Consider the following 57,312-nt stretch of genomic DNA (forward strand, 5'->3'; position numbering starts at 1 on the left):
GTTTCAAATACTTTATAACTGTTGCACTCTTCCATAAAGTAGCAACTATGACCTATTCAAGGCTGTTATCAAATCCCATTCGAGGCCCAAGGGCTCTTATCTTTGAATCTCAACTTCTTCCTCTGGGCTGAAATCACTAGTGATATTGAATATCCGTTGCAGCAGCTTCTGATCTACCAATAGATAGTTTCAAAATCCACGTGATTTCACCCCAGAGAAAGAAGCTGAGATCAGAAATGAGAACCCTTGGGCCTTTGAAGGGGATTTTGACCATTCCTATGACTAGATCATATTTGCTATCTTTTACTGTTTTTCATTTAACAAAGTACCTCCTTTTTGTTTCCCTTTTGGGCAGAGGTCCGGTAGCTAATAATTTATGGTATGTGCTGAGGTTTGTAAGCAAATTACTTTTCACAAGTTTAAGGGACGTCGATGTATTCAACATGTTTGTTTCTCCATATTATATCTCATGAACTATTTTACTTTTGTTTTAGCTGGTATGTGTTGGAATATTACTATTGATAACTCTACTCATAGTAGATGCTAATTAGTCTGTTAACGAATTCTTGACCTAAACTTTATTAACTATCTATAGATATACCATTATAGGTGTAAAAAAAAAAAATACGCGTTCTGAACATTTCTAGTTCGAAGCTAATAGCGAATAGGATTTGAGTAATAAAGAATAGTTTTTGGCCCTCCTAAAACAGTTTTTAGACTATCGTAAGAAATTAATGAAATCTAGTATAAGAAGTCGGTCCATATAGGACAGCCGATAAAATTGAAGCGATACCGAGAAAACTAGTATAAGCAAGACGTCGAAGAGTGACTTTCATATCCCATTGTTACAGAAGGCTAGCAACTGCTTATCAGCTTCAAATTTAGCCATGTCTTCGACTTTGAGATTCACCCAAGCTTCTACTCCGTCACCTGATTTTGTGTCCATAAATCCAATAATATTCTTCGTAGCGAGCCGACCTGACCCGACCCACATCGGCTTGCCCCATCCAAAATCAGCTTCATACAGGGGAAATGTACACAAACTTGAAAAACAAAGCAATGCCATATGCCCTTTTCTTTTTTCATTTGCTCTCTCTTGGAGCAAATTCAAGTGTTTTATATCACTTTTTTGAAGTTGCGATACGAAATCACTGTTAATTTCTAGCATGGATTCTCTCACTTGGTTCATAAACTGAAAAACTTCGTCTTCGCTACCTTTATCGAAGAACGGTAGCACAAGCGCGGACCGCATTATGTTCCCGAATAAAGACTCGGGCAGCGGCGGATCAGCCCGGGTCCGTAAATTTACTGAATGCGTAACAGCATAAATTTTATTCGGGTCCTTTACGGGATGAACGGTCTCCATGAAACGGCTCCACAAAAATGCTGATAAAGCTAGAATCCTCGAAGGGCGTCGTCCTGTTCTCTCGAATACGCTGCCCTTCATCCTGTTTTGATCTGCGTACTCGTCTCTAAGAGCCGATATATCGGAGTTAGAAAACACGAATCGTTTAGTCACGATGTTTTCCTTATGAATTTCCAGGTACGCGTCCTGAACCAGGGACGCGTCCTTGGGCGGAAAAAGTGTTGCAGAGTCAAATCTCGAAGAAAAAAACGGGGAATGACATGTGCCATCATAATCGCGACGTGCAATGGCTGCCCAAGTGTTGATAAACATGAAACACGACGCAGCGTCAGCTAGCTTGTGAGAGATGCCTATGCCAATCGCCAATCCTCCGCATTCGAAAAAATTTACTTGTACTACTAATCCAAGATTTTTCACGTCATCCAATTCGTAAGGGATGAATTTATTGAGTTCATTAGGAATCGGATCGGTAATGATATCAACGAGCTTGCACTTGACTACAACTTCGACGTAAGGGACACCCTCGTCGTTGCAATCAACATAAAGGTTGTTCACGACACGCCCTGCTAGAGGGTAAAATTTCGTTAAGGCCTCGGATAACGATAACTTTATCTTGTCTGAACGCTCTGTGTTGGAAAATCGGTCACTCGCAGGGTAAAAATAAACCAAGGGCATGAAAACGGGCGGAACTATTTGATCAAGATATGAAAGGCTATAATGGCGAAGTTTGTCCGGAGTTGGAGTACATGGCTTGATTAATGTTTCCTTAGAGACTACTTCTATTTCAACCTTCATTTCCTTTTCTTTCAAACCTACTGCTCTCATTTCGAGTCAAGAAAAAAACGGATCGAATGGCACGATCCCTCCGTCACCTCAGAATGAAAGGGGTGATCTGGTAGTTCTCCTCTATTTTCGAGCAAAATATCTGCCTAATTAATCTGTAAGTGATTTATCTAGTATTTGTAGTATTGAGTAGTTAAATAGACTAGGGATTTAAGAAGCATATAAAAGAAGAGACGCATATAGCCGTTCTCTAATTTGAAAAATGTAGGTTTCTCTTGTCTTTGTATATCTGAACTTAAGCATGAGAAATCAAATCTCTCCACTTGGAAGCAAAAGATGGAAATTCCCCTTTGAAATTTTATGTCCATACAACTAAAGAACAAGCATTATCAAATAAATAAATATTTTTTTCGTTCAACATAAATAAATAGAACAATAAGAGGGCAAAAGAAACGATAAAATGCAAGCAACAAGCAATAAGAAACATTAATGTTAATAGAAAATGTTTAAACACTGATTTGAAAATGTTTAAACACTGATTTTGGCCCTCCTGATATTTTACTAACCATATTCAACCTTGATCAATTAAAAAAACGTGTTCTCGGTCCACATACTTAGCAATATGTTATATTTAGATTATTTCTAAACTTATATTACCTCCAAACAGAGAAATATGCAAATTAAACATAACACATGATTAATTAAATGATTAAATAGGCGATAATTTGTCAAATTTGTGAGATTCACAAGTGGAAGGATAAATATTACATATTTCAATTATAGGTTAAATATGCGAAACCAAATACAAGAACCAAAATCATTGTTTCTTGATGATTCAGGAACTAAAAGCGCACAATCTCCAATATTAAATGGCCACCATAATTATTTGTACCAAGATAAGGACAAAAATAATTTTCCTGGTCAACAGCTGGGTCTCTCTCAATGGTCCAAAATTATCTATTTGCTTAATTTTTTCTGAAATAATGCAGCCAGACACAAAAACAGGGTTTTTTTCTTTTATATTCTTCTAGCTGCAGGCCTAGGACGGCAGCATACCACAGCACCAAATGTACCATTCATGTTCCTAGCTAAAACAACTTTCGATTTTATTGTTCAAAAAATTCAAAAATGATTTTACTATTTTATTTCTACAACTTGAATGATCATCGAAGTAATTAATTCATTGAGCAAGCAATGACCGTATATAACAAAGAAGATTTATGTCAGGCAAATATGTCACCCACGTGGCATGACATGTCGATAGAGACCACAAAAGACGATCTCGATGATGTAACAACTACATCAAAATCACATGAATGTCACATTGAGTTAACCACCACAACAATTATAAACTGTAGTGAGCATCTATTTACTTTTAAGCCACTGTCTAAACTCTCTAATCAGTTATTGCAGTAGCACAGAAATCCGAAACATGAAACTGCAGGGGGAAAAAATTCTTATATTACCCTTTCACTTCAAGATGTTAAGTGATACATTGATTAAGCTGACAATTAGAGGGTATTAGTGTGATGAAGGTAAAGCACGCCAAATATTGGCAAGCAGCATAGCTCGACCCGGGAAGAGGCGGACATCTGTTGAAGTATGATATTCTTGACGGGATCAGCTGCCGCCTCACCAGCACGAGCAGCAAGTTCCAAATACACCACAGCTCGCATCATCTCCCCTTCCTGTTCAATGTAAGCACGAGTGGTTATGAAGCCTAACTACAGAGTTGTGGGGCATCAAACAAGGGATAAAATTAGCAATAGAAATAGGATATAAAGAACTACAAGTGGACATACAATATCATCTACTTGCAGTCCAGCTTATCATCATCTTTGGGCTATTATTGAAGACGGTTAGTTTTTGCTAGAGACTATTGTTCAAATTTGGAGAAGGCAAACAACCACGCCGACTCCCTAGCAAATGAAGGTCACAAGCATGCAAGAGATCTGATAAACCGGGAAGTTTCTCTGAAGGAAATGGAGTCTCTTCTCCTAGCAGATTCTATCCAAGTAGTTATGAAAGATTCTAAGTAAATTATTTAGTCTTTTCCATGTAACCCAAAAAAAAAAAAAAAAATAATAAAGGAAGAAGAAGAAGAAGAAGAGCACGAGTGGTTAAAAGTTCAAAGGATACAAACAAACAACTATGTTTCAGTCTCGAATAAGTTGGGTCTGCTAAATGAATCCTAACTGGCCATGTTACTCAATTTAAACTCATCTCAGAATAACATTGCATGTTCACAAGCTAGTGGGAAATAAGAAGGAATGAGATTCAGGGCCGGGGTCGCGGATTCTTTAATTGAACTAGACAAGGAGTGAGGAGCATATATGACTAGTTACCGAAAATAGAATCCGCCCGTGCTCAAGCTGGGCTTTGCTATGACCTCGATCCGCTGCTCTCTTCATCCATTTCCTTGCTAATTTATGAGACTGCATTAAACCTTCTCCGACTGAGTAGCATAATGCAGTGTTATACATAGCACGGACATAACCACCTTCTGCTGCTCTCAAATACCACTTCGCCTGCGCAACGAAAGAAGAATCTTTTAATTATAGTTCTCAGTAGTCCTATTTCTGTAATTTAAACAGACAGTTGAAACTATTTTAAGCACCATCAAAGTTCCCAAGACCTATATCTGTAATTTATACAGACAGTTGAAAACTAGCAAGATTTTTTGCGCCATAATGGTACACTTGAATATTTGAGTTCAACATCCATGGAGCAAAGTTCAAAGAAGGACTTGAACTTTTGAATTTAAGGGCCTGTTTGGCCATAAACCTTTTTTGCAAAGAAAATCTCAAAACAACGTTTAGTAATACTATTGGACTTATTTTTTGAAGAGGAGTTTCAAGTTCGAAAAAGTGGGTTTGACCATTTTGTCAAGTGATTATTTTCCACTCACAAAACATCTACCCTTTTTTTCAAGTTAAACGCATGTCCAAACACAACTTTAAGTTCCAAATAACCTTTTTCAACTTTTTCTCAAAAATATCACATTTTTTATGTCCAAACACCTACTAAGAAAGCAGATTTCTATTTTTCTTTTTTTGTTGAAATCTTACTTAATGCCTTTTTGAGAAATTAGGCAGGTAAAGAGGAATTTGTTTAAACAGATGTTAATCTAAAATAGCTTTATTCTAAGATAAAAGTTGCAAAATCTCCTACTGCATGCTGTAATTTAAAACTAGCAAGGAGATGTAAGTTACAATTGACATAGGAAACTCCAGAACTAGATTCTACTAATACTGTGCAAGCTTTTTTTATATTAAGTAAATAACTTAAATAAGGTAAAATTCTCATACCGCTTCCTGGAGATTATTGTTTGGACCATGACCTTTATGTAAAGAAAGTGCAAGTTGGTACTGAGCTCGAACATGGCCAGCAACAGAAGCTTTATACAGCCATTTAACAGCTTCCTCAGGATCTGGAGGATTAGCTGCATAGAGTATAAAGAGATCAGAATGAAAATTATAGGTGAAATTTGTTGATGGAAATGAATCTTAACGTTTATCAGCAGAAAGCCTAACTTCAAACTGTACAAAATGCAAATTTTCTGTGGGGTACTCTTAATGATCAAGTTTTAACTTCACATGTGGTATCTCTTATTTGATAACATTCACATGTAGCATGTTTGTAGGAGTCACATTAATAACTGAGATCAATGACTTCGTTGAAGCCATGTTAAACTTTTTTCTTGTAACCAAAAAATCCCCGGCGGCCAGTTACGCACGGTTTGAAACTCATTGGATAATGAGTCCGCCCCTCTACCCTTCTCTACTAAAACCTTGGCTTTTGTTTGTGTAAGGTGCGAACCCATGACGTGCGCAATTACGCATTGCATTCTTACCACTTAGACCATCCCTTGGGGCGAGCCATGCTAATATTTGAATCTGGAACAGCCCTAAAGACGTCAATGCTTTCACATGAATATATAAATTACTATCAGTTTGGTAGGAGCCATGTCAGCAATTGCAGGCAAGGCAACGAGATTCTAGAAAACAATAATATTAACAATAATAACAACAAGAACAAAAAGAATATACCATGAATGAAAATTAATATTTTGGTAGATGCATTAACATTAGAAAAAACACTTCTAAAATCAAGTCGGCCACATCAAAATAAAAATATAGGAAAACAATAACAAATGTGCAGCCAAGGGTGTGTACTAGTGGTCAATAAAATGGGTTTAGATCCATAAGGTCAATTCCTGAACCTAAGAGTCTTGGTGGGATGAGATCCAGAAGGTCAATTCCAGGTCAATAAAGTGCGTCAATTCCAAGCAGAGGCAAAAACATGGTGATTTCTTCCCATCCGTTCAAGTCTCGGTGGATAGAGTTACCCGGTATCTGTGCTAGTAGGGGATATTAGATAGCTAATGAAATTGTTGCAAAGAAAAAAAAAAAAAAAATAATGCGAAAAACCTTAATACCTTGCAAGAGGAAAATCCCCAAATTGCACTGACCAGCAGGATCAACAAGTTCAGCAGCCTTTCTATACATACAAATCCCTTCTTCTCTTCTCCCCATTTCCAAATAAACTAACCCAGCATGAAACATAGCTAGCGTCGAACCACGAGCAGCTCCTTTAAGGAAAGAATCAAGTGCTTTAGCTAAATTACGTTTAACCCCATTTCGTCCATGCTTAAATCTATTGCCCCAACTGAGAAAAAGCATAGATTCTCTTAATGGTCCAAGGGCTTCGCACCAAGACTTGCATAACTCCATCCGGTTGTTTAGTCATAAAAATGCGAAAACTAAATCTCCACATAAAATCTAGCATAAGTTATACCATGTTTGGTTGGTCTTTTCTCTTTCCACATAAAAAAAAAACATTGCTAATCCAACATTTGGCTCATGTATTTCTTTTTTCGCATAACTAATACGTGTATAAGTTATGAGGGTATGTATGTACATTATTTTGTACAGTATAGAAGATAGAATAACTAACGCATGAATAAGTAAACTCTGGATAACTAATCACTGAATTAGTAATACCTGCATAACTAATCCTGCATTACTAATACTTGCATTAATCATACTTGCATAACTGAACACAAAAGCGCGAACGAATTAGATAATGCAAGACTCTGAATACCTTGCAAGAGGGAAATCCCCAAATTGCACTCACCAGAAGAGTCACCAAGTTCAGCAGCTTTTCTATACAAACCAATCCCTTCTTCTCTTCTCCCCATTTCCCAGTAAACTAACCCAGCATCCACCATAGATAACGTCGAACCACGAACAGCTCCTTTAAGGAAAGAATCCAAGTGCTTACGCTAAATTACATTTAACCCCTCCACGTCCATGCTTAAATCGCTTACCCCAACTGAGAAAAAGCCTAGATTCGCTTAAAGGTTTAAGGGCTTCAAACCAAGACTTGCATACTAGAGAAACTGAGCGTAAATTCGGTAGTGTAAAAGTAGCAGCAATTTTCAAGAGAGCATCGTTGGGAAGCTGAGAAAAGTTGTGATTGCAGTAGTACTGGTTGCTATTACACTTGGAGGAGGATGCTTGTTGGACTGATATTGGAGTGATTAATAAAGGGTTTTTTCGTTGGGTGATTTTTCATAATAATTTTACCTCGCACCCTATTTTTCTTTATAATATTATAAGTTTATTCTTCATAATGCTGATGTGTGACGTTATGTAATGTCAGAAAACGATACAATCTGTCCAAATCTCGTATTCATCAAAACAATACAACACAATACAATACGATACATTATGAAACTAAATGTATCAATCATCCAAACAAGCTCTATGTGGTGAATAACATAATCCAACAATCTCCAATACCTTGCAAGAGTGAAATCCCCAAATTGCACTGACCAGAAGGGTCACTAAGGTCAGCAGCTTCTCTATACAATCCAATCCCTTCTTCTCTTCTCCCTATTTCCTGATAAACTAACCCAGCGTCCACCATAGCTAACGTCGAACCACGAGCTGCACCTCTAAGGAAAGAATCAAGGGCTTTACTCAAATTGGGCTTAACCCCACCACGACCATGCTTAAATCTCTTGCCCCAACTAAGATAAAGCACGGATTCTCTTAAGGGTCGAAGGGCTTTGCAACAAAACTTGCATAGCTCTATCCATTGTTTGGTCATTAAAATGCGAAAACTAAATCTCAACATAAAATCTAGCATAAGTTATACCATGTTTGGTTTGTCTTTTCTCTTTCCACATAAAACAAAACATTGCTAATCCAACGTTTGCTTCATGTCTTTTTTTTTTTTTTTTATAATAACTAATACATGTATAAGTTATGAGGGTATCTATGTACAATATTCTTTACAGTTTAAAAGATAAACTAACTAATACATGAATGACTAAACTCTGGATAACTAATCCCTGATTCAGTAATACCCGCATAACTAATCCCTGTATTACTAATACAAGCATAACTCTAACCAGCAACTTAACGATCCCTAACTGAACATAAAAGCGCGAACGAATTAGGTAATGCAAGAATCTGAATACCTTGCAAGAGGGAAATCCCCAAATTGCACTGACCAACAGGATCACCAAGTTCAGCAGCCTTTCTATACAAACAAATCCCTTCTTCTCTTCTCCCCATTTCCCAATAAACTAACCCAGCATCCACCATAGCTAACGTCGAACCACGAGCAGCTCCTTTAAGGAAAGAATCAAGTGCTTTACTCAAATTGGGCTTAACCCCATTTCTTCCATGCTTAAATCTCTTGCCCCAACTGAGAAAAAGCATAGATTCTCGTAAAGGTTTAAGAGCTTCAAACCAAGACTTGCATACTAAAGAAGCTGTGCGTAAATTCGGTACTGTAAAAGTAGCAGCAATTTTTAACAGAACATCATACGGAAGCTGAGAAAAGTCGTGATTGTTAGAGCTGGAGGATGATGATGAAGTTTTAGTTGGATGATTTTTAAGAGGGGTTTGTTTTTTTATGAATGGGCTGTCCAATTTGGACTTGGATGGCCATGTTCTTTGTTTCATTCAGGTGGAAGGAATACAAGGAGAGGAAAGTTGGAGGTGAAGGGTGGACTGTGGGGGAGCTGTGTATATTCTTTGTTCTTTTTCAAAAGGGCAAAGGTGCAAATATAAGCCCAATTTTGCGATTTAGAGCGGATATACATATTTATAAAATTGTGTGAATATATCATTATAATTATAAAATACTGTAAATATATTCTTTTTATTGGCGGGAGGTTTTTTTTTAAAAATCATTTAGGTTATTTTGTAATTAAATAAATGCTACGTGACTTTACAATTATCTTGCTACTTATTTACTTAGCATTATCATTATCAACACTATTAAGAACTTGTATTAATAAACTTTACTAACTTAATATACATCGACGGGGAATAAACATTATACAAAAACACCTGACTGAACATATCTGTATACGAGCCTCTAAACAAAATACACAAGTAATGAAAAGGGCCGGATCTTTGCGCCGTGCCCGCATATGTACACAAAAGTAGTACCACTAAACTGGAGCTCCGGAATAACTGGAGCACTTCAATATACTGCTGGAAAGCTCCTAGGAATCAAGTCCGTCCACCTGCTTTCCTGCGCGGCATGAAACGCAGCGTCCGCAAGAAAGGGACGTCAGTACGAGTAATGTACCGAGTATGTAAGGCATGAGTAATATCACAAGATCATATAAAGGACATAAAGGAAAATACACCATAGGAAAGTAACATAGCCTGTGTCTCTATTTATCTACTCAGGGAATATTATGCAAATTAACCTTACTGTCTGGAGTGCTGCATTGATACTGCAAGTAGACTGCCCGCCCATGAAGGTGCGGTGTATCACTGCCCGACCATATAGGTGCGGTGGATTACTTTTTAAGCAGACTATAGGATGAAGAAGTAATCTGTTATCTGAGTGCCCGCTTGGGGCGGATGCCATGCATGCTAACTAAAAAAAACTGCGTAAGTGTATGTAAATAAACTGCCCGTCCATATAGGTACGGTGTAATGAGCCCGCGTCCAGGCCTCCCGCGTCCGGGGTATAATCGCCACCGCAAAGGATGTGGTACGCCCGGCCATGTAGGCACGGTGCTATATAAATAAAAGAAAACATACTTTATAAAGCATGCATGAGAGCCCAAGTGAAAGCTACAACTTTATCGGAGTGACGTAAGGTCGATAACCTCCGATTATATTATGGAGTAATCAGGGTCACCCGCCTCACCTTGAAGGAACTAATCTCATAAGGCGAGACTATCAAGGAAAAATGACATTAAGAGAAAACATGGAATAAGATCATAAGCCTTGTAAAACATTTGCTGCTACTCTTTAGAGTCTTAAAAAAAAAGTCGTGATAAACTAAGATTGAAATCAAAACTTGCTGGACACCTTCATACTCATATTGAATTGCTAGCTTGAACTCTTAGTCGTGGAATCATTCTTATCATACTTGTCTTAAACATATTCTCTTCCTTTATTATCCTCGTTACTATCATCTTAGAAATATTCTCATTAAATGGTTACAACATTCTTCGTTTGATAAACGAACAATGAAGAAAATGCGGGTCCAATGGGCCCACCTCGGGTCTAATGAGGCGGCGCACACAATTTTCATATGATACACTTCATGGCATTACTCATGAGAACCTTAGGGTAATCGGGTCTTATTTATGCAAGTTCTAGGATATTTGGACATTTCTTTCGCAATTCATGCACTTTAGGTTCAATCTTGCTGAATGAATAGTAACTATTTTCAATCGCGGATTTCTAGAGTTAGGAAAGTCCCCGAGGCGCGAAATCAAGCCTATACGTCTAAGACATGCCAATAAAGGAAGGGGAAACCTTACATACCTTTTCTGCTTCGTTCACGTCTCCAAATCTCCGTCCCAATTTCGTCAAAACCTACAATTTGGTTACATTTACCAAATGTCAACTTAAGCATTTAGAAGTTGAATTTCAAAGTAACCATTTGTCTGCCGGAATTTCGGCAAAGACTTCCCCCGTAAATACTCCATTCCACCAAGTTCAACTTGGCCAATTTCAATCAACAACAATCCGGGAATTCAACCCGGCCAAACTAACAACACAATATCAATAACCATACTAACAATTTCCATATTCAATCCAAGTTACATTATAACAACCCAATTAATATACTACTTCTTCAAAGCCTTCCAACTCCAATAAAAACATTATAATTCATATATCGACAATATCATACTAGTTTCATTATCTATCACATACATATAAGATCATATATTTCCTTTACATAAAGTTCCACCACCAACTTCCAACTACTACAATTTCATGAAAATCACTAAGCTTCATTATCAACATAAATACACAACAACCATAATCAAAGCACTAAATAAAATTAACTCATTCTCTTCCATATTACACCACAAACACACGGCCACATCACACACATGCACGGTTACAACACATGTACAACTACAATCTCTCCAAACTCATTCAACTTCTATTTTTCACATAACCTTCTCAACAATAACAATCAAAACACTAAATACAATGAAACAATTTGAAACATACTTCCTACACATGCACACATGTACACGGCCACATACTATATTCCATATTCTCCATGAATTCCATTCATTTTACACTCTACAACATGCACAACATCCATAACATATAAAAAGGAAATGAATTCTTACCTTTTTCCTCTAACCCTTCACTTGACCAAGGCTTCCAACTTGCAAGAATATGAATCTTTCTTGTTCTAATAACCCCTCCAACTTGCTAGAGACCCTTCAATTAGTAGGAAAGTAATTTTTAAAGAAATTTTTGCCAACTTTCTCTTGGAATTTACTCTTGGCCGAAAGGCCTCCAAGTTTTTCTCCTCCTTTTTTTGTTCTTCTTTTCTTGAATTTTCTAGAGAAATTTGGTGAATTAAGATGACTTAGTCATCTTTTTAAAGTGTGCAAATTAATCCCACATGGGCTAGGCCCATGGTTATGGCCGGTTGGGCCTTCTCTTGTTTTTAAAAAAAAATTCCAAGCCCAAATATTTTCTTTCATGACAAATATTCATAAAACTTTTTTCCAAATTCCAAATTTACCCTTCGCCTTCCTTTATATTTCTATGAGGCGTCGTGCGAACTTTCCTTTATGCCCTTAACCTTTCTCACTAATTCCGCTTCCAAACGCTTCATAAGTCATTCACATGCTTAACAAAACGAAAATATGGCCTTGCTTGATGTCCTCCCGCGATTGTCTTGAATTATCCAATTGCACAAAAATGCGGGATATAACATCCTCCCCCCCTTAAAAACATTCGTCCTCGAATGTTCGATTGGTCCCGTAATGTATAACGATACTTCGGGGAGGTCTCCTTTTAGCCATCTCGCACCTCGCTTAACATATCATTCTAGACGTTCGATCGCGCTCGAAGGCTGTAGGTCACTTGACTTAGCTCCGAGCTCCGGTTTTAAGTTAGTAAGTTCCCCTCCTTAGAACTTGAATCGTCATAGCTCATTCTAGGTCTAACACGTTCTCCCCCCCTTAATAAGAGGGTCTAGGTACACCTATGCTCCTTAAATAATCATTGCCTTCCGCGATCTTCTACATGGCCTCTATAAGGTATCTAACTGCTCCACATACCCTAACTTTCCCTTAGACTGCCCTAATTTCACATTCGTCTCTCATATATACATTTATGAAATTTTGGGATATTTCCCAGGGGGTCACCCATCCTGAAATTGCTCTCACCCTAGCACGCTTAACCTCGAAACTTTGGTATGTTCCAGTGTCTTAATGCTGGTGTTTTTGTCTCCGCTCTCCCGCGCTACCTTTATCACGTCATATAGGACAAGTTGGGGTCTTAGCAGTTTTCAACACGTCCGCGTAACACGTCTTTTCTTTTAATTACCATTCTACCCTCCGTAAGCCCTAGTATTTCATATGGCTACTTTTTGTCCTAAATTTCCCAAATTCCTAATACGTTTAGTAATACAAAGAACGGTGCATGATAAAGGAAAGTCCAGTTCAATTTAACACCCACATATCGTAGAAAAATTGTTAAAAGCGCACCTGTGGCCGCATCTGTGGAAGGTTCAGGATCCTGCCGTCCTGCCAACGAATATATACGGTGCGGAGGGCCGGCTGAACTGGGTGCTCCTCCTCTGCCTCGACCGCGGCCCGCCGGAGCCCGGGAAGTCCGTCCAGAGGACGCACAGAAGATGAGGAACCGGCTACCGATCCCGTAGGCTGACCCTCACCCCTACCTCGCAGCGAGGGGCAGTCACGCATCTTATGCCCCATCTGTCCGCAAGCATAACAAGCATCCGAACCCAGACGGCACTGTCCCGAATGCATCCTCCCACACTGGTTGCACCGTGGTGGGGGCGGCCTCATCCGGCCGTACCTACCGCCGTACCGGGGGCTCGAAACACCGGACCGCTCCCCGCCCGTCCCCTCTCTATCCTCGCTTCTAGCTCCAAATGATCTAGCCCTTTTCCTGGAGCTCCTTTCAAAATAACGCTCACTCTTCTGCGACTGATATTGTTCCTCCAGGTTCTGGGCGTGAGCTTGGATGCGAGCAATGGTCATCCCATCCTGGAGTGAAGCTGTCAAACACTCCTTAATTACGTGTGGCCCCAACCCACTCACGTATCGGTGTACATGATCCCCCATATCAGCTATCATGGCTGGGGCATACCTGGCTAATGAGTTGAAGCGAAGGCTGTATTCCCTGACACTCATATTCCCCCTCGCTTAAGATTCAAGAACATATCGCGCGAGCTCGTCGAACCTCCGGCGGTAAGAAATGTCGCAAAAATGCCTCCGTAAACTCCCGCCAAACGGGGGAGGGGCATTTGCTCCCCTCGAAGATATCCACCGTTATACCACAAAACTGCCACATCCCGCAACCCGTACGATGCCAATTCCACCGACTCGTATCCGAAGCATGTATTATCCTCGGTGTCCTCAACATCTCATCTACGAAGTTCTTACGCGGTCTTCCTCTGGGTTTCGAACCATAGAACTCCGGTGGGTTTAGGGCAATAAAATCACGGGCCCTAGCACTCACCGCCCTATCTCCCGGGTCCGTATCTTGCCGCTGAGCCTGTGCGGCAACTAACTGGGTCAATAACTGGATGGCCTCTGCCATCTGCTGGCCCGGAGCTACTGGCGGTGGGACTGGAGGCACTGGGGCTGGAGCTGGTGGTGCTGGGGCTGGAGCTGGAACTCCTCTCTGCTCTGCTGACACGGGGGGAGCATGAAAAGTCTGGGACGGAGCCTCATTGTGAGACTCGCCTTCTTCTACTTCCGCTGGTGGCCCCCGTTCGACTCTGTTCCCAGCCACCGTCTTGCCCCTCTGGGCCCCCGTAGTCTTCCTCTTCATCGGCATTTACTGAAACCATAACATAACATTAGGAAAAGAACATGGAAACCTGGTAACATAGCTCTATCGCACGATCTAGAGTACAAAGAAGGTCATATTTCCTAAATGCCCTGCAGCCCCCTGCCTATAAATGTGGCGCGCTACACACCCATAGACAGGACTCTACTGGACACGGCTCGTAGACAAACCCCTAGGACCGCCTGCTCTGATACCACTTTGTCACACCCCGACCTTACTAGGGTGTGATGGGCACCCGACCCCACAACCGGAGCCGAGCGAACCCACGGACTCTTATTGCGCACATAAATTATACTGCTACTTATTTACTTAGCATTATCATTATCAACACTATTAAGAACATGTATTAATAAACTTTACTAACTTAATATACATCGACGGGGAATAAACATTATACAAAAACACCTGACTGAACATATCTGTCTACGAGCCTCTAAACAAAATACATAAAGTAATGAGAAGGGCCGGATGCTGCCGTGCCCGCATATGTACACAAAAGTAGTACCACTAGACTGGAGCTCCGGACAACTGGAGCACTTCAATATACTGCTGGATAGCTCCTAGGAATCAAGTCCGTCCACCTGCTTACCTGCGCGGCATGAAACGCAGCGTCCGCAAGAAGGGACGTCAGTACGAGTAATGTACCGAGTATGTAAGGCATAAGTAATATCACAAGATCATATAAAGGACATAAAGGAAAATACACCATAGGAAAGTAACATAGCCTGTGTCTCTATTTATCTACTCAGGGAATATTATGCAAATTAACCTTACTGTCCGGAGTGCTGCATTGATACTGCAAGCAGACTGCCCGCCCATGAAGGTGCGGTGTATCACTGCCCGACCATATAGGTGCGGTGGATTACTTGTTAAGCAGACCATAGGATGAAGAAGTAATCATTATCCGAGTGCCCCTTTGGGGCGGATGCCATGCATGCTAACTAAAAAAAAAAAACTCGCGTAAATATATGTAAATAAACCGCCCGTCCATATAGGTACGGTGTAATGAGCCCGCGTCCGTGCCTCCCGCGTCCGGGTATAATCGCCTCACCGCTGCGGTGATGTGGCTGCCCGGCCATGTAGGCACGGTCATATAAATAAAAAAAAATACTTTATAAAGCATGCATGAGAGCCCAAGTGAAAGCTACAACTTTATCGGAGTGACGTAAGGTCGATAACCTCCGATTATATTATGGAGTAATCAGGGTCACCCGCCTCACCTTGAAGGAACTAATCTCATAAGGCGAGACTATCAAGGAAAAATGACATTAAGAGAAAACATGGAATAAGATCATAAGCCTTGTAAAACATTTGCTGCTACTCTTTAGAGTCTTTTTAAAAAAGTCGTGATAAACTAAGATTGAAATCAAAACTTGCTGGACACCTTCATACTCATATTGAATTGCTAGCTTGAACTCTTAGTCGTGGAATCATTCTTATCATACTTGTCTTAAACATATTCTCTTCCTTTATTATCCTCGTTACTATCATCTTAGAAATATTCTCATTAAATGGTTACAACATTCTTCGTTTGATAAAACAATGAAGAAAATCTGGGTCCAATGGGCCCACCTCGGGTCTAATGAGGCGGCGCACACAATTTTCATATAATACACTTCATGGCATTACTCATGAGAACTTTAGGGTAATCGGGTCTTATTTATGCAAGTTCTAGGATATTTGGACATTTCTTTCGCAATTCATGCACTTTAGGTTCAATCTTGCTGAATGAATAGTAACTATTTTCAATCGCGGATTTCTAGAGTTAGGAAAGCCCCCGAGGCGCGAAATCAAGCCTATACGTCTAAGGCATGCCAATAAAGGAAAGGGAAACCTTACATACCTTTTCTGCTTCGTTCACGTCTCCAAATCTCCGTCCCAATTTCGTCAAAACCTACAATTTGGTTACATTTACCAAATGTCAACTTAAGCATTTAGAAGTTGAATTTCAAAGTAACCATTTGTCTGCCGGAATTTCGGCAGCACTTCCCCTGTAAATACTCCATTCCACCAAGTTCAACTTGGCCAATTTCAATCAACAACAATCCGGGAATTCAACCCGGCCAAACTAACAACACAATATCAATAACCATACTAACAATTTCCATATTCAATCCAAGTTACATTATAACAACCCAATTAATATACTACTTCCTTCAAAGCCTTCCAACTCCAATAAAAACATTATAATTCATATATCGACAATATCATACTAGTTTCATTATCTATCACACATATAAGATCACTATATTTCCTTTACATAAAGTTCCACCACCAACTTCCAACTACTACAATTTCATGAAAATCACTAAGCTTCATTATCAACATAAATACACAACAACCATAATCAAAGCACTAAATAAAATTAACTCATTCTCTTCCATATTACACCACAAACACACGGCCACACCATCACACACATGCACGGTTACAACATGCATGTACAACTACAATCTCTCCAAACTCATTCAACTTCTATTTTTCACATAACCTTCTCAACGATAACAATCAAAACACTAAATACAATGAAACAATTTGAAACATACTTCCTACACATGCACACATGTACACGGCTACATACTATATTCCATATTCTCCATGAATTCCATTCATTTTACACTCTACAACATGCACAACATCCATAACATATAAAAAGGAAATGAATTCTTACCTTTTTCCTCTAACCCTTCACTTGACCAAGGCTTCCAACTTGCAAGAATATGAATCTTTCTTGTTCTAATAACCCCTCCAACTTGCTAGAGACCCTTCAATTAGTAGGAAAGTAATTTTTAAAGAAATTTTTGCCAACTTTCTCTTGAATTTACTCTTGGCCGAAAGGCCTTTTGTTTTTCTCCTTTTTTCTTGTTCTTCTTTTCTTGAATTTTCTAGAGAAATTTGGTGAATTAAGATGACTTAGTCATCTTTTTAAAGTGTGCAAATTAATCCCACATGGGCTAGGCCCATGGTTATGGCCGGTTGGGCCTTCTCTTGTTTAAAAAAAATTCCAAGCCCAAATATTTTCTTTCATGACAAATAATTTTTTTTCCAATTTCCAAATTTACCCTTCGCCTTCCTTTATATTTCTATGAGGCGTCGTGCGAGTTTCCTTATTATGCCCTTAACCTTTCTTATTAGTTCCACTTCCAAATTCTTCATAAGCCATTCACATGCTTAGCAAAACGAAAATATGGCCTTGCTCGATGTCCTCCCGCGATTATCTTGAATTATCCAATTGCACAAAAATGCGGGATATAACAATTTTGGTGGATAATTTCCGTCAAGGCAGGGGTATATTTGAAAACTTTAAGTCCTCCAAAGTAGCGATTTTTGATCTTGAATTATCCAATTGCACAAAAAAAATATGCGAATATATGTATTTGTGTATGTTCTATGACATAACTACCAATTGTTGTGGTTGGTGGTGTATTTATGTAAGTTTTTCTATATTTTTGTGTATTTTGTTCAAATTAATTCCATCGCTCATCTAGTTTCAAATACATGAGTGACGAAAATACATTGTAAGTTTTCTATATATTTGTGTATTTTGTTCAAATTAATCTATCAAATACATGTGTGATGCAAATTGTTACTCACACAAATACATGAGATTTAATATAAAATACATGGGGTTTGATTGGTAACTTCAAATACATTGGTTATGCTATCAAGTACATGTGTAAATCCAAACGAAATCAATATTGAAAACTTCAAATACATTACCGCTAAAATATACGAAGTGATGCAAATTGTTACTCACACAAATACATGAGATTTAATATAAAATACATGGGGTTTGATTGGAAACTTCAAATACATTGGTTATGCTATCAAATACATGGGTAAATCAAGAACGAAATCAATATTGAAAACTTTAAATATATTGGCTGTTGAATGTTTTCAAATTTTGAATTTTGAATTTTTTATGTTTGAATGTTGAAGATTGAATGGAGGAATAGAAAATGGTTATGGAAAGGTAATCTAAAATCTGATTTTGTGGAAGGGTATGGTAAAAAATACCAATTAATAGCTAATTAATTGATCCCACCGTTATGGCCTTAAATCAAGGGATATGTTTTATTTTTTACTGTGTTACTATGTATTTATAAGCATCAAATACATCCGAAAAATACCTTAATTTGGAAAAATATAGCTACAAATGATCATTTTTAAAAAGTAGCTATAAATGATAGGAAACTACCAAAAGGTAGTCATTTTGTTAATTTTACCTTGTTTTTTTATGAATGGGCAAATGGCGAAACGAGGAGGGCCGTGTTCTCTGTTTCATTTAGGTGGAAGGAATATAAGGAGGAGAGGAAAATTGGACGGGAAGGGTGGACTGTGGAGGAGCTGTATATATTCTACTCTCTCCGTTCACTTTTACGTATCCGCTTTTGATTTTGCAGTCCTTTAAGAATTACTCTCTTCATTTCATAATAAGTATTATCTTAATAAAAATTATGCATATTAAAAAACTAATAATGCAATATTAAATTTACTAAATTATTCCTATATAATAAAAATTAATCACTTTACTTTTTTATTAGAGCATGCATAAAAAGTAAGCCTTTTAACATTGAGAATTTGACAATATCAAGTTATTATGTGACTTTTTCAATCATCATTTAGATGTTATTTTATTGTTTAAAGGTAGAATTGAAAAAAACTAGTCAATTTATGTCTTGGTTTTCTAATGTGACACTTATTATGAGACGAAAAAAAATTAAGCAATTTAGGTGACACTTATTATGGGACGGAGGAGTAATAAATTAACTATGTAATTTACTGTAATATTCATATTAATTGATGCATAGTCTCATTGAACTTGGAGAATGATTTGGAAATAAGTAATTAATATTAAGAATAAAATAAGAAAAAAGGTTTGTCTTTACTTGGTGCGCTAAAATGAACAAGTAAAAGTGAAAATATATTTTTAGTATAATGGATAAGTAAAAGTGAATGGAGGGAATAGTTCTTTTTCAAAAAATTGGGTAGGAGAATTCGGGAACGGAATTACAACTTGGGAAAATAACTCAGGTGAAAGTTTTCGTAGCCAATCAACTGAGTTACTAACCACGGCCTGTTTGGATGGTTGTTTTCATTATTGTATTATTTTGTTTGTTTTTATTATTCTTAAAATAATTATATGATGTTCTACATTCATCGCGTTGTTATATAGCCATAAAAAAGCTATATTTCATTCAGGAAGGCATACAAGGAGGAGAGAAAATCGGAGGTGGGATGTGGAGGAGCTGTGCATATTTTTTGTCAAGTCGTTTGAAACGCATCGTTCATATGTCTGAGTAACTATTATTCCAAAAAAAAAAAAAAAAAAAAAAAGAGTAAAAAGTCAGTAGATTTTTTTTTTTTTTTGGCGCTATTTTTTTGAAGAAATATTTTTGACGCTATTTTTTTGGAGGAAATATTTTTGAAGTAAAAAGTCAGAATACTTTTTTTTGGAGGATATCACTGACCACTATCTTAATTTCCGCCTAACATATTATTATTTTAATTTTTAATAATAGTTTAATTTACCCTTATGAACTAGTTGTCAAAAAAATTCACTGCTTACTATTTAAAAAGTAGGGAAACTACATAAATGTATCTACCTTTTTAACAATTTATAGCTACTTTTCTATATTTACAAATCGTAGCTAGTTTTTGTTATATTTCCCGTATTTCGCGTTTTGAAATACACAGGAAATACATGGAAATACAAAGTTCTACCGAGTTCGCATTTTTGAAATACACCAAATATAAAATCGTTAGTCAAAATAATATTTATATGGAAATTATTCTCTTCTTTCATTTTAAATGGTAAATCAAATTAAATTAACCATGTATCACACATAATTCCATAATAACCCACGTTTCTCTCTCCAAATTTCCATTCCAAACTTTTAGAAATACTTCCAAATACGAGAAAAATATACACCGGAATACAATAAAATATGGTTGATTGTTTAAGAAATATAAAATTGTAGATGCATATACAATGGAATACAATGAAATATATATTGTTTCATAAATTAAATACATTGAAATACAACGAAATATACCGAAATATGCCAAGCATTTTATCAAACACTTGAGCATGAAGCTCCACAACTCTCACCTGAGGATATGCGTTTAACCACCGTGAACCACCACCGCCACCACTGAGAAGTTTTAAAAAGTAAAGAACAAACCAAAACGTCACTCCTTTTCTTCGTAGATTTATAAATCGAGAAACTTAAAAGTTTCAAAGGAATCTGATTTATAGCAACATCAACAAGGAAGAGTTGCCTCCATAACTAAATCGAGAAGGGTACGAGCTCTCTATTTATTCTTCGAAATTCGACGAGGATTGCGGGATTATATGCCATCAAGAAGAGTTGTTACTAGTTCTATTTGCGACACTTCCACCGTCACAATCTTGAACAATTTTCCCGATGTAAGTAACTCGACATATTTGAAGGAATCGAAGGGAAATAGATTCCTAAGAAGGTGGAGAGGGAAGAGAGAGAGAGAAAGAGAAGGGTGAGAGGAGAAATAAATTTGAGGAGAAAAACTAATTTAAAAGAGAAAGCTTGGGACACTAGTTATGATGTGTAATTTAAGAAAATATTTTAGTTATGAACAATAAATAAAATCAAAGGTAGTTATTATTCATAAATAGGTCTTAGAAGTAGTTATGACAAGTAAATTTTCCTAAAAGTATAGACCCTCTTATTTAAAATTCGGAATCCGCTATTTTTTCTTATGTCCCGTAACATGGCACTTTATTAAGGGAAAGTATAACATTGTTCATCCGAAACAATATTTTGGTTTCGTCTTTCTTTGTAAAAGTTTAAGAGTTTCTATTTTTTTTTTTTAATTTTGAGATCACTCCCAAAATTTCTGCAATAGAGAAAGAATTATTATATACAAAAGTCAAGAAAATATACAAAATTAGTCAATCTTATGTGAGATTTTAGAAATTCTTATGAAATATATTTAGATGAAGGAATTGTTATTATGTAAATTATCAATTATTTATGTGTGCTATTTGTGTTCTAAAATTACATCATAAAGGAATTATGGGTTGAGGTGGAAGAAGAAGGGAAAGAGAGGGGTAAATGGGTTGAGGTGGTGAGGTGGCGATATTACGCGATGTCCCATCTCATCGAAATATAAATCTTTATGTCATCTTGGACAATTTTAACGAAGGAGGATATTTAAACTCAAAGATAATGGGTATGAAAGATATTTAGGCCAAAGATAATGAAAAGATATTTGGATGGATATTTAATCCTTTATAGTGATATTTGACCCTTTTCCGTTCTAACTATCCTTTTTTTTTTTTTTTTTTGCTTGCTGGTGCGGCCCGTGATCTTGTGGTCCTTCGATGACCAATAATTGTTTTCTAGCAAACTCCAACATTTGTGCTTTTCACGTTGTTAGGTGAATACAAACCTTAAACTTAAAAGAGTAAATTTTATCTCCATAATTAAACGGTAAAACGTATTTCGTTTGACCATTTAAATACATACTTTTTTACCACATTTAACTAGACACGAAGTTTAAACACAAAGAAATATTTTTGAAAATTATGATTTAAAAAAAAACTTTATACATTATGTAGATATAAATCATTTTATTAAGGGACAATTTTTTATTTTTTTAAAACTTTGATTGTTTCTGGTTAGAGAAAGGTTACCTTCTTTTTGGGCTAAAAAGGAAATTGTACCACCAAATTGTATTATATCTGCCCTTAACACTAATAAACCTTCCAATGTGATATAAGTGTACTTGTAATTTTTCAAAGATAAAGGTCCAGACCTATGTTTACATTTTTTTTTTTTTTTTAATTTATAAGTAAAATTATATTTTTTAAAATCCTGTAACAAATAAAAGTAAATTGCATAAAGAACCAGTTTCATAACTTTTTTAATTGTTTTTGCACTTTTCCCTGCAAAGATGTGATTGAAAAAGATTCTAAAGTTTTTCAACCTAGAAAGAAGTCAATTATGTGACAAAACTAAGAGGTCCTGCAAATCTCCATAACTTACTGAAAAATAATTCATCAACAGGTAAAGATAGTCAACATATTAAATAAGGACTCAAATCGTCTACATAATCGAATAGCCTCTGTGCTTATTCATATTGCTGCATGAATTCATCGTTGAACTTTTTGAAACTAGCCATTATTGCAGGCATATCTTCTTCTGCTGGCAAGATAGTTGTCCTTAGGTGGAACACCCTACATATAGAAGCAAACAAGTTTAATAAATTGGCTTTAGTTAAACTAATTGGACGGAGCATAACGTCTTAGGAAATGATCTTCTATAACCAGTTAGTTACAAGCGTCACAGGAAATGATCTCCTATAACCAATTGCAATAGTAAAATAGCGCTCACTAGCCACTTTTCGGCCATGTCTTTGAAAAATAGACGGTGACATTCAGTTTCAAATTCTGCTTGGAATTCCACCAGGGAAATTTGGAACTCCATGACAATCGACTTTTTTTCAATTGCAAGGACTAAAAAATGGCTGTTTGTGATTTTTTAACCGTTACAATTTGAAGTAAACAAAACGGCCCCATAAAGGTCTCTTGTATTTATTTACAGATTTCCTTCCGTTATATGTCGTCTGGACCGACTCTTATGAAACGATCTTATAACTAAAAGAACATATGCAATAGCACATCAAGCGATCTTCCCCCCATTTAAAATAGCTTCCAATTTTGGTACAGAATTATGGATTTTTGGAAATGGACTGAAAATCTGATAAAGAGAATGAACTTACCCTTCCTTTTGACCAAAACCCGAACCCGGGACGGTGGAGATGCCTGTCGCTTCCAACAGCTTGAGACAATAGAAAACATCAGGAGCTTTCCCGAGTTCCTTCGCAGCGTCTATCGCTCCAGGAGGCAATTTAATTTGTGGGAAGGAATACATAGCACCTGTTTAGATATTACCTCGCGAATTTTAAATGGTTACATGGTTATTTCAACTTTTAATTATAGAATACGGGAAATAGATGACTTGCCTTCTGTGAAATTACAAACAACATTTCTGCAGCTATTGAACCCGTCGGTCATTATATGTGCCCTCCTCCTTAGCGACTCAAGGATCCCTTTACTGCAACAAGTATCAATTACTATTTGTCTTTCAAGAGAAAATTTTATTTGGTTAAATTGCATGTGTAAGAAGAAAATAGCAATCATCGCCATGAAGGAGAAAAAGAAAATCTGATTAACCAAAAGCTCGAACCATTAGTAGTCATATTTACACATATGTAAGGAAACAAATCCCGTTCCCTTTTTTCTTCTTGACATAATGACAGTCATGAAGTCATAGAAATGTATATTAATATCATAAGATGAGTAGACTAATTTTTTTGAGCTTTCTCTGTATTCATGTTAGGTACGATAGAAGTCGGCGACACAGAATTCAACGTCTAAGCATACAATGGTACTCAAACTCTGTGTTGCTCGGACTCTCAAAAAGTGTTGTTACACCAGGGTCGGATCATCCAACAAATGCACAACTTCTAGACGATCCGACATGCACCCGTTGGCATTTTTAAGAGTCCAAGCAACATAAATCGAAACCTAGTGAAACCAGTGAGACTTTCTACTCTAATTCCAACACATCCACATATGAAGTTCACAAATTTTATGTAGCACAGATGTAAGCAGTAAAATACCTTTCTCTGGAAAATTGCTCATATGAGATATCTCCGGGCTTAGGGGGGTTTGCCAGTAACCCCAACTGTCGGAAAGAAACAGAATACAATCATTTCTTGTTAGAAGAAGGTTTAGGATTAAAATGAGTAAACTGGCCACAATCTTTAGATAGCATAAAAAGAAGGTAGCAAATTGTTGATGGTCGAAGGAAAGTTTATTGCTCAATTTATATTACAATAAGATTTCCTCGCAATCTTGGAGGAAATGAATAAAGATTACTCACAAATATCTGTGCAGGTACATTTGGACTGAGCGATATCGAAGCAACCTTGTATATCTCTTCAACAGACTGCAACATCAAATGCGAGAGAAAATAGTATATCTCAGGAGTACATAGATTTTTGGCCTCTAAAATGACCATCAATATTTTATAACATAAAAGCATTTTGGAATAGCTCAAGCTAGTGGCGAAGCCAGAATTTTCATTAAGAAGAATCAAAATATAAAGTAAGCACACAAAGATGCCAAGGACATCAACATATAGTATATATAACTTCTTTTTTGTGTATCTACAGTGTAATTTTTCAGCGAAAGGGTATCAAATGGCCCCGCTATTGGCTCAAACTGATGTCTAGCCCCCGAAAAAGTTAGTTAATATCAACTCGGGTTCATTTCTATACCAGCATAAACAAAAAGCATGCACTGCAACCCCGCCATAAGAAAAATTAAGATCAATAAATCTTTTAACTATGAGAAGAATTACATTGCCAATTCAAATCATAAAAGGCAACTCGACACAGGGATTAGCACATTAGTAGAAGCAAAGATTATTTCTAGTAATCTTCAATCACTGTCGTTGGAACTGGGAACGGAGAAACAAACCTTGGGAGGAATGTTGGTCATCTCAAAGTATCCACCACGCTGTCCACATTCGCCCCAATAACCTTTGGAGACCGTATGAAACGAAACTAGCTGAAGCTCCTTGCTTATGGGCGGACCCATATCGAATAATACCTACCAATTTGGTGAACATGAAATATTATTCGAGATCCAACAATATTTGTCGGTTAATAAATTCTTGAAATAAAAAAATTATACATGTATATACCTTCCTTGCACTTATGAAAGGGTGCTCATCTTGGTAAATATTTTGCTGATAAACTTCGTCTCCAAGTAAAACCAAATTTTCTTCGTTGCAGAATTGTATTATTTGTCTAAGATTTGCTTCACTGAGACACTGTCCAGTAGGATTTCCGGGGTTTATAATCACCATTGCTCGTACCTAGGCAATAATATAACCATAAGCTGTTTGCACGTACAATCGGATATGCTAATTACAATGAATAACACAAGATGCAGTAAAACACACACAAGTTAAAAAGTATTTAAGTCCTATGTACAGATGGTATAACAAATATTTACACAATCAAGTAAATCAAACCTAGAAAACGGTAACAGGTTAAATACACAGATAGTGTAGAAATTTGACTACATTGTCGGTGTAAATAACTTAAATCCTCGTAAAAATGCATAATTTGAAGGGAACCAGCCCCACAAATTAGCTTTTCAAGTTTGCCGGTTCCCAAAAATTTGTATCAGTTCCTAAATATGCTGTAACAGTCGCTTTTATAAGACTAAAAACACATCCAAATCTGGCCCCAAAAAAAAAAAAAAAAAAAAAAAAAAGACTTTCAGACCGACCAAAAGACCAACAATTGTACAAGGTATGGACTCCAGCACAGCCTAAACTTGCTCAAAATGGGAAATGTACAAAACCACACAGGTGGGTTTGTGTTTGTGCATATCCGGAAAGCAAAATTTAGGCATACTCACAGTTATTCCGTTTTGTCGGGCTTGTCCAATAGATTGCCGAAGATCATTGATATCAAGGCCCCAGTCTGCAGTCTCTTCAAGGTAGTATGGAACAAGAGAACCCCCGTACAATGATATAGTAGCGGAGTATAGCGGATACTGTGGAACCGGGACCAACACCTAACAAGTAGTACATAACCATAAGAAATATTACAATGCGCGTGAAACCAATAACCTGAAAGAATTTTCAGAAAATATTGGTTATCCTTTTTTCTTCTTTTTGTTTATACTAGTTACCCCGTCCTTAGGGCCCCGAATGATAGTATGTAATATCTGCATTATTCCTTTGCTGGCACCATCCGTGAGAAATATGAGTTCTGGATCACTGAAAATGAAAATAAGTGTGAGCTCAATTAACTAAAATCGAAGTCATAGTAAAGAGACCAGTTAAAATGATAATAAGCCATATAACCTCAGATATCCGTCACGTCTCTTGATGAAATCTGCAATTTCTTTCCTTACACCAGGAATGCCACGGGAGTCGCTATAAGCACCTAGTTCACCAGCAGTATGAAGTTATCATTTCTCAAAACAGAAGATCATAGGACTGACAGAAAATTGGGGCGAAAACAAAAGTCATGACGCTTGGAGATCCGTAACAACAATGTAGACAAGTAATTCTAATTAATAGAGCTAAAGAAGCAGGGATGATAAATGCACGGTTTTCTATCAACGAGATGATAAGATTAGAATTTTAAGAACATAAGACAGAACTATAAATTAAGTGCGCAAAAGGAGTAAATGATGATAACAATAATCCGACGTTCACTAGAACACAAAAAAGGGATAGTAATTCCTGAAGAAATTTTTAAAAGTTCAGTTTGTGTTTCTATATGAGATGACGGTTAATTTTATGTCACTCTGATTCCTCAAAGATATCGCCGTGTGTGTTGCATCCTCCAAAAGCTATGCATTTTCCAATTAACCGACAGGGGTGCTGAAGCATTTTAGGTAAGGTCCGAGCTACATGGATGATAAAATTACTCAATTCCTACAATAATATATAGTTTAAGTGAGAAAGGATACCTAGACCTCCCGAGTTCAACGAAAGATAATGTTTAGCCCTTGCTATTGCATCAGCGGGGAATAAGAGTCCAACATTAGGATCATCCAGTAAAAATGGAGCTTGGCAGAGAGCAATGACCTGAAATTAAAGAGTGCTGATGCTTTACGTGTACCAAAACCATAACCATCGCATAGAACAGATGATCGGCGATCACAACAAACCTGGCGTGGAAACGTCAGTGGCTTCTGCCCGAGGGCGTGAGGATTACCAACATTTGTGAATATAATCTGCAGAGTAAAAAGAACCTTGATATAGTTACACTGGTACTCTCAATGACATTGCTTGATAGTGTTAAGAAAATAAGGGAAACAAAAAAGCTTTTGAATCACCGGAAAAAAAAAACCCGGTTTAATAAAGCACCAATGAAGACCAAAATTTGAAATAATAGTCTTCACAAAATCAGGTGCTATTTGGAAATTGGAATCCTATTGGTACTCTGGTAGTGGCAAATCCAAATAACCTAACAGCAGAAATTTTTTAAAAAATGCAAGCGTGCCGCACTTGGGATTTGAACTCATTAAACCTATAGCAACTTTGAACCACATTTTCCACCAAAAATTGAATATATTGAATATTTCTTTATGTCCAGGGGATTCGAAAAATTTATATACTACATATACAAAAAACATTTATTTTTATCCTATTGGCACAGTATACTTTTCGACCGAAGGGGGTTCCCCTGAATTTAAAACTATAAAATGTCTGAATATAAACAGCGGCAAATGCACAGTATATACTATGAGTTCAGTAGAATTCGGTTGCGGTTCAATGGAAACTGAAAATGCTTACCTTTTTGCCTTCCTTCTGAAGTTCAGAAGCTCGAAGATAGAGCTCACCTCTAACAGCATATTGACATTTCTTCACATTTTCATTCAAATTCTCATAGTTCAACGGCTTTGATGACATTTTAAACAATAGCACCTCCTTAACCTAGAATTATTATATGAAAGAAATTATGAACAGTAAAAACAAACAAATAATTCAATTAATGGTTTAATACTACTACAAATCAGGAATTAGTGACGACCAAATTCTATAGTTAAACAGCAAATTCTGTTGCTAATTTTAACTACGGACTATCACGCGTGCGATTATAAAAAAAAAATAAAAAAATCCGTTAGATACAAGCTATTCAGTGAATCATGAAGTTCATAGCTAATTTCACTTTTTTTTTGGCGGCACAACAGCCAAGAACTATAATAAGAAGAGTATGTAAACATCATCCAACCACAAATCCAATGATCACCAAGCCAACAATCTTTTTAGCAGCTCCTTTACCTAGAATTATGAACTTTCAAAACAAATCAGGAATACTAGCTACTAAAAATCAGGAATTAGCGACGGTCAAATGCTATAGTTAAACAACACAACCCGTTGTTAATCCTATTTGACAACAGATTGTCATGGATATAAAAAGATTCTGTTAAATACAAGCTATTTACCGACAGATTAGCCACGAAGTTCCTAGCTAATTTCACTTTTTTTAGTGAAAAGCAGCAAAGAGCTATAATAAGAAGATTATATAAACATCATTTAACCACTAATACAATAACCACCAATACCAAAACTTTTATTTTTTTTGAACTTGAAACTACTTCACTATTAGCTTAAAGAAAATAAGTACCTTAACAACTCTAGTTCTTGAACAATGGAATTCAAAAAATGGAAGAGCTATAAAGCAGCCAAGAACTATAATAAGAAGATTATATAAACATCATTTAACCACTAATCCAATGACCACCAATACCAAATCTTTTTTTTTTTTTTGAACTTGAAACTACTTCACTCTTAGCTCAAAGAAAATAATTACCTTAACAACTCTAGTTCTTGAACAATGGAATTCAAAAAATGGAAGAACAATGGAGCTCAAGAAGATGACGGTAGAGTTACATGATTTTTAGTGAAAAGCAGCCAATAACTATAATAAGAAGATTATATAAACATCATTTAACTACTAATTAATACAATAACCAGCAATACCAAAACTTTTTCTTTTTTTGAGCTTGAAACTACCTCACTCTTAGCTCAAAGAAAATAATTACCTTAACAACTCTAGTTCTTGAATAAAGCAATTCAAGAAATGGAAGAACTATGGAGTTCAAGAGATGAGGTAGAGTAACATGATTTTCTTGTTTATTTCCGTGGGCGTTTTTTGTCATATTTGCTCCACGTGGCAGGCATGCAGTGTGATGAATTGGCATCATATGAAATGATGGGCCCCACTCTGTTGAACTGTGTGTCCGTTCAAATGTGTTCACTATCTTTGGGAAAAGAACTTGTTCTACTGTTTATGTTTATTTAGGATTTATTGATTTTGGTGTTTTATCTTTATTTTATGTGATAAATTACTTCTCTTCACTTTCCGTTTCTTGTTTACTTGTTCAATTTAGATTTTAGATTTTTAGTCCCTAATGTGATGACCCGCCACGTCATCATGCCACCTAGGTGCCATTTGGAGTTATTTCTGCCATGTGGATACTGACATGGAAGAAGGTCTAGCATGTGTTGGATGATTCTAGAGCTATGAAGATTTTTATGAAATTGCTCTAGATTTTTATGAACTTGCTGGAAGATTTCTTAAGACGGCCTTAGAATATTCTAGCATAGTAGATAATTCTAGAGAAGAGACTTCTTAGTAAATAGGTAGGGACTTATACATTAATTATTATTTACATAATAGTCCCTAGGTGAGTAGTATAATAGAGGGGCATCTATTTGTAAAAACCATCGAACAAAAAATCAACCAAGTCTTCTATAATAAAAAGCTTCCTCTAGCAAATTTCTTCTGTCTTTCTTAATTATTATTTCATTAGCGATCTTGAGTGTAGTAACCTAGGCTGACTTAGCATAGCAAAATCATAAGCAAGTTGTCAAGTACCGCACGTGTGCTTAGTTGAAGACTAAGAACGTGACATCGTAGTATCAGAGCAAAAGTTATGACTAAGAGAATGACAAACAACGGAGAAATCAACGTTGCTAAAACCCAAGCCAATGTCACTGAGGATGCCGCTGGCAAGAAGGGCCATAACAAAAAGAGGAATGCCACCAATAAGAGCCAAGAGGTGCCGCTAGAGGTTGTGCCAAACGAAAGGCTTACATCCTGAGAACCAGAGTTGGGTGTGGATTCGCCATAATTTCAATTCAATATTTTTGATATGCTATTGGTGTTTACTCCAAGTCTTCAATCAGAGCAAATAAACAAATCGGTGCCTTTTAAATTAAGTAGAGCTGTCCATCAGAAGAAAGAAAATATATTAAAGAAAACCTTAATCAAAACAAAACGGATAACTATTATACTACACCTACTCCTCTGACTTTGACAAAGTAATTCAAATAATTTAGTGATAAACATTAAGCTAAGGTGGTGTTGGGAATTAATTAAAGGGTAAAGAGCTGACCAACTTTATATAGTGATACTTGGGGGTACTAAGTTCAAAATCTCTCTATATTGATGTCCATTTTGAGCTTGTAAAAGGTATTCAAGTGAAAATCTTTGTGTTACATCCTTATTTTCGTTTCTTATTATCTCGTCCGTTTTTGTGATCTCTTCAAAACTACACTAAAAATTTCGCAAAAATATTATTACTGTCAATAAAAAAAAGATTGTTTGATATCTTGAGAAGTGATGGCAGCTTATATAGCTGTAATTTCTCTTCTTCAAACAATTGAGCAATTTCAGCAGAGACACCCTGAACTTGTTCAAGGTTTTACTGCTAAAACGCTCGAATCCCTTCATGAAACTGCTGAGTATTTTCAAAATGTTGTTGAAGAAGCTGGCAAGAGTAAATTTGATCCTGAAAAAAAGAAGTCTTTGGAGGAAAAAATAAGAGCTGCTGCTAGTTATGCAGAAGATATTGTTGAGATGAAGATTTGCCAAATCATCGAAGACTTAAACTTGAAATATGGAATGGCACCTACAAGTTCACTATACAAGAATTTGCTGCCATTTGTTGAAAGAGTTGAAAGAAAAAAGAATGAAGTGCTGGAGATTGTTTCTGATTTTAGCACAAGAATTCATGATGATCAAATTCTTGAATCTGCTGGGGATTCCTTGATTGGTGCTTCTTCTAGAAGTAACCCGATGCTACAGCATTTGGAAGACGATATCGTGCGTGGACTTGATGATGACTTGGAGATAAATAGTTAAAAGATTGACAGGACGGTCGTCAAATTTAGACATTGTCACAATAACAGGTATGGGCGTCAAATGCACAGATCATTGCTTAATTTAAAGAATGCAAAAATGCCAAGTAAGTTAATAAATAAGTAGTGGGTTATCGACCGGTCAAAAGTTACTTGATTTAATGGGTTGGGTTAAAATTCTTTTAAAAAGCAATTCATAACCCAACCCTAATAAACTATTTTACTTTCATTGTTTATTCTTTTATAGTGGCTTTAAACCTAATAATATATGTTTTCTTTTATTATGGCTATAAATAATAATATAACATATCAAATTTAGAATTATTTTCACAAGATTTCTCATGTGTCAATTTGGGCTACATATTAGCCCAATTTTTCGATGGGTTGGAATGGGCTGAGATAATAAATGAGTGGGTCAATGATCAACCCAAACAAGGGCGGGTTGGAGGATCATGTTTTTATGAACTAATTTGCTACCTCTAATATCAGGCATGGGTGGCATTGGCAAAACAACACTCGCTAGAAAAGCTCATGATCATATAACAATCAAGAATCATTTTGACCTTCGTATTTGGGTTACAATATCTCAAGAATATGGAAGTAGAAATGTGTTGTTAGAAGCTTTACGTTGCATTTCAAAGAATAATGACATCGAAAAAGATTATGATAAGAAGAATGACTGTGAGTTAGCCGACTTGGTGCAAAAAAAACTAAAGGGTCCAAGATACCTTGTTGTTGTTGATGATATTTGGAGTACAGATGTTTGGGATAGCATAAAAGGAATATTTCCTGATTACTGCAATAAGAGTCGAATCTTATTGACTACTAGGGAATCAAAGGTAGCAATGTATGCAAATCCTATTAGCCCTCATGAAATGAAGCTCTTGAATTTAGAAAACAGTTGGAAATTACTTTGTGATAAGGTGTTTGGACCAAAACATGATCATCCTCCCGAGTTGGAAGAAATTGGAAAGAAAATAGCAGAAAAATGCCAAGGACTACCCTTGACAATTTCAGTGATTGCGGGACATCTCTCTAAAGTGGCCGGGACGTTAGGAAGTTGGGAGGATGTCACCCGAACCTTAGGTGAAATAATTGCTAGTCAAACAGGTAAATGCTCAGGAGTGCTCGGTTTGAGTTATCACTACTTGCCTAATCACCTCAAACCTTGCTTTCTTTCTATGGGTGGTTTCCCAGAAGATTATCAGGTTGAGACTTGGAGATTGATTCAATTATGGATCGCTGAAGGTTTTATAAGGAGGCCGGGAAGTTATAAAAGCTTGGAGGAAGTGGCAGAAGATTATTTGGAGGATCTTATCAGCAGGAACTTGATAATAGTTAGAAAAAAGAGATTCAATGGTGAGATAAAAACATGTGGAATGCATGATCTACTGCGTGAATTCTGTTTGACTGAAGTTAAAATGACAAAGTTTATGCATGTTGAGATAACTGACAAAGTTCCTGCCTTTATGCATGATGAGATAACTGACATAGTCCCTACTCTTCCAGCACAAAAGCATAATGGTCGTCGCTTCAGTTTTCAAATGCACGGTTATTCAGTTGATGATTGTTGCAAGCTGTTACCCTCAATTGCCAGATCTATCTACTTATTTTCTAACCTCCAATCTTCTGTAAATTTTGAATTTTTCTCCCGTTTCAACCTTCTCAGAGTGTTGGCCATCGTTCATGAATATGAAAGGTTTTGTACATTTCCACTTGTTATTACAAAGTTATTTCATCTGAGATATCTCCAAGTTCAATCTTACGGCAATCTTCCTGGGTCAATATCAGAGCTTCAGAATTTGCAAACTCTAATTTACGAGGGACAACATGATCATACCACTTTACCAGGGAAGATATGGATGATGAAGAACTTGAGGCATATACATACAAGGGACACCTGCTATTTACCTAGTCCTAGAAGAAAAAGTATCTCAAATAAGCATCTTGTGATAGGGATGCCAAATATAGAGAAGCTTTCTAATCTATGTTTCACCAGCTGTACAAATGAAATCTTTTCTCTCATTCCCAATCTAAGGAGATTGATTGTTCATCATAAAGGGGGTAGGGCCAATCGCCTTATTGATATGTCCATCTTGAAAAAACTCGAAGCATTCAAGTTTGTCATCGATGCTTTTTGGTCTAGTCCTCCACCGATCTCCATCAAACAGTCTGTTCTCCCAGCATCAATTAAGAGGTTGACTTTATCCGGCGGGTTTTGTTTTCCTTGGGAAGATATGTCAACTCTTGTCATGTTGCCAAACCTTCAAGAGCTCAAACTTAAAAATAGGGCAGCCTATGGTAAAATATGGAGATTGAGTGATAAATACAAATTCAAAAGCCTAAAGTTGCTGTTATTTCGCAGCCTGGATCTTGAGCATTGGGAAGCTAGCAGTGATAACTTCCCAAACCTAGAACGGCTTGTTCTGAAGATATGCGACTACCTTAAGGAAATTCCAATAGATTTTGGAGAAATTTGTACGTTGGAGTCAATTGAGTTACATAATTGCAGCACTCCTGCTGAGGATTCTGCAAGAAAAATTGAACAAGAACAAGAGGACATGGGAAACAATTGCCTTAAGGTCTACATCCATCGCACTCGATGTAAGTTTTAGATTTCTCTAAAAATGATTTCCTAGTTAACTACTCCCATATTTGTTGCATTTTACCTCCTTGGAATTATGATTTATGACAATGACTGCTTTTTATCTTGCATATACGCAGGAGATTGAAGCTTATTTTGATGGACCATCTGACGCTATCTTCCAAATGCAGAACCTTTTCATTTGAATTTTGTAAAGTAAACAGCTCAGTGGATCCATTTTTTGAGAAATTTACATCAGTGATGCTGGAGCTTTTTGGGAATCTCCAAAAAATTTGGTGGATGAAAAGTATAAAACTATTGATTTCTCATTTGAGGCTGTAAATGGTTGTGATCATAATGGACCATTCTCTGTTCAAGATTCTTATTTCACATACGTGAAGTCATGGTCAGCTTATCAAACTGCAAAAGAAAATGGTGTTAAGCTATTAAAAGATGATGTTGTTGACAAATTTACTAGTGCTTGGTTGTAACTTTCTCAATTTGCTTGAGGATCGGCAAAGTTGGAAATTTGTATTGAAAATGAAATCAGTACTTATTAGTTTCTCAATTTGTTGGTCAGGTAAAGTAGAAACCGCACTTGATCATCCATTTGGATTTTCTGCTAATTGTTCCTTTAATAAAAAGAAATTAGAGATAATGGTCAAAAACGTACCTGAAGTATCACTTTTTTGTAAGTTTCCTATCTGAACTATCACCAACTATTTATCAAAACACACCTCGACTAGTATCTGATGGTGAATGGTGTACACTCTTTTTTTTGGGTTTAAAAATGGTGTCAAATGACACTCCACGCGGATAATTAGCGGAACTAATTGGTTGGAAATTTTTTTAAAAAAAGAAGAGATAATGGTCCAAAACACACCTGAAGTATCACCTTTTTACGTTTCAAAGACCATCAAATACTAGTTTTAAACGTATTTTGATAAATAGTTGATAACAGTTCAGGTGGAAAATTCGCCTTCAGGTGTGTTTTTTACCATTATCTCAACATTTTAATACAAATTATTTTTTATAATTATAAAATCTACTTGTATTGCACAAGTAATGCATAAGGCTGTGTTCGATTTTGTTGTCAAAGAACGCTGATGATACATGTTGACCTCATTGAGAAGCTTCTCAACTACAACACCTTGGAGAAATCTAAGGATATACTGTTGAAAGGATTTCATGAACTGATGTGGAACTTCTTTTTTTTTTTTTTTAGGAAAATAAATAAATTATATACTCCTTCCGTTTCAATTTATGTGTTCTTATTCGGAGTATGAGAGTCAAACTAACTAATTCTCAGTGCGGAATTTGGACATAGACTCTTCGATCTTTTTGAGATAAAATTTTCACATTTAGAAACTAGATATAAAAAGTATCATGAATCACAATAGTTATCAATTCAAATATTTAAAAAGTATTTGAAAAAATCATGATAAAAACATCATTTGTCCGGCTGGAAAGTTCATTGGTCAGGGAAGTGGGTGGAAGGTGCTTCTCAGCTAAAGTTGGGGGTGGGGTCGCTGTAATTTCAATTCATCAATATTTTCGATATACTATTGTTGTTTACTCCAATAAGAGCAAAAAAACAAGTTGGTGCCCTTTAAATTAAGTAAAAACTGTCCATCAGAAGAAATAAATAAAATATCTTAAAGAAAACCTTAATCAAATGAAAATGGATGGGAGAATTATTATACTACACCTACTCTTCTGACTTTGTTTTTTTTTTTTTTTTTTTTATTTAAGTAAGTCAAATAATTTAGTGATAAACACAAAGCTGAGGTGGTGTTGGGAATTAATTAAAGGGCGTTATACAACAAGCTGTGTGATTAAAAGATCGGAAAAGGGCCAAATATACCCCTGTACTATCGAAAAAGGGTTAAATATACCCCTCGTTAGACCTTGGGTCCAAATATACCCCTATCGTTATACTTTAGGCACAAATATGCCCCTCCACAGTTAAAGTTGACCAATGTGAACTTCTAATCTCACGTGACATTAATATTTTAATGAGGTGAATGCCACGTGACATGCCACCTCACTAACCCTTTTACTACCCACGCCCCTTCCACATCTGTGTATCTAACCTCCATATGGATCGTTCCATTCTTCATAAACAAAAAAGAAACATCCTAAGAAATGCGGAAAATATTAGCAGGGACTTCAGAATGATCCACCGTCTCCATCGTTTTGAAGTGATCGCTTGAAAGGAAACGACCAAAATGGTATCCTCCAATGTACTAAGGAATGCCAAAACAGGATAGGAAGTAGTTAAAGGGATACTCCGTAACAACATAAAAAAACTTAATTAAATTTGGGTTTCCATAATAACTTAATTCAACGCCCCTATCCATTTTGCTCCTCCCTCGATTTGTTCTTCCACCACCAAAATTTTCATCCCCTCCACCACTATTGCCACCATTACCATGACTCCGTGAGGGTGTTTTCGACATGTGGTAAGCTGAAATTTTGTTGGTTCTATTATTCACTGCCGCTAATTAAGAGCTGCTCTTTGAATTAAAGTTTCAATTGCTGCTAATATAAGATAAAAGATGGCATCTTAAAGATGGCATCTTTTCTCTATTTCTGAGATAATTTTCTTCTTTTTAGATCAATTTTCATCTGGGTTTTTCTGTTTGGTGAAGAAGACTCTATTTTTGCTTGAAACCCTTTGGCTCATGTAAATTCATAAGGGCCTATGTGCGATAGAGGTGTTTGGTTTAATTATGGCTAAGTTCGGGGGAATGATTCACCAGTTTTATGGTCCAGCTATGGAATGGGATTTAAATGATTGGAAGTGGGACGGTGAGCTGCTCCACTGAATTCCGTACCATTGGATTATCGGAGCAAACAGTGGTTCCCTTAGGATCAAATATTCTTGGAGTCTCCGGTGGTTATGAAATGGTATATGAAAGAGGGGGTGGGCATGGGGGTGGTGACTAAAATTGGGTGTGGTCAGTCATGTGGCATGTCACATGGCATCCACCTCATTAGAATATTAATGCCACACGGGATTGAAAGTCCATATTGGTCAACTTTAATTGTGGAGGGGTATATTTGTGCCGAAAATATAACGGTAGGGGTATATTTAGACCCAATGTATAACGAGGAGTACATTTGGCCCTTTTTCGATAATACAAGGGTATATTTGACCCTTTTCCGCTAAAAGATTGGTTAAAGAGCTGACCAACTTTATATAGTGATACTTGGGGGTACTAAGTTCAAAATCTCTCTATATTGATGTCCATTTTGATCTTGTAAAAGGTATTTAAGTGAAAATCTTTGTGTTACATCCTTATTTTCGTTTCATATTATCTCGTCCGTTTTTGTGATCTCTTCAAAACTACACTACAAATTTCGCAAAAATATTATTACTGTCAATAAAAAATAAAAAAAAGATTGTTTGATATCTTGAGAAGTGATGGCAGCTTATACAGCTGTAATTTCTCTTCTTCAAACAATTGAGCAATTTCAGCAGAGACACCCTGAACTCGTTCAAGGTTTTACTGCTAAAATGCTCGAATCCCTACATGAAACTGCTGAGTATTTTCAAAATGTTGTTGAAGAAGCTGGCAAGAGTAAATTTGATCCTGAAAAAAAGAAGTCTTTGGAGGAAAAAATAAGAGCTGCTGCTAGTTATGCAGAAGATATTGTTGAGATGAAGATTTGTCAAATCATCGAAGACTTAAACTTGAAATATGGAATGGAACCTAAAAGTTCACTATACAAAAATTTGCTGCCATTTGTTGAAAGAGTTGATAGAAAAAAGAATGAAGTGATGGAGATTGTTTCTGATTTTAGCACAAGAATTCAGGATGATCAAATTCTTGAATCTGCTGGGGATTCCTTGATTGGTGCTTCTTCTAAAAGTAAACCGATGCTGCAGCATTTGGAAGACGATATCGTGCGTGGACTTGATGATGACTTGAAGATAATAGTTAAAAGATTGACAGGACGGTCGTCGAATTTAGACATTGTCGCAATATCAAGTATGAGTGTCAAATGGACGGACTTAATTTGGCGGGTCAAATGTTAAGTTTAATAAATAAAGTTATTGACCGGTCAAAAGTTGCTTGAGGTGAAATGGGTTGGGTTAAAATGGCCAAAAAAGCAGGTCATAACCCAACCCTCCCAGTTCTTACTAAGTTTTACTTTCATTGTTTATTCTTTTATAGTAACTTTTTAGTACCTAATAAAAACTATGTTTTCTTTTATTATGGCTATAAATAATAATATAACATATCAAATTTAGAATTATTTTCACAAGATTTCTCATGTGTCAATTTGGGCTAAGATATTAGCGCAATTTTTGATGGGCCTAATGGGCGAGATAATAAATCGGCAAGTCAATGTCCAGCCCAAACATGGACGGGTTGGGCAGGTCATCTTTTTATGAACTAATTTGCCACCTCTAATATCAGGCATGGGTGGCATTGGCAAAACAACACTCGCTAGAAAAGCTCATGATCATCTAACAATCAAGAATCATTTTGACCCTCGTATTTGGGTTACAATATCTCGAGAATATAGAAGTAGAAATGTGTTGTTAGAAGCTTTACGTTGCATTTCAAAGAATAATGACATCGAAAAAGATTATGATAAGAAGAATGACTGTGAGTTAGCCGACTTGGTGCAAAAAAAACTAAAGGGTCCAAGATACCTTGTTGTTGTTGATGATATTTGGAGTACGGATGTTTGGGATAGCATAAAAGGAATATTTCCTGATTGGCGCAATAAGAGTCGAATCTTATTGACTACTAGGGAATCAAAGGTAGCAATGTATGCAAATCCTATTAGCCGTCATGAAATGAACCTCTTGAATTTAGAAAACAGTTGGAAGTTACTTTGTGATAAGGTGTTTGGACCAAAACATGATCATCCTCCCGAGTTGGAAGAAACTGGAAAGAAAATAGCTGAAAAATGCCAAGGACTACCCTTGACAATTTCAGTGATTGCGGGACATCTCTCTAAAGTGGCCGGGACGTTAGGAAGTTGGAAGGATGTCGCCCGAACCTTAGGTGAAATCATTGCTAGTCAAACTGATAAATGCTCAGGAGTGCTCGGTTTGAGTTATCACTACTTGCCTAATCACCTCAAACCTTGCTTTCTTTCTATGGGTGGTTTCCCAGAGGATTATCAGGTTGAGACTTGGAGATTGATTCAATTATGGATCGAAGGTTCTATAAGGAGGCCTGGAAGTGATAAAAGCTTGGAGGAAGTGGGAGAAGATTATTTGGAGGATCTTATCAGCAGGAATTTGATAACTGTTAGAAAAAAGAGATTCAATGGTGAGATAAAAGCTTGTGGAATGCATGATCTAGTGCGTGCATTCTGTTTGACTGAAGTTAAAATGACAAAGTTTATGCATGTTGAGATAACTGACAAAGTCCCTACCTTTATGCATGATGAGATAACTGACATAGTCCCTACTCTTCCAGCACAACAGCATAATGGTCGTCGCTTCAGTTTTCAAATGCACGGTTATTCAGTTGATGACTGTTGCAAGCTGTTACCCTCAGTTGCCAGATCTATCTACTTATTTTCTAAATTCCGACCTTCTGTAAACCGTGAATTTTTCTCCTGTTTCAACCTTCTCAGGGTATTGGCCATCTTTCATGAATATGAAAGTTATCGTACATTTCCACTTGTTATTACAAAGCTATTTCATCTGATATATCTCCAAATTCAATCTTACGGCAATCTTCCTGAGTCAATATCAGAGCTTCAGAATTTGCAAACTCTAATTTATGATGGACAACATAATCATCCAACTTTACCAGGGAAGATATGGATGATGAGGAACTTGAGGCATATAAATACGAGGGAACCCTGCTATTTACCCAGCCCTAGAAGAAAAGTATCCTGAATAAGCATCGTGTGATAGGGATGCCAAACGTAGAGGAGCTTTCTAATCTCTGTTTCACCAGTTGTACTAATGAAATCTTTTCTAGCATTCCCAATCTAAAGAGATTGATCGTCTATCTTACAGCTTTACTGTGGATTGCGGGTAAGGCCAATCGCCTTATTGATATGTCCAGCTTGACAAAGCTCAAAGCATTGAAGTGTGTCAGCTATTCTTTTTGGTCTTGGCCGCCACCGATCTCCATCAAGCGGTCTTTTTTCCCAACATCACTTAAGAGGTTGACTTTATCCGGCGGGTTTTGTTTTCCTTGGGTGTCAACTCTTGTCATGTTACCAAACCTTCAAGAGCTCAAACTTAAAAATAGTGCAGCCTATGGTAAAAAATGGAGATTGAGTGATAAATACAAATTCAAAAGCCTAAAGTTGCTGTTATTTCGCAGCCTGGATCTTGAGCATTGGGAAGCTAGCCGTGATAACTTCCCAAACCTAGAACGGCTTGTTCTGAAGATATGCAACTATCTTAAGGAAATTCCAACAGATTTTGAGGAAATTTATACTTTGGAGTCAATTGAGTTATATCAGTGCGGCACTAGTGTTGTGGATTCTGCAAAAAAGCTTGAACAAGAACGATTAGAGAAAACGGGAAACAATTCCCTTAAGGTTTACGTCCATAGATTTCACTGTAAGTTTTAGATCTCCCCCAAAAAAAAAAAAAAAAACCATTATTCACCTTATTAATTACTTCACCTTTGCTACAGTGGAATTTAGATGATGACTTCTACGTTTTTATCTTGCACATATGCAGGGGGATGAAGCTTATTTTGAGGGACCATCTGACGCTTTAGATTTCGAAAAGTAACATCTTCGTTTATGTTCTTAACCTTTGTTAAATATTTGATTTTTAGGAATAAGCATGTTTAATGCATGCCTTGCCAATTTGAGATTTAGTATTTTGTGAAGGGCTCCCTTGTGTAAATCATAACTATTGATGTACTGTAATAGGTGTATTTATTTTGTGTTATGAATGGATTTGGATTCCTATTTCACTTACTTGAAGTCATGGTCAGCTTATTAAAGAAAAGGGAGTTGAGCTGTTAATTGATGATGTTGTGGACAAATTCACAACTGCTTGGAATGAAGATGGTGAAGGCCAGAAAACTGCAACTTTCAAAATTAACTTGAGGATTGGTAAAGTTGGAAATTTGTATTGAAAGTGAAATCAATATAAGTTTCTTACATTATTGATTAGGAAACATAGAATCTGCTCTGGATTATCCTTTTGTATTTTTCTGCAATATAAAGCATTTTAATACAGTTTAAAACAGGTTTTTCAACTGTCGCGAGATATAGGCTATAACTTTGCCGTTTTGCATCAATACACAATCAAGGTCAATATCTGAAGCATTGGGGAAAGTGAAATCCTGTTATTTCTTGTTGGACTAGGCATTTTGTCTAGGATGATGTTTTAATTAACAAATTACATCTTCTTGCACCTTCTTATGATTGCTTAATTTATAAGCCCTTGTAAGAGAAGGGGAAAAAAAAAAGAGAAACTAATCATCCAAATTGTGATACATATTAGGACACTGCCAGCGTATATAAGCTAAACTCTTATAAGTTAACAGCTCGACATTGTTTCCTGATTTGCCCTTGATTTCCAGTGAGCACTTCTATCGCTCCGAGTTTGTTCATGGCCTTGCCGAATTTATTAAACCAGTCCATTTCATCATCACTAAAGTTTTGGACATAGCCCTTTGTTCTAATATCTTGGGTCAATACTTGATCAGACTCAAGTAGGCCTCTATTCTGCAATAATTGCTTGTAAAAAGCAGAGTCCATTTTGTATTGTGTATGGGCATCAAAGGCTAATGCAGTCATTTGGTTAGTGCATATAAATCTCATAACACCAGCAAGCCTTGGGTCCATCCTTTGGGCCTTTTCAGGTTCATCCAATCTGTAAAGGAAGTTGAAACAATGGGCCACTCCAATTGAATGGGCTCCAATTAGGACCACTAAATCTTCTGCATTTAGGCCTTTTCTCTTAAAAAGATCAATCATTTGGTCCACTGTGTCACCAGGCAATGGGAGGTTGCCATTTACGTTTGCTTCGAGCGATTCCATACCGTCACGTCGACCACCGGACACCTCGTAATGCGGGAGGCCCGATGCAACGAAGGCATCGCGAGATAAATAGGCTAGAGTGTCGGAGCACGAGACGATGCCCGGGCAAGTTTGCTCGAGTTCGGCTTTGACCTCGTCAATGAGTTCGTATCCTCTGACCGTAACACCATTTGTGCCCGATAGCTTTTCTACTTCTGCACCACTTGGTGTTTTATCGAGCAATATTGACCCGTCACATCCCTGCATATAGGATGCATAAGTTATATAGACTGACAGTATGAAGAATTTTTACATCATTGGTGTAATTTAACCTGATATAATAGATCACTTATCCTGTATTATAGGTTACCAATAATGCTTTTTAAGAAAAGTCACATGCAGTTATCTTTTCGATGATCTGACTGTGAAAATATCTTTACATCATTAATGCATAAAACTTACTCTATTTTCATTCGATTCACTGTGGTTGCAACCACCAAAATTAAAGATTGTCTTAGTCTATCTGATATGAAGGAAAATATTTTCCGGGAGATAAGCCTAGTCATTTTCCGGTCTTTGGTTGCCGAAAACTACTTGTTTGTTAATATTATTTATTTTCAATCTTTAATTGAAAAAATTGTAGAACTTGCATTATGAATTATGAATAGTGTGGTGAGGACTTACTTTGACAAAGCAATCATGGAAGAAAAGTCTGGGGATTGCAGCAGCAATAGTTGAGTCATTCTGAACGGCCCTAATTAGGCCATTTTTTATAATATTCTCTGCTTGTGGACATGTATTTTGATAAAATCCCTCTCGTAATCCTCCATTAAGCTCTAGTTGTCCATGTTCTTCTGTAGTCGGAGGTACATTCAATCCTGGGAAAAAATGCGAATGTTTGCCTAAATCTCCTTCTTGTTGGCCTCCTCCAAATACGGGATCAAAATCGAATGTCTCGTGCTCGTGAAACTTCTTTCCCTTCTTGTTCTTGTTCTTCTTCGACTTTTTTACTTTTAAGGATCGTTCCTTCCTTTTCTCATCATCTGAGCGAGGAATTGTGAAGTCATAGTCGTTGGCACGAACAACATTATTATTGTCACCATTGATCATTACGTCTGTCTTTCTAGAATCATGTTCTAGAAATTCAGGATGATGATCAAGAAATGATGAGGCTAGCGAAGGTAATAGGATCGCGCAAACTAGTAAAATAGATGCAAGAACCCTAACCTTAGCTGCCATAATTTTTTTCTTTGAGGCTCAATGGTGAGTTGATGATAAATATGCCATTTGAGCCTTTTTGAATTAGCTTTTAAATAAGTTGTAGAGAACAAAAGAAAGGCCAATTGGTTGTTAGATCTCTCTTGGCAGTTATTTCAGTTAAGGAAATAAATGGTTATGTATTTGAGAACCAATGGTTTCAATTTGACTAATTAAAGAGATTTTACCCTCAAAATACGAAGGTCCTCATAAACTTCCTGAAAAACTTTTTATAATTAGTAGAATTGTACTTTGTAGTTTTGCATTTCCCCCTTTTCTATGGTTGTGTACATGGTATAGGTCATATATTTTCTTAGGTTAGAAGTATTATTGTTCATATATATGATAAATATCCTGCTATGAGTTGGAAAGATTTCTATATTTACTTCCTGTCATAGGCACCCCAAAAGAGGAAAAAATAGATTATGATGTACACCCTCCCTCCATTTTCTTTGAACATGTTTGTCTAGACACTTATAGCATATTTAGCCAAACTTTCAAAATCTGTTTATTTAAAAAAAAAAAAAAATTGTTAGAAGTGTTTTTGAAGAAAGAACTTTTAGAGTAGCAATTTTTGTCTGGATAATCAAGTTGAAAAACACTTTTCCAATATTAGAGCAATAGTTTGTGCATGGTCAAAGTTCCAAAAGTGTTTATGGGGAAACGATATTTCTTTCACCTTCTGCTACTACTCAAGAAAACTTATTTTTCTCTAAAACTTGGCCAAACACCTTAATTCTCTAAAATAAGCACTTTTGACTTCCTAGAAGTATGGGCAAGCAATCTATGAGTTTAAGAAGAAAAGAAGAAATTGAAAATTGTAGAAACGTAGCATAATATTTTTGTGGCGATAAGACTTTTTGAAATTTGTGGTACTAACATCACGGATTGAGTAACTAGAGATGAAAAATCAATCAATGCAGAATCATTGAGTTCATGGTGAAAGGGGAAGGTTTTCTGTTTTCTTCGAATTCTATATTCATCTATTTACAATGGACTGAGTATCTACTTACATCTAATAAATTCACATTCCCCCATGGAAAACCTATAAGCTAGTGGAGGTGCTACAATTACATATAGAAGAAGAAAGGCATTGACCTCCAAATCCATTTCAATTGCGAAACAGATTTTTGTCAAGTGTGTAAAGAATTACAAGAATGTGTAATGCAGTATTCTATAAACAAATGAGAGAATATCATGCTAACTATTCATGAGGAGGTACTTGGTTTGGCAGTGCTCGAATCTTTCTTAAGACATGCTTCCTGCAGCGCTCGAATATGCTGTCGTAGATCAAATCAAATTGAACTCCGGCTCTTTCCCGATTCACAACGAAGAGAATGTGGTCGCCTTCCACGATTTTGTAGTACCTGCACACCAGAGGAATTATCAATATTGCTGCCTTCGAACACCATCATAGCTACATGAGTGATAACCTGATAGTCATAATGTTGTTGGGCCTCTCAAAAATGTTGCCCCACCCGTATCAGAACCTTAAAAAAATGCATCACTTTTGGAATATTCTACATACACCCGTCAGCATTTTTTAAGAGGCTGAACAACATAGGACGTAAATAGAGGTTTGATAGATGGAGGTATAGATGTTCAGTCAAATCTAACACCAAAATCAGTAAGGTCACCAAACTATTGACACCTATGTTCACATAATATTACTGAGTTTCTGCTTTGGAATTCTACAGATGAAAGATCAATACTACCTTAAATCCTAATAAGGAGAAAGGATTACATTCGAGTTAAGATACTTCTCACAGTGAAAGGATGGCTATAACAATGATTTAGCATGAAGCAAAATTCAAATTCTCCGAAACCTCAATTCTTGATACCTAAGAAAACTAACACATGAATGAAAAATATAACGATGAGGACCAGCTAATTATTAAATGCTATGGACACAGAATTAGAAGAGGTATTCTAAAATGTCAACTTGGCTAAAGAAATACAAGAGCAGATTCTGACTAGTCACGTACCAGATGCCAGGTTGCAAGGGCTGGCAATCAGAATCTTCAACAACAACACGACTCGGGTGTTCAATCGGCAAACGAGGGTGTGTCATGGATATGGTGTTGAGAGCACCATCATTGTCCCACCAATCTTCATCCCTGCATGTATTAGATAAAATAAAAACCATGAGAATAATGAAAACTCGTTATTGCTTGTATTGAACTAGTAATTTTTAGTTCCATAAAGCTTTCATATAGGCTAAATACATAGATGTCCTCTTAAACTTGGCATCAGTTTTCATTTTGATACCTACCTATTAGACACTCCAACGCCATTCACAATGAAAACTGGTATGAAGTTCAACTGTCTATGTATTTGGCCTTTCATATACAATGATTACTTTTAGAAGATATAATTTTGAATGAGTAAACTTAATGGTGCATTTGAATTACTGGTTTTGAATGACTCTAAACTGATCATAAACGGATTGTCCTAAAGATGGAAAACCACATCTCGTACTAAGGAAATTAAACAAAAAGTTTTGAGGTTACACTAAAATTAGGAGAACTTGAAATCAACTGAAACTGATGTTACAAAATCCCTAATTTGGTGTGGTCATATCAGCCATTCATGTAGATCTAGGAACTAGTTTAACAATCCACAGAACTTGTAATGAGCAAGAATAAGCCCTAATAATATAACCGTGATGGTAGTGGGATCTCAGTACAAATCAACAAAGGCATGACACAAATAGTCACTCAATTACAACAGTCAATGCTTGAGAAAATTTTCAATAATAGAGTTCAAAATCTTGCTGATGACTAATTAGATACTTACTCCATCCCAGTTTATGTGAAGGTTTTGACTGGGCACAAGGTTTAAGAGAAAAAAGAAAGACTTTTGAAACTTGTGATCTAAAATAGCCATTTTTGTGACTATAAATCATCTCATTAAGAATAAAATAGGTTGTTTGAAGTTAAATTATTACTACTAAATATAGAAAGTTGTCATTCTTTTTGGGACTGACTAAAAAGAAAAAAGTGTCACATAATTGAGGCAGAGGGAGTATAGAACTCAAGTGGATAGGGCATGTACTATAAAGAATCTTCATATAGTTAAGTAGATTGCAACATAGTAATAGGCATCTTCTCATCTGTCCTAGCCTTGGGGGACAGAGTTGCCTGGTACCTATTGCTGGTGGGAGGTGGCATGTATCCCGTGGAAATAATCGAGCTGCACGCAAGCTGGCCTGGACACCACGGTTATCAAAAGATAAAAACAGAGAAGCAATAGACACGAACCTATAGCCTTTATATGGAGGAGAAACATCTTGAGGATGCCGCCATTGGCTCATTTGCAGGACTCTAATGAATAGCAAAGGATGTATGCCTAGAATACCAGAAGGAACTGCAAGTCCCATAATTTTTGTGGTACGTTTAGTAGCATAGCTGAAGTAGTATGTTTGCAGAAATGTACGTAAGTGGCTGTTCAACTTGATCGACCCCTGGATGGTAAGATCCGGAAGTATCCAATCCCCTGAAGCAAATGGACCAGCATTCCCTAACAGACAATCGAGAAGACCCCGGATACCAATTTTTCTCCAGGTCATATTAAAGTGATCAAACCCAAAGTTGTAATAGTCCTTCAGCCAGTGAAAGTCGAGCCACTCGTACATTATTACTCCAACACGGCAAAGTTGGAGCAAACATACGGGCATTAACGACTTTCCATCTTCAGGTCTGTAGAAGAATTCAGTCAAACTCAGCAAAATGCATTTTTACACAGACAAACAGATGATAACTTTGACAGTAGAATTCATGTAAATTAAATCATCATATAATATTGTGAAAAATTAAAGTAAATTTTTTGGAAGAACAAAAATATCATAGATATTTAAAAGAGTTGTCATCAAAATGCTTTTATATATTGTAGACAAACAGATGATAGTTGAGGATAAATGACAGTAGAATTGATTAGTTTTTAACATCATGTAAATTAAATCATCATATAATATAACGGAGTATTTACATGTTCTGTTGACTATCTCCTCAAGTATTATGTACTTAAAAATCATCTAGGACTGCGATGTCAAAGCTATAAACTTGATATATTAACTCACAACTTGATAAAATTTATTGTCGAGGTATCACTTTCCGGGAATTGTTCACATGGCAATAATTGATCAAATAAAAGTAAACTGCAGAATATAAATATTTTCAGAAACTCACTGCATTCCATCTAAGTATGTTCTAGTTGTCCCGTTAAGTGCTCCGGATAATGATGTTATGCTTAAGACCCAGTTCTCTGAAGTGTTCTCGTAACCCTTGAATGCCTGTCACAGTAAGCTTAAGGTTAACATCGAACGGGTTACTTTAGGTGTCACAATTTTTCAATTTAACGTGCAACTAATTTACCTTGTCAGCCAACATCTGTTGTAAAACTCGAACGACCTGTGATCCGGCTGAATGCCCCACTAAATGAATAGGGTGATCTTCATCCCACTCAGGGTAGTGCCCTGCTTCATTTTTTCCAAGAAAGCAAAGTGGCTAGGTTAAGTGAGGCATTGACTTAGTTTGACCAGACACAGTTTAAGAAAAAAAGACTTTTGAAATATGTGATTTTAAATATGTCATAACATTTATGTAATAAATAGATTTTGACCTTGTTCATAAACTCGCCCAAATTGGGAATGCCCACAAGCCTTACTGTGCTCCTCCCCATAATCAACCTGCCCTCCTTTTAGATAATAGAACAATTCACGCGCCCTGAAACCTAAAATCCATCAATTGTTGCAAAAACACGATAGAACAGGGAGCAACAGTATAACTGATCATAAATGTGACAATCTTATCTAAAAGTTTAAACGGTCAAAGAAAGCATATCATCATTTATTTAATCATATCTTCATAAGGTTCCCTCACGTGCGAGCCTGATTCTTTTTCAAGGGTCAATCACGTGATTATTTTTTTATGATAGTTTCCTGTGAGATTTAAGCACAAGACCTCTGTGTCTACTCTCATACCATGTGAATAAATGGAGCCCGGGCCTAACTTTAACCCCCAAAAACTAGCTGAAAATCTAGCTCATGAAGTGAATAACTCATCCTCAACCAATGTGTGACGCTTAACAATAACAACAAAATAGCAGAGAGAAGATATATAAACATTTAGTCCTTACAAATATTCACCTGTCGTATATGCTAGTAAGCGAACCCAAATCTGGCACAAGAACCTTGTCATCCTTTTTCTCTGCACCAGCAAAATAAGAAAGTCCTCCCAATCTCTACAAAAAGAACAAAAAAATTACATTTCCAAGCCTACATGAAAAAAAGAACAAACAAGTGTAACGTTAGTATAGGGAAGAAGAAAGGACCAAAGTTGCCACTATAATATTCGAAATCGAGCAACTTTATACTCTGCAGCTAGAAAAAAAAAATCTTATTTTTACCCTTAACCCCTAATGGAACTCCAACTTGAGTAATTTTAAACTCTAACCAAAACTTGAAGCGTAAATGTTGATCCTTTTTCTCGAATACGTGGAGTTCACCCATTTCAAGCTTCGTTAATACCAACGACAAATACGAGATGATGACTTGTTAATGACAAGTGTATGAATGAACCAAACGTGTAAAGGACAACAAAATTGATCAATGTCCAATAGTATAGTTTTCTAGTCAAAATTGGGTACTTTGAGCATCTTTAGTCCCTTAACTTTGCTAAAAATGGAGCACATTTAGTCCAACTAACAGAATGGACTTAAAAACTAAGTGTGATTAAGAAAAAAACACGGCAAAAATCGACCCAAAAAAACTGACAAATTAAGGAGAAAACCCAAAACTCAAAAGATAAATGTGAAAATGTGTTAAAAGGGACATTACCCCTTTGCCAAAACCAAAGATTCCATGAACCAACACAAGAGGAGGCAAATCTTTTTTTGAACTGTTAGTCTCTTTTTTCTCCTCTGCTTCCAAATTTTGCTTGAAAATCCAGTCACTCAGATTCTTAGAAATATCACCAGCTATGACTGTGCTAAACAAGTAAAGGCCATAACTCAAATGAACCAAAGAACTCACAAACAGTTCTGTTAATTGAACTGCTGTTAGCCACCATCTCACTATCATTTTACAAGAAAAAAACCAAGTAAAAGTTGTAAATGTTCAATCTTTAAGAGAAAACAAGAAGACCCCTCAAATTATAAAGCCTCAAGATGAATAAAACAGAAAAAAAAAATGGACTTTTTTTTTTTCCCCCCAAAAAATGGATTCTGTTTATGGTGATTCTTGGAAGAAGAGGAGACTGAAAAATACACGTTTGGACTATATTTTCTTTGGGTTTTATAGAGTTTGTTCAGGTATAGAAGATTCAAGAATTTGAAAATTGGTTTCCATCACTTTCACGTTTCACAATTCATGACCAATCAAATCCTCGTATTATAAATTATGGTTTGGACTTTTGATGGATGTTACGTGTTCGCGTGTTGTATTGTATGTATTCTTATTTCGAAGAATGTAACAATAACAAATGTCATTTTATATAATAAACCAATTTGTTGCGATCGCGTTACTACTTCATCCTTTTTTCACCTTACCCTCATTTATTACGTTAATAATTTTATTTTGCCTTTTATCTTACCTTATTTCTTATACTCCCTCCGTCCCAATTTATATTATATAATTTGTTTGGGTACGGAGTTTAAAAAATAAAGGAAAACTTTTGAATCTTATGGTTTAAAATAAATCAAAGATATTTGTGTGGTTACGGATCATCTCGCTGAGCGTAAAAGGTAAAGTTTAAAATTAAATTATTGTCAAATAAGAAAATGTATCATTTGCCCTTCTTTTGGGGTGGTCTTTAAATTTTGCCCTTTGGCTAAAACCCATGAGTTCTAGGTTCGAACCCCACTCAGTAAAAAATTGAAAAAAAATTCGTAAGGCAGAGTTTAAATTTCACTATACCCCATTTTAAAAAAATTAAAAGTTATGCTTGACCCTAAGATACTTATGCCTTAAATTTATAAGTATGCTTCCAGATAACTTGTAATTCCTTCACAAGTTTATGCTTTCCAAAGATACTTATGGGCAAACTTTTAGTTAAGCCTTAATTAAAAGTCTTTTCCTAATTATGTCTTATGGGGCAGACTTTTAGTTAAGGCATAACTAAAAGTATGCCCCATAAGGCCGAACTTTTCCCACAAGATAACTAAAATTTGCCTTATAAGACAAAGTCTATGTCTTAAGAAAAGTTATGTTTATGCGGACTTTTAGTTATCTTTTGAGCATACTTTTAGTTATGTCTAGCTAACTTTTGCATACTTTTAGTTGTTTAACTAAAAGTTTATAAAGATAATTGAGACTTTTAGTTAAGGCTTAACTAAAAGTTTGCCCATAAGTATGCGGACTCTAAATGTGAAGGAATTATCGGTAGGGACCCGACATACTTATGCCAAGTTCGCCTACGGGTAAAAATTAAAGGCCGGAATACACGCGACCCAAACCTTGCCTTGCAATTTTTTTTTTTTTTAAAAAGGGGGTTCGAACCCGTAATATAAACGCTCGGTTGCAAAATTTAAAAGACCAAAGGTGGCAAAATTTAAAAGAAGGGCAATCCACGCAAAAAAATGCACATAAATTGGAACAGAGGGAGTAATAACTTATCCATACCTGCTTTTAATATTGCATAGTTATTCCTCAAATTATTGTTGTGTAATGTTATGAAATGAAGAAGAATGGTAGGAGTATAATTTATTTGAAGTTTATATTCATCAATATAATAAAATACAAGGCAATTCGATATAATATGAAATGATGGGTAAAAGTTGTAACTCCCCCCCCCCCCCCCCCCCCCCCCCCCCAAAAAAAAAAAAAAACACACACTCTTGTCCTTCTATTTCCGGGTTTTGAATAGAAAAAGGGGTATTGGTGAATTCAAGATTTAAGTTTTATTAGTTCAAGTTTTAAAATTCTAGCATTTGTTTTAAGTTTAAATTATTTTCACAGAAATTTATGCATTTCGTCAAAAGTATTAATTCATATTAACACAATAGTGGTACTCTGCATCCTCTGGAGAGAAGGAGAGCATGGATGCGGGACCCACCACTCATCAAGGCTGCTTTGGTGCCACGTGTCATAGAGTAGGACCCGGGGCATAGAATAATGTGGGACCCGCTATCTAAAGGACACAAGTTTTCAAAGAAAAACAAATTGTAGTTATAGATTTGGAGAAAAATCCAAAGATTATACCTAAAATCTAGTGTAAAGATAGATTTTTAAGGGCATAAATACATGCATTATCCAAAGTGATCCTAAATATTTGGGGAATAGTTGGTGGAGGCTGATTCTTGCTGGCATTCAAAGTTTAGGTCTTTGGTTGACCAGTTATGGATGGATTAATAATATAAAGCTCATAGTGTTTGCAACGTAAACATTTGTAATATAAAGATTATAATGTAAGAACTTTTTTGAAATATCTATTTTAATCTGATATATTGCAATTTAGAATTATGTATGGATTAGTAATATAGACATTAATCCTATGTCTTTTGGCTTCATAGAATTTGAAGTAGAGAATTCGAGGGTACAATTAAGGAATGTAACAAAATGATTGGATTCCTCAATTCTTAATTAAAGAATTTAGATTTTAATCACGGAAATGACAAGCGGTAGGGAGCAGTTTGTACCCTTAGTGAGCCTATCTTATGCTACTTTAAATTAGTTAAACTAATAAATTGTGAATGCCGAACAATTTTAAAAGCTAGAGAGTTTCGTTCCTTATTAAACCAACCAACGTGCAACATAGGCAAAATGATCTTTTCTTCCTTTTAACTTTTCTGCCTTTTTGTGAAAAATGTTCTATCATTATTATATGTATTATATTGATGATTTTTCTAAATTTTCTTGCTCTTGTGGTCTTGTTCTTGCTCTTGTTCTTGTTCTTGTTGAGACTTGTTCTATTAGCCAGTATATCATATTTGAGCGTGATCTCATAAAATTATAAATTTCGATCAAAATAAGATGTTTGGATGTGGTATATGAAGAGATGCATCCTAAGAAGTTTACTATGATTATAATTCTATATGATGTCCAAAGATTGCATAAATTTTAGATGTGTTAAGACTAAAACATACGGAGTACTTACATATATCTTGGAAGTGGAAATAATTTTAAATGTATTTGCTGGTTTTATTTTTGGGTCAACGACTATTTATATTAATTTCTCAAGATATATATTAAATATAAGGTGAATGCCAAAATATAAAATTAGTCAAGACCAAAATTTGTCGTCGTCGCGTTGAATACCATTCTTTTGCTTGTACTCTAAATAAATAAATACTTATCTTTTTGTAAACATGAAGGAGAATTCAACTTTAAGGAATTTTGAGTACCAAACTCAATTTATCTAGTTCAACCTATCAGCTTAGATAAATTGGTTGACCTTAAAACAGAGAGTGGGGGGGGGGGGGGGGGGGGTGGTGAAGAGCTGTCCGAAACCGTTGACATGGCTTTAGTCTCAATTTACGTGATATAATTTTTTTCTTTTTAATTCTGTAAAGAATAATATTATTTTCTTTTTCAAATTCATGTAATTTTAGCAATTCGTTTCATTGTTATTAACATATTCGTTGGGGTCCTGAACTCTTGTCCTGGACTCTTCTTTTTGTTTGCATATATTTGGCTTACATGTCAAAAGTCTTACTCCATTTAATCTCTTTTTATGTAATACAATTTTTCTTTTTAGCAAGTTTCAAGAAGAATAGCATTTTTTTATACTTAAGAATAATTTAACTTTAAACTTCCTATCTATCCTATTATAAAGTAATTTATAGTCACACCTTATTTTGAATCACACGTTTCAAAAGTTTTTTTTTCTTTTTAATCTATGTTGCTGGTCAAACAAATACCATTACATAAAATGAGTCAGAGGGATTATTAATACCTTAAGGGGTCGTTGGTTAAAACAAGGCGTTGCCCCAAGATTATAACTAGTAGATAATCCCGCCTTTAATATGGAATAGATATTCTCATGATTTTGGTATAAATTTTATCCTAGTTTTAACTATTATACAAGTCAAATCCTAGATTTAGTCAAAATAAATATCCGTAATTAAACACTCGATAAATTTAATCTCAAATTTTACTACGCAGTCAGGCAACTTACCGGAAATGGACGATCCAAATCTAATCGGCTGTCATTGTTGAAGTCATACTCCTTTAGGCATATGTAACATGTGGTTTTGTATAAGAAAATTATAAAATGTTAACCGTGTTATCTTGGTGGCCTACAGAAAATTGTTTTTAAATTACATAGTACTACGTACTATTTAAGTCAATAATCTGCAGTAATTAGCACCGAACATACTAATCACTAGATTCTAGTGCGCGAGTATATTGTTTAAGACTAATTAGATCACTAATTAATTGTTCAACAGTTTTGTGATTGTTCAACCTTAGCTTGGACTTGGATTTTTTACTACAGCATGTGTGCTTCAAAGGTTCATAGGTTTGTAATAAGGCTGAATACATCGATAGCCCCTTAAACTCGCCAGTAAATTTCATGTAGACACTCCAACTATACGAACTATTCGGATTGAGCACATGAACACATGATAAAATGTTTATATTAGACACTTTCGATTTAAATTTTTTAAGAAAGCTTTTGTGTATTCTCAAGAGCCCATTGTGTAGGCATGTTCCAACTGAGGTGAATGCGTGAAATTAATGGAGGTGATATATTTTAAGTTGTTAACTTAAGTATGTAATAAGCACTTAAGAACTTGCACAAAAACCTTTCCAAAATTTGAGACAAAAGTGTCTAAAGAAATGATTCATCATGTGTTTAGGTGCTCAATTGGAATAAATCGTAGTTCAGGTATCGAAATAAAATTTACTAGCAAGCTTAAGGTATTATCGATGCATTCAATAATAAGTAAGATAATCTATGTAATAAAATGAACTTGTGAAAATGCTAAAGGTTAGAAGTTTGGCGTTTTATTTTAATTAAGAAAATGTCAGAAGTAATATTGAATAAGAGATAACTAAAAGACAAAAGTTGAGTCGTGCATATCTAAAGTTTGAGTTTCTAAGGCAAACAACTTCAATCGCGTATGTCTGAAGTATTGAATATGGCAGGACGAGCCAGGCTCAAATTCTCCGAGTTTGTTCTTGGACCTCTAGTTGGGCCAGCTGAAGAGAACAATTCATCTTATCCACTCTCTTTTATCTCCTCTTCTTTGAGCCCAAAATCAAGTGGGTCAGTCCAATCCTTTTCTTTAGGCTTTTGGATTATTTTGCTCTCACACTTTAGAGAACTTCATAGTTTTCTACATAATCTCCTTACAAATTGATAAAATTATTTTCTTAGTTTCAAATTGTAAGTGGCCATTATATACCATCCCCTCCAAAAAAAATTTAAATTTTTTTTTTCCTTCAGTGTTCATTGAGTAATTTTTTCCCTTTAATTTTACATGCAAAAAATGCAGTGTGGCCCATTTTCAGTGTGGGCAGCGTCTGTACTGTGAAGTAGAGGTCACTGGTTTGGTGGTAAAAAATTATCCGCATCGGTTGTTTACACAAAATAAATAAATATAAGAAATATGTCTTGTATATACACTTTTTAAAACTTAATTATGATTAAATAATATGCATTTTGACTTTAACTTGTTGATCCTCAAGGTTAGTTGTTTAGCTAATAAGGTACAGGAGTTCAGAACCTAAATGACCCAAAAAAAGAGGAAATGAACCAAAATACCTCAAGAAAAAAAAATGGTACGAAAGTACCTTTAACGTAACTTTTTTATGCGTTAGTGAGTTAACATCCCCGTTAAAATCCGTTACCCGATTTTTCTTTTAAAAAAAAATAAATTACATAACGCACTATTTTAGTGCGCTATGTAACTAGGGCAATTTCCTAAGTTGGCCTTGTCATGTATACTTATATTACGGCCGTGTCATGTATACTTATATTACAATTAGTGTATCCATTCATTACTATGCAAAAGTTTCCATTTCTAAAATATATATTTTTTTGGTAGCAAATCCAACTTCCTAAAATATTTATAACATTAATTTTTTTCTAAAATATTTATAATATTAATTTAATGTTCTGATACCATAAGAACCTTTTAACAAATTTTTATTCTCTTATCTTTGATATTTATGAAAAAGTATTTATTCTTATAAAAAATATTTATTCTCTTATTTTTTGATAATTATATTTTTTAACAAATTTTTTAACTTTTTGTTCATTGACTTGTTGCTCACTTTTCTTAGTTAGTGTTTGTTTAGCTAACTCTAAAAACAATCGAGTCTATGATCTATTTACCACCGACAAAAGTAAATAATTTTCTATTTTAATTGAGGGTAAATTATTTAACTACTAATGCAATAAAAATTAATTCGAGATACACTCCTTGTATTTAAAAATCGAACATTTACACCATTTATACTATGAGAATCATGCACATACACTCTCTATGGGGTATAGTCGTAACTAAATGTATTTATTAAAAGACAAATTAAAATTATAAATTACACAAATTACTTAATAAAATATGCCAACTATTGTTATTAACTTTCTTGCATATTAAGCAGCAAGTTATTTTAGCTATATTGAGTTATAATATTTTATTATGTAAGAATTCCTCAACATTAGTTTCTTTATTTATTCTTCCGCTTTAAAATTATTTATTGATAAAGTGTCATTTGCGTAATATTTCTTAAGAAGTTAAGTTTTTTGTTTGAAAAATTAGGAATACATCACTATAATTAAGATTTTTTTGATTTTTTTTTTTTGCCAAATACGTTAAAATTCTAGTTATATTTCCATCAAATACCCATGTAATAAGAATTAATTCGAGATACCCCCTTGTATTTTAAAATCAAAGGTAGGATTTTCACAGTATAAGTATGTTCGATTTTAAAATACAAGGTATGCACCTCGAATTAATTCTTATTTACATTAGTGTTTAGTGTAATTAATCGTCACTTATAATACAAATTATTTACTTTTATCGGTAAACAGATCCTAGATTGTTTTTAGAATTAGCTAAACAAACATTAATTAAGAAAAAAAAACCAACAAGCCAATGAACAAGAGGATAAATAATTTGTTAAAAGCTAATTATTAAAAAGTAAGAGAATAAATATTTTCTATAAGAATAAATGTTTTTCATAAATATCAAAAGATGAGAGAATACATAGTTTGGTAACAATTTGTTAAAAGATTCTTATGGTATTAGAAGATAAATTAATACTCCCTCCATTCACTTTTACTTGTCCAGAACTTTGCACATTCCTTAAGAAATAATAAATGAAATGCATAATTTATCACGATAGTCATATTAATTGATGTAAATTTTTAATGGACTTGAAAATGATTTGAAATGAGTAATTATTACTATGGGTAAATAGGAATTTTTTTTTTATCTTCTCTTAATATGCTAAAAGTGACAAAGTGAAAATGTATTTTTAGAATACTAGATAAGTAAAAGTGAACGGAGGAATATTATTAATATTTTAAAAGATGGAAACTTTTGCATAGTTTTTGAAATGGATACAGTTGGATTAGCTAAGTAAATTCACACGGCCTAACTTAGGCTTAGCTTGCATGCTCACTAAAATAGTGCGTTATGTAATTTAGTTTTTTTTATAAAGAAAATTCGGATAATGAATTTTAACGGGGGACATTAACTCACTTTTATATAACGCATAAAAAAGTTGCGTTAAAAGTACTTTCGTACCACTTTTTTTTCCTTGAAATATTTTGGTTCATTTCTTTTTTTTTTTTTTTGGGTCATTTAGGTTCCGGACTCTAAGATATAGACACCCTGGTGATCAACATATAATGTAGCTTTTCTGACAGTCTGATTTGCCCTCGTTATGACAGACTTTTCATGTACTTTAACAACCAAGTTAATTGATTATAGGATATATCTTTTTGTTCATAGAAAATTTGTTTTGTTAAGAATACTGAAGCAACGTGTAAATTACAAAAACTTGACTTTCTGCAACATGCATGTCGTGTCATCACATAAATATGCAATTCCAGCGTAAGATATACTTCAAAAAAGAGCATATTTATTCAGTCATAAAGAGGAAGACTTCGAAAATATTACAGTCTACGCCCCACAAAATGGTGACTTGAACAGTCTCTCTGTTTCATTTTATGTGTCTTAATTTGATTGAACAAGCAATTTAAGTAAGCGGGAAAGGCTTTTAAATGTTGTGATCTTATACCTTAAAAAAAAAGAAGCATATTTATCCAAAGTCCTAAAGTGGAAGACTTTGAAAATATTACACTCTAGCTCCCACAAAATGGTTGACTTGAACATTAA

General features: G+C 35.6%; 4 protein-coding genes and 2 pseudogenes across 10 annotated transcripts; 2 read left to right on the forward strand and 4 right to left on the reverse strand.

Moving 5' to 3' along the window:
• Window positions 1-3,352: 3,352 nt before the first annotated feature.
• LOC132032956 (F-box protein At1g70590-like) lies at window positions 3,353-9,161 on the reverse strand (annotated as a pseudogene).
• A 13,207-nt stretch (window positions 9,162-22,368) lies between these two features.
• LOC132032957 (glutamate--glyoxylate aminotransferase 2) lies at window positions 22,369-29,320 on the reverse strand. 4 transcript variants are annotated; one of them, XM_059422773.1, is made up of 14 exons: window positions 29,117-29,320; window positions 27,864-28,004; window positions 27,236-27,301; window positions 27,035-27,152; window positions 26,421-26,502; window positions 26,246-26,333; window positions 25,970-26,128; window positions 25,245-25,418; window positions 25,019-25,150; window positions 24,420-24,485; window positions 24,157-24,221; window positions 23,497-23,588; window positions 23,254-23,410; window positions 22,369-22,708 (listed from the first exon to the last, which is right to left on the reverse strand). In XM_059422773.1, the coding sequence occupies exons 1-14, from the start codon at window positions 29,276-29,278 to the stop codon at window positions 22,603-22,605; spliced, it is 1,608 nt and encodes a 535-aa protein (XP_059278756.1). In that variant the 5' UTR covers window positions 29,279-29,320; the 3' UTR covers window positions 22,369-22,602. The 4 variants fall into 4 exon arrangements, with proteins under 4 accessions (XP_059278756.1, XP_059278760.1, XP_059278759.1 ...); XM_059422777.1 differs by lacking the exon at window positions 29,117-29,320 and adding an exon at window positions 29,055-29,075; XM_059422776.1 differs by lacking the exon at window positions 29,117-29,320 and adding an exon at window positions 28,885-29,022.
• Window positions 29,321-30,515: 1,195 nt separating this feature from the next.
• Window positions 30,516-34,292, forward strand: LOC132034750 (putative late blight resistance protein homolog R1A-10). Its single transcript, XM_059425112.1, is given in 4 exon segments — window positions 30,516-31,212; window positions 31,214-31,268; window positions 31,707-33,821; window positions 34,072-34,292. Coding segments are annotated over 4 exon segments (2,904 nt in total). The 5' UTR covers window positions 30,516-30,699.
• A 2,745-nt stretch (window positions 34,293-37,037) lies between these two features.
• Window positions 37,038-40,450, forward strand: LOC132032960 (putative late blight resistance protein homolog R1B-14; annotated as a pseudogene).
• A 405-nt stretch (window positions 40,451-40,855) lies between these two features.
• On the reverse strand, window positions 40,856-43,202 carry LOC132032959 (peroxidase 57-like). Its single transcript, XM_059422782.1, has 2 exons — window positions 42,454-43,202; window positions 40,856-42,030 (listed from the first exon to the last, which is right to left on the reverse strand). The coding sequence occupies exons 1-2, from the start codon at window positions 43,006-43,008 to the stop codon at window positions 41,281-41,283; spliced, it is 1,305 nt and encodes a 434-aa protein (XP_059278765.1). The 5' UTR covers window positions 43,009-43,202; the 3' UTR covers window positions 40,856-41,280.
• Window positions 43,203-43,543: 341 nt separating this feature from the next.
• LOC132032958 (uncharacterized) lies at window positions 43,544-49,232 on the reverse strand. Of its 4 annotated transcripts, XM_059422779.1 has the most exons (8): window positions 48,863-49,229; window positions 48,173-48,267; window positions 47,647-47,750; window positions 47,400-47,500; window positions 47,214-47,317; window positions 46,287-46,724; window positions 45,012-45,143; window positions 43,544-44,393 (listed from the first exon to the last, which is right to left on the reverse strand). In XM_059422779.1, the coding sequence occupies exons 1-8, from the start codon at window positions 49,103-49,105 to the stop codon at window positions 44,231-44,233; spliced, it is 1,380 nt and encodes a 459-aa protein (XP_059278762.1). In that variant the 5' UTR covers window positions 49,106-49,229; the 3' UTR covers window positions 43,544-44,230. The 4 variants fall into 4 exon arrangements, with proteins under 4 accessions (XP_059278762.1, XP_059278761.1, XP_059278764.1 ...); XM_059422778.1 differs by lacking the exons at window positions 43,544-44,393; window positions 45,012-45,143 and having other exon boundaries at window positions 45,441-46,724; window positions 48,863-49,232; XM_059422781.1 differs by lacking the exons at window positions 43,544-44,393; window positions 45,012-45,143 and having other exon boundaries at window positions 45,441-46,724; window positions 47,647-47,757; window positions 48,863-49,027.
• Between the last annotated feature and the right edge of the window lie 8,080 nt (window positions 49,233-57,312).

The sequence above is a fragment of the Lycium ferocissimum genome, chromosome 10, assembly GCF_029784015.1.
Source record: "Lycium ferocissimum isolate CSIRO_LF1 chromosome 10, AGI_CSIRO_Lferr_CH_V1, whole genome shotgun sequence".
NCBI classification, from domain to species: Eukaryota; Viridiplantae; Streptophyta; class Magnoliopsida; order Solanales; family Solanaceae; genus Lycium; species Lycium ferocissimum.

Excerpts from the sequence above, each read along its gene's own strand:
- LOC132032957 (XM_059422773.1), bottom strand. The coding sequence starts at position 29,278 with ATGATGCCAATTCATCACACTGCATGCCTGCCACGTGGAGCAAATATG. Across the intron at positions 24,222-24,419 it reads ATGTACCTGCACAGATATTT|TTGGGGTTACTGGCAAACCC; the intron begins GTGAGTAATCTT and ends TCTTTCCGACAG. Across the intron at positions 23,411-23,496 it reads TGTTTGTAATTTCACAGAAG|GTGCTATGTATTCCTTCCCA; the intron begins GCAAGTCATCTA and ends ATATCTAAACAG.
- LOC132032959 (XM_059422782.1), bottom strand. The coding sequence starts at position 43,008 with ATGGCAGCTAAGGTTAGGGTTCTTGCATCTATTTTACTAGTTTGCGCG. Across the intron at positions 42,031-42,453 it reads TCCATGATTGCTTTGTCAAA|GGATGTGACGGGTCAATATT; the intron begins GTAAGTCCTCAC and ends TCCTATATGCAG.
- LOC132032958 (XM_059422778.1), bottom strand. The coding sequence starts at position 49,105 with ATGATAGTGAGATGGTGGCTAACAGCAGTTCAATTAACAGAACTGTTT. Across the intron at positions 48,268-48,862 it reads TCTTTGGTTTTGGCAAAGGG|AGATTGGGAGGACTTTCTTA; the intron begins GTAATGTCCCTT and ends TTCTTTTTGTAG. Across the intron at positions 47,318-47,399 it reads AACAGATGTTGGCTGACAAG|GCATTCAAGGGTTACGAGAA; the intron begins GTAAATTAGTTG and ends TTACTGTGACAG.